At 37.9% G+C, this 63,606-nt stretch overlaps 1 protein-coding gene across 5 annotated transcripts; it reads right to left on the minus strand.

Moving 5' to 3' along the window:
- Positions 1-7,691: 7,691 nt before the first annotated feature.
- On the minus strand, positions 7,692-43,799 carry LOC129280723 (uncharacterized). 5 transcript variants are annotated; one of them, XR_010296192.1, is made up of 7 exons: positions 38,190-38,472; positions 23,352-23,442; positions 15,769-15,899; positions 15,036-15,170; positions 14,216-14,359; positions 11,133-12,244; positions 7,692-10,815 (listed from the first exon to the last, which is right to left on the minus strand). XR_010296192.1 is itself a non-coding variant. In XM_064111840.1 (7 exons), the coding sequence occupies exons 2-7, from the start codon at positions 38,352-38,354 to the stop codon at positions 12,173-12,175; spliced, it is 738 nt and encodes a 245-aa protein (XP_063967910.1). In that variant the 5' UTR covers positions 38,355-38,472; positions 43,665-43,799; the 3' UTR covers positions 7,692-12,172. The 5 variants fall into 5 exon arrangements, 3 of the variants coding, with proteins under 3 accessions (XP_063967910.1, XP_063967911.1, XP_063967912.1); XR_010296193.1 differs by lacking the exon at positions 38,190-38,472 and adding an exon at positions 28,565-28,755; XM_064111840.1 differs by adding an exon at positions 43,665-43,799 and having other exon boundaries at positions 7,692-12,244.
- Positions 43,800-63,606: the final 19,807 nt, after the last annotated feature.

Genomic DNA, 63,606 nt, shown 5'->3' on the forward strand with positions numbered 1-63,606 from the left:
TATGGACCAGCGAAACGTAACAGCTATCCTGAAAAAAGATGTGTATGTAAATGAATAATTACTACGAACGTGAAGCGCTAGCAGAAATGAACTGATGGAAAAGGTACCTGTTACAGACTGCTTGTATAGCCATGAAGACGTTACATAATTTGAAAATCAAATAATGTGAGCGCGAAGCGCGAGCTGAAATTTTTTGACATTTTTACCTAAGGAATGAAAATTCTAACCACTTTTTGAAATTTAAACAAATAGGTATATAACTAAACAATTGATGCGAGCGCGAATCGCGAGCAGAAAAAAAACACGAGATTTAGACCTAAAAACGGCACACTCTATTCATGTTTTGTTAATTATTAAAAGAATGAGTAATAGGGGATCTTCCTACATTGATAATGCAAGCACAAAGCGCGAGCAGAAGATTTTTTTATATTGTGATCTGAAACTGGATAATGATTTAAATATAGAACAAGTTGAGTATCTGAATAAACATGCGCGGGCGTGTTTCATAATCAGACCTAGAATCTAGGCATTCTACACATCTTTTATTATGAAAAATCAGAGCGAGCGCGAAGCGCGAGCTTAAACTATATGATATTCCAATCTGAAAAAAAAGTTAATTTCAGCTATTTATTTCAAGCACTCTGTAGGAAAATTGTAAGGTGGATATGGATCGCACTTAATAAAGAGCTGATATTTTTCATTATTATTTGAGTTTTGACATAGGACCGGGACATCCTTAGGACATGTCATATGGCGCGATAGCTCAGTCGGTAGAGCGGGGATTCGTATTCCGGTGACCCGGGTTCGATTCCCACTTGGTGCGCTAGTGTCCTTTGGTAAGACATTAATCCTCAGTACCAGGTCCTTCGGAGAGGACCTTAAGCCGTCGGTCCTCTGGTTGCTTGCTTACAAGCATTCATGCTTTCTTAGCCATCAGGTAAGAAATAACCACCACCAATATGAAAATAATGACTATCTTCTTATCCCTCTTGCTAAGTGCGAGATGAAACAAAAGGGACAATTTAATCATTAAATTTATATCTTATTTATTAAAGCCTAATGAGGGCGAGAAATCTGATGATTTTATGGCCTGAAAACTGGACATTTCAAGCACTTTTGTAATTATGAATAGAATGCATCAGTTAAAATATTTTTTACCATTAATGCGAGCGCAAAATAATAGGTACTTAATAAATCGAAATTTGCGAGCGCTCAGCATGAGCAGAAAATTTCAATATTCAGTCCATAAAGCTGTCATTTTTACAGAGCACCTTTTAAAAATCAGTTTGTAAATCACACGAAATAATGATTTCCGAGGTGAAATGTGTAAAGTATATTGACTTCCAAACTTGATATTTAAGATCCATATTGAACAATCACCTAACAGGCAATGCGAGCGCGAAGCGCGACCGAAAATTTTATATAGTGACATGAAAGATTCTTTTTATTTTCCAATTCTTCTCTTCATCTTATTTTATTCACTCTGGAAAATTTGACCAGCAAAAAAAAGTTTTCACCCAAAATGTAAGGTCATTTAGTCCAAAATACATGTATTATTTCGAATGTGAATGATGCATTTTTTTCCATCACAAAAGACAAAAAATAGTAGGGGGGACATTTGGTATTGTGTCCCCCCTACTACTATGAGGTGCTGATTTGGCGCTTGCGGTGCAAGCGTAGTGGCTGCGCTGCGGGTGCTGGTTTTCTGCAGTCGCTGTACAGCGCTGTATGTGCTAAATTAGCATTTTATCTTTTACAGTGTATATACATATGGATGAGTGTATGTGTGTGGGGTGGGGTGGAATGCGTGTGCGAATGTGTTTTGCTGTAGGTGGCCGATGAGTATGTATCGAGTGTATGCATGAGTAGGCCTACGTATTATATACACTACTCAAAAAAAGTTAAGGACCACTTTTTAAAACGTACATAAATATTTTATACAAGGTGTTTTATTTCTGGAAATACCTCAGTACAACTGTCCTAAATGTCCTTAAACACGCTGTAATCAATTTCACGCATGGGTGGTTTCAGTTGTTGCACAATGTCTCTCGCATCACTGCACATCCTGAAAAGTGGGCCCCGAGGGGTATCAGCTACCGACATGAAGTGGTAAAAACGAATGTCTGAGTGTCTTTCAGGCAGTTCAGTAACGAGTGTGACCACCTCCTGCAGCAATAACGGCTTCACAGCGCTGTCTCATGGAGCTGATGAGGCGATTGATGTCTCTGACGTCCAGTGCATCCCATGCAGCCTCCAGAGCCACACCCAGCTGCTGCAGTCCAAGTGGATGGGCTTCGAGCTGCTCGAGACTCCTCCCCATCATGTCCCAGACGTGCTCTATCGGGTTTAAGTCCGGGGACCTCGCTGGCCACTCCATACGCTCAATCCCCTGGCCCTCAAGGAACTCGGTCACCACCCTAGCTCGGTGGGCACGGGCATTGTCATCCATGAAAATGATGTTTTGTCCCACATTTTCTGCAAATGGCACCACTATAGGTTCAAGGACCTCATCCCTGTACCTCACTCCTGTCATTGCTCCCCCTGGGACCACGTAGAGACGAGTACGGTTGGCGTAGGTGATGCCTCCCCACACCATGACGCTGCCTCCCCCATAACGGTCATGTTCTGCAATACAGGGGTCTGCAAATCTCTCTCCTGGTCGCCTCCAGACTCTCGAACGTCCATCATTGTGGTCAAGGGAAAATCTGCTCTCATCTGTGAACAGAACTCTACGCCATTGCTGTCTGGTCCATCTGACATGCTCCCGAGCCCAGTTGAGACGAATTCTTCTGTGAGCAGGGGTGAGTGGGACACACTGAGCTGGCCGTCTGGCATGCATATTGGCTCTGTGAAGTCGGTTACGGATTGTTTGAGTGGAAACAATCACTCCAGTTGCTGCAGCGAAGTCATTGTTGAGGCGGCGTGCACTGTGAAAGCGGTTGCGGAGGCTGAGATTCGTCAAGTAGCGATCATCTCTAGGGGTTGTCGAAACTGGTCGGCCACTGCGGGGTCTCTCGGAGTATAGCCCTGTCTCTCGGTGTCTTTGATTTGCTCTGCTAATGACACTGTGTGACACGCCCATCATTCTGGCTACTCTTCGCTGACTGAGGCCAGCTTCCAGCATCCCTAGGGCTCTGGCTACATCTGTTTCACTTAGGTGGTGTCTTGGCATTGCTGTTGTAGGCAAGTTGTTGATTGTACAGACTAAAGACGGAAAATGCTTTGGAAGACACTTGTCTTATGGCCCACTGCAAAGATGCCAGAGACATCATGAAAGAACTACATGTGTGAAATTGATGTCATTGTGTTTGATGGCATTCTGGACAGCTGTATCTTGGCATTGCTATGATGTCTCTGGCATCATTGCAGTGGGCCATAAGACAAGTGTCTTCCAAAGCATTTTCCGTCTTTAGTCTGTACAATCAACAACTTGCCTACAACAGCAATGCCAAGACACCACCTAAGTGAAACAGATGTAGCCAGAGCCCTAGGGATGCTGGAAGCTGGCCTCAGTCAGCGAAGAGTAGCCAGAATGATGGGCGTGTGTGTCACACAGTGTCATTAGCAGAGCAAATCAAAGACACCGAGAGACAGGGCTATACTCCGAGAGACCCCGCAGTGGCCGACCATTTTCGACAACCCTTAGAGATGATCGCTACTTGACGAATCTCAGCCTCCGCAACCGCTTTCACAGTGCACGCCGCCTCAACAATGACTTCGCTGCAGCAACTGGAGTGATTGTTTCCACTCAAACAATCCGTAACCGACTTCACAGAGCCAATATGCATGCCAGACGGCCAGCTCAGTGTGTCCCACTCACCCCTGCTCACAGAAGAATTCGTCTCAACTGGGCTCGGGAGCATGTCAGATGGACCAGACAGCAATGGCGTAGAGTTCTGTTCACAGATGAGAGCAGATTTTCCCTTGACCACAATGATGGACGTTCGAGAGTCTGGAGGCGACCAGGAGAGAGATTTGCAGACCCCTGTATTGCAGAACATGACCGTTATGGGGGAGGCAGCGTCATGGTGTGGGGAGGCATCACCTACGCCAACCGTACTCGTCTCTACGTGGTCCCAGGGGGAGCAATGACAGGAGTGAGGTACAGGGATGAGGTCCTTGAACCTATAGTGGTGCCATTTGCAGAAAATGTGGGACAAAACATCATTTTCATGGATGACAATGCCCGTGCCCACCGAGCTAGGGTGGTGACCGAGTTCCTTGAGGGCCAGGGGATTGAGCGTATGGAGTGGCCAGCGAGGTCCCCGGACTTAAACCCGATAGAGCACGTCTGGGACATGATGGGGAGGAGTCTCGAGCAGCTCGAAGCCCATCCACTTGGACTGCAGCAGCTGGGTGTGGCTCTGGAGGCTGCATGTGATGCACTGGACGTCAGAGACATCAATCGCCTCATCAGCTCCATGAGACAGCGCTGTGAAGCCGTTATTGCTGCAGGAGGTGGTCACACTCGTTACTGAACTGCCTGAAAGACACTCAGACATTCGTTTTTATCACTTCATGTCGGTAGCTGATACCCCTCGGGGCCCACTTTTCAGGATGTGCAGTGATGCGAGAGACATTGTGCAACAACTGAAACCACCCATGCGTGAAATTGATTACAGCGTGTTTAAGGACATTTAGGACAGTTGTACTGAGGTATTTCCAGAAATAAAACACCTTGTATAAAATCTTTATGTACGTTTTAAAAAGTGGTCCTTAACTTTTTTTGAGTAGTGTAGTTCAAATGTGTAGAGATAAGTATTGTAATCTATAGCTACATTATTGCTATTCGCTTTGATCACCATTTTACGTTAACTTTAACTGTTGAATTTGTACCTTATTCTGTAAACGTGTTACATTTTAAATTAGTATATTGTAAACATAAGTTTGTATTTATAAATTTGCTATATCTGTATATATTATGTATATCTACTTTGTAATTAAAGGGCCCCAACGAAAACCAGTGTTTGTACTGATTGGGCTTCCCTTTTTAAATATGTGAAATAAATAAATAAAAGGTTCTCATCAAAGTTGAAATTTTTCAACACTCAGTGTCATAATGAAAATTTTCTCAGACTGCCCCCTTCCCCCTCTCTATCTATCTCTTTCTCTTTGGCACATACACTGTAAAAATATTGGTAAAAGTTTTACCACCACGATGGTATGTGTCCATTCAATTTGGGCAGTATTTTACCCAATGTGGGAAGCATATTGTTCAGTAAGGTTAAAAAATAAGCAGCAATTACTTTAGAATGGGCAAAATTTTCATCGCACTGGATAAATAAAAATGCCCAATGTTGGTTGGACATATAATATCCCTCCTGGACCACTTTTACCCAATATTTTTTAAGTGCATAGGCCTGGAGCGTTGTGGCCCAGTGGATTAGTCTCCGGACTTTGAAACAGAAGGTCGTGGGTTCGAATCCCAACCATGGCGTAATTTCCTTCAGCAAGAAATTGATCCACAATGTGATGCACTCAACCCAGGTGAGGTAAATGGGTACCTGGCAGGAATTTATTTCTTGAAACGCAGCGCGCGTAACAGCTGCACTGCTAAAGCCAGGGTAATTATGCTGCATATATTGTAGAGCGCTTAGAGACTTCTGACAAAGTAAGTGTTAAGCGCTATATAAGGAAGTATAATTATAATTATAATTATTATACGCCCTAGCTATGTCAGTGTTATAGTCAATATATAAGCTCCCAAGACCAAGGCAAAGACCAAGGCAAGACCAAGGGATGAAAATCCAAGGTAAGACCAAGGGACAAAAAACCAAGGCAAGACAAAGGTATGAAAACAAAGCAAGACCAAGGCCAAGGAAAGACCGAGGGATGAAAATCCAAGGTAAGACCAAGACAAGACAAAGATATGAAAACAAAGCAAGGCCAAGGAAAGACCGAGGGATGAAAATCCAAGGTAAGACCAAGACAAGACAAAGATATGAAAACAAAGCAAGACCAAGGCCAAGGAAAGATGAATAAATGAAAGCAACCAGTCAAGACCAAGGGATGAAAACCTCTCAATCAAGGTATATAGGCCTGTAGCCCTCGAGACTAGGTCCAAAGTCCAAAGAAATGAGAATCCAAGCCAAGTCCAAGACATATGTTAACCACAAGACAAGACCAAGGCATGAAAACCTCAAAACTTCTAAATATCAAGATATAGGCCTGTAGGCCTACATTAAAATGATGAGTGCTGAGCAACAGATTCATGAAAATATTAACCAACATCCGATGGGATATATATTCCCAAGTCAAATGAAGGTAACATCTTTTTTATCTATATTTTTTTTGGAGGGGGGGGGCTCGATCTTTTTAGTGCATGGTGAAACTTCGTTGTATGAACCCCCAAAATATAATTTGAAATAGGATATTGGAGTGGAGTGGCGGAACGTGACCCGAAGGAGACAAATGATTGGAGGGGCACTGTGTTCTTTGTGAACAATGATGTGCCCCTCCTATGCTTTGTCTCCTCCGGGTCACGGTCTGCCACTGTTGGAGTGAGAGCTCATCTATGAAACTTAGCGGTTACAAAACTAAATGTATTACTGTACACACGCATGACCATATTATTTCCAAACACCCCCTAAACGAGTTTTTCCCTGTGTGCAAAACTACCCGCTAAACAAGTTTTTCGCAAGCTTCATTAACACATTTTGGCCCAACAAGTTGTCGCCAGAATATGACCCCTAAACACGTTTGTCTTCTTGATAATAATATATTTAATAATAGACAAAACTATATTTATGGGCATTGCATAGCCCCCCCCCCCCCCCCCCGTGCAGTTAGGGTTAAAATACACAATCAGGAAGAACCGGAAAACTTTTCAGAAACGAGGAAAAAGCCCCGGGGAAAAAACTTGGGGAAAAAACATCACCTAATACGTTTGGCTAGTTTTAGAAAAAAAAACATACACTAAATACGTTTGACCCCGCCACTGACCATTGACCAGACTTTCAAAACCACCCTTATATTTGAAAATTGGTGTTTTTGATACCCTTAACGAGTGCACGTGCGGCCCGCGTCCAAAACTGAAAGAAAACATACCCCTTTAAACAAGTTTTTTTTTTTGGGGGGGGGGTCACGCGTGTGTACAGCAATATATTTGACTCCCCCCCCCCCCCCCGCAGATAAATCCATGCATCAATAGTAGTATTCATTATTTGGTGATTAAAAAAAGTATCAGTTTTGTCTAGTGGGGGGATGATTGTACATGCCACCCCCTCTCCAAAAAGTGGAGGGGATGTATCCCCCTCCATCATCCCCCTGGGATTTACGCCCGTGTCAAAAAGTAAAAACATGGCACACTTCATGCGGTAATTGGGGCTCTTATAATATATGTGAGGTGTATAGTGTAGGTGACTATTAAATTGACACAATTTGGCTATCATTTTTAAGGATCGGTCATGCTGGAATGCACTTATTGCTGTTTTGATTATCATGATTATATATATATATTTTTGGGGGGTGGGGCAACTGCCCCTGCTGCATATGGCCATGTGTAGGAACACATCTGCCTTGGAACAAAATAAATTTAGCAAGAATTATCTAACATGGTTTAAAACTAAGTCATTAATGTTTTGGGGAAAAACTCTGAATAAGCATAATTCTGTATTATGAAATGCACAGAACTATTTCAAGATCTCACTTCATAATCATACTTACTAAAATAAATTAACAATACACATTAATTTCTTGTGTCTTTTATCATTTAATACAGACTTTAAATAATTTTAATTGGTATATAACTAATTAAGATGGCACTGAAATCCTTAAGTTGGTATTTAAAAATATCCAACCTTGAAAAAGGCCTTGTACTACAATCAAACATTAACAACAATATCAAGTATTGAAGAATGAACTTCCCCTCTGTATGTACTTCTCTTTAAGACATCAACACGATAGCATGCGTCCGTTCGGCATGATTTGACCAATGCGGTGACATTTAAGCATGACTCTAAGTCACAATTAATCTTTGTGAAACACCCCCCCCCCCCCCCCCATGGAAGGCAATTCTTTGGAAGACATTGATACAGACATTCATAGTAACATAATATCACAATAAGATTCATTTAAACTGAATAGTGCAATTCAAAATTGGTAAAACAACAAATTGGTAACTCGCTGGATTCCACAACAATTAGCTATGCAGTGTATAAAATAATATACAAGTATAAATCATTTCATTGAATGAAAGAATGCATACTCTTTTTACTCAATCAAATAATGGATTAAAAAATGATGTAATTGCAGAATCACAAATTCAGGAAGTGATTTGAATTGGCACGATCACATCATGATATAATTGAAGAATGTCATGTAACCTACATGTATATCGTTATCACAATGATCAGATATAAAATAGATTAATAGAAGTGAACATGGAACAATTCCAGTTTATTAGCTTCATAAAATGACACATTGGATCTGCAGTTAGAGTGCAGACAATGAGAAAAATCGGCTCAAACCTACAGCTGATTAATCACCTGTTCATCCATTGTGACGTCAGCACATGTAAAATATGCGCATCATGCGATCATGATGCGCACAAACAACTGTGGAATTATGTCCTTAAGAATAGGGGCAAAATAGTGGGGTTCAAAGTAACTGAAGACCACCTAAGGGAAAGGCCTTCGATGCCCTGAGAAATTTCCTTGATGCCCTTCCAAATATGTTTACACTCAAAGCCAAAATAAGTACAGTTTTTGCCTATGGCCATGCTACCCAGTGTACAGTAACCCAGTGCATGTGTCCCATTGAGACGAACATTTATTATTGATGCCCTTTTTAATGATAATGGGTGTCCCAAAGCCCTGTTTTCCCATCCTTTTGAATACCTCATTGAAAATGGATTTGGCACTTTGAATGATTAATCCATGTCCTTATTTTGTGTATCTCATATTAGCACAAGAAAGTGACGCCAGTTATGCATGAAGCTGGCTGTAGCTTAGAAACATTTTACAGAACAGCGCCCTCCTATGATGAAATCATGGGTACTGTTTCATTAAGATATGCCACACTGAGTAGATAGGGGAGCCTTCGGCAAAAAGGGTACAAAAATAAAATGGATACAAACTACTACATCTGCATAAAAGCACCATTCTAGCTCCTAAAACAATGTACGGGAAGCTCACCTGGAAGAAAAATACATTGTAAAAATACCCCCCCAAAAAATGATCAAAGATATTGGTGAAGGTTTGAGGAAAATCCAGCAAAGATAAAGTTAATAGAATTTTAAGATTTGGATTTGTGACGTCACATACGAGCAGCTGCCCCATACATGTATGTTGTGTATTTTACAAAATGCATAAATTTCAGTTGAAGACTATAAAATTCTGTTCTTTCTGGAGTGGGTGTGAAAAATTTGGCTGCAGACATATTGAAGGAACAAATAAAACCATTTTAAATTTGTTGAGGAAATGACATGGGAGGTCACAAATACAAAAAATTCTCATTCTAATAACTTTTGATATCATTGATGGATTTTCTTCAAACCTTAACCAATATTTTTCATTATATTTTCTGCTGTTTTTACCCAAAAAAAATTCCATGATGAACTTCCCCTTTAAATTATCTTGAATATTTCAGACTTTCTGTCAAATAACTATCAAGCACACATTCAATTCTACCATAGTAAATTGTTCTATATTCATAAAAAATAAAGATATATCTAGCAACACGTAATAATTTACCAATATATTTTCACAAAGAAGAATATTATGTGAATTGAATATGTTTAAGTAGCATTCATGATTACAATGTACATTTCAATCAATAAAGAACAACTATTTACAAGTTTACTAGAGTACTTCTCGATCATATTTACACTTTTTCAAGTCTCAACACAAATACAAGGTGAAGGGACATCTAAGTAAATGGGAGATTTCAAGTTCAGTGTTAGTATTGGTGTTAGAAGCACAGAACACTCCCTTCCCTAGCATCAACACCTTACATGCCCTAAAAAACACTTGAGCCAAATAAAAATAATAGGCATTTTGTTGGCAAATCTATCAAAAAATAATCTGTTCAAAGAAGTATTTCTATTATCATTATTACCCCGGATTTAGCTAGTCTAGAGCTACCTTCGAGTGCTCAATGCTTTCAAGGTATTAATCCTACCGGGTACCCATTCACCTCACCTGGGTTGACTGCAGCATGATGTGGGTAAATTTCTTGCTGAAGGAAAAAAAGCAAAGGCTGGGAATCGAATCTAAATCCCTCAGATTGAAAGATGAATCATAACCACTACACCACAACGTTCCCATCACATCAAAGTACATTGATGATAAATCAACAAACATTCTTTCCAAGAATAATCGGATCTTGGAAGTCAGTGGATTCTGACATGAAAAATATGACAGCTGAGCAGCCTGGCGTTACACAGTCTACTGCCCTGCCGGTGTAAACTTCTGAAGGTTCAGAAAGGTTTAATTTACACCTTGTGAGATTCATCCAAGAACCAACTACATTTTAGGTCTAGTGTTGTGCTGATCTCCAAATTACCCGTGATCACCAAACTCAAGGGTACATGTACATATTATTCTTACAAATATAAACAAGGATCTTGTAACACAAAGGTCTGTTCTTATCACTATAATGGCCTTAGCCAATGAAAATCAGTGTTGTATGCCAGTATTGATGACAACACCGAGCAGGGACAAATCAAAATTGCTCTTTCATATTTTGCATTGTGTGACAGGATAGAGGTACCCATTATACTGTCAATGTTGCTTCATTTAAATGGGCAAAAATTTGCTTAAGCAGAAGACAAATTGTCCAACTTTCCAATATTCAGCAGAGTCTGCAGAAAATAACCTTATTGGCCCGTATTCTGATGGCAGGTTTAACTTAAACTCAGGTTTAAAGTTGTGGTTTAAGTATGGGAAGCCAAAAAGTATCAAAATTTTTATTAAGTTGTATGTTTCTCATATTTACTGTGCTCTTTCCTGATTCATCGATGGTGAAGACAATCATCTATTTATACTTGCTAGACAATTATGAATGATTTGAGAGCCAAATGAGCTGAAGTATGCTATCTCTACTGTTAGTGATTTATGTAACAATTGGCTACCCATACTTAGACCACAATTTTAAACCTGAGTTTAATTTAAACCCGACTCCAGAATATGGGCCATTGGGTTGATTAATCGTCAAAGTCAAACACTTTTTTTGGACGAGAATACGTAAAATGTGAGATTACATCTTTTCAGGTGAATTTCTGAGGTCTTCCCGCATGAGATTTAACTTCAGCAAGTCAAGCATAATAGTCACACTGCCTAACAATAACCATTATTTGAGATTTCAGTTTACTTTGAATAAGTACAGAATTTAGAAACACAAATTAAAAGCATTATACAATTGAAACTACTATCCTTGGTTTCTCCGTGATCACCCATTTTCAACAGTGTTACAGTAGCTTATAAACATTCTGTCAGTGAAAATGACATCACGAAACACTCCCCTATATTGAGCAAGGTTTGGCTGAGATTTTTAAGTAAAAGGCATGATGAATACACATGGAACAAACCATATACATGCAGCCAGATTCAGGCTGTTTGATAGACGCATCACATATAATTGGGTGATGCTTGAAAATGAATTATTTATGACATTATTAAACTTTTCTCATACATGGAAGATCGAATCGTCAAGTGTTTTCTACTACACTTGCAGAAACTGGAAGCGCAATTGGTTGGAAGCACTAAAGATGAGCTAAGACACGAGGTGATAGAATAAGGAATATAAAATAAAGCTACATGTATCGCAAGTAATACTGTTTTCTATGGTGTTAGTCTTGGTGTCGGCATTGTCAGATGAGTTGGTTCGTGTCAGGATCCTCAATAATACATCAGCAGGCTCAAACACCAGAGCAGAGTGTTAAGGAAGAAGTGAAATGGACTAATGTAACACCAATCTTGAAGAAATGTCCAGGAACACCATAGTAGATAAAGGTGTCTTGTCAAGGTACACAATGAATCTGACACTAACACCGGAGTAGAGTGTAACTGGATTGGTGTCACAGAAGGCTCCGATGATGGTAATACATAAAACATCAACTATTACACTACAAATGAGTGTAGGGCAAGATGACATGGATTGGTGAAGTAGTTGTTATCACATACACCAAGCTTAACTTTACAGCTAGGAACCCTCAGGAAAGAGTCAAGATGTGTCACAGTGGTGTAAACTGGCACACAGCATTGAATAGCAGTTCAAGGCACTTGCAAATCTGTGTTGCTTGGGGCTACATAAGAGAGGAAAAACAGAAAAGATAGAATGTGAATAAATCAATTTGCTACAAGCTGATGATCAAATACAAAGCACATCAGTATTTCATATATTCTTCATATAATGTGTGCATTTGTTCATTTACTCATATTCAGCTATGCAATTTTTGGTATTGTGAAGGTACAACAAAATATATTCAGAAATAATATATAGGCCTACAGTTGAGGCAATATTCATTGCAAAAAAAAAGTAACAGGGGGGGGGGGGAGTATCACAATAATCTCATGTTTACATCTTTACCTCATTCTACTATTAATATCTTATCATCAGAATAATCATCACTGTTGAAATCATTGTACTCTAAAAATATACTTGTGATCAAAATACTCCCAAAAGATGGTTATTCAGAATTTGTTGAAATATCCATTGACAGTCAACCTGTCAAACGGTGACCCATTAAAAACACAAGAGTTTTCTGAGCTTTGGTTTGGCACAGCCACACCAACACTGCAGATCCCCGAGGCATGTGTACACCACTGTTATAAACTACTGAAATCCTTGCATCTGATTGGCTGAGAGCAAATTTGGCAGTGAGAATCTGTGACAAGATGACTCCCCAGGTAGGTACTATGAGTCAGATATGACCTTAACAGAAATACTACCAAACAATAATGGAGATAAAATTGATCCAAACTGCCCTGAAGGTATTTTGTAACCTTTGATCTCGGACTTATTGGCCCGTATTCTGAAGTCAGGTTTAACTTAAACCACGGTCTAACTCTGTGCTAAAATTATGGGAAGCCAAAAGTGTCAAAATTTTTATTAAGTTGTATGTTTCGTATGTTTAGTGTGGTCTTTCCTGATTCATCAATGGTGAAGACAATCATCTATTTATACTTCCAAGACAATTATGAATGTTTTGAGAGCCAAATGAGCTGAAATGTGATCTCTCTACTGTTAGAGATTTATGTAATAATTGGCTATCCATACTTAAACCACAACTTTAATTAGACCTGAGCTTAAGTTAAACATGACTACAGAATACGGGCCATTAGAAAGATATCAATCTGCATATAGAGTACCAGGGGACTGTAACACAAAGTTCAGCAATCACTTTAAAGGAATATCTTTATGACTGATTGAATTGACTATTGTGTACAATCAATTGTTAAAATCAAGCATACAATCAATAACTACCCTAATACAAGCCCAAGGTTGTCTTCTGAAAGAGAGTGATTACTCCAATCACTCTGAACTATGGAAAGCCAGCAGTGTGTTAAGTATTTATCAAGAACTATTTTACGTTGTGTAATGTATCTTTTAATACTGGTACATTAAAAAAATAATTAACTGAATCTCTCACATATATTCATAATGAGCGGTGTAGAACGACATACAGGGGTGTGGTAAGGGTGTATAGGGGTGTGGTGTGGTGTATTTGGGTGTAGTAAGGGTGTATGTTGAGTACATTCAAGTAGGAGACGGTCATAAAGGTCTTCTCCTTCTTGACCTAGCTTGACTGCCATCAACTGTCTCCCTAAACTATCTTCACTATGAACAGTTTAGGAAGACATAGAGGGGTGTGAGGTGTATGGAACAGGTGGATAGAGGTGTAATAGGGGAGTAGGGAGTGTATGTAGGGGGAACATACTTGACCTAGCTTGACTGCCATCAACTGTCTCCCTAAACTATCTTCATAGTGGACAGTTTAGGAAGACATAGAGGGGTGTGAGGTGTATGGAACAGGTGGATAGGGGTGTAATAGGGGAGTAGGGAGTGTATGTAGGGGAAAATACCTGATGAGTACATTAAAATAGGAAACAGTCATAAAGTTCTTCTTCTTGACCTAGCTTGACTGCCATCAACTGTCTCCCTAAACTATCTTCATTATGAACAGTTTAGGAAGACATAGAGGGGTGTGAGGTGTATGGAACAGGTGGATAGGGGTGTAATAGGGGAGTAGGGAGTGTATGTTTGGGGGACATACCTGGTGAGTACATTCAAATAGGAGACAGTCATAAAGTTCTTCTCCTTCCTGACCGAGCTTGACTGCCATCAATTGTCTCCCTAAACTATCTTCATAGTGAACAGCTCGGATGATTTCTACCAGGCCATGTCTCCATCTAACAACCTTAAGACAAAAAAAAAATATATATATATATATATCATCAATAGCAAGTTTGAGCCCATTAAGACTTTGGTTCACATTGACTTGTATAACTTTTAAAATGCTAAATTGTGCCTGTAATGCATTCAAAACATCAAGCCATGAACAAAATTACACCACAAACATCAATGAAGTAGAACAAGTCAAGCGGAATAGTGCCAGGTATGTGATGGGCAACCCATGATCGTCAATCAAGTGTTAGTGACATGTTAAAAGAGCTTCAGTGGCCTACACTCCAGAACAGACGAAAGCACAGTCAGTTAGCAATGCTCTTCAGGATAAGGTTCAACCTGGTTCATATTCACTGGATGAACTATCTGATTCCTTGATTCTGATTCTGGCTGCTTGAAATGCTATGAATCCAGTGACCGGGTAATAATGATTGCTTTAAGCAGTCCTGCACAGTGGTCCCACTTCCTTGCTTAAAAGTTCGAAATATATGACATATGAAACTGGTTGATTTCAAAGTGTTTGAAACTGTAATATGCATTTTTATGTTTCATTGGTCCGCCAGTGGGAATGAAATTGCATCCTTGACCAGCACCACTGGACAGACCCAGGTTGATCGACAAACTCGCCTCAAACTTTATAATAATATTATAACAATGTTTGGATTAAATGTTAGCAATCCTATCCTAACCTGTGGCGGTCTGATACCGGGTGGAATCTGAAATCTATCTTGGGGAATCTTCTCTAAAATCTTGATGCCATACTTGGAGAGATTCAACGTGACAAAGTCCTGATCGGTCTCAGCAAACTTGAACTGACCATCCATCTGAGGGAGAGTGAGGGGAGAGAAGAGAGAGAGAGAAAGAAAGACAAAGTATGATAGTTCTTAATCCATGCGATGACACAGAATCAGTGAAAAATCTATACGTACATGTAGAAGTTGGTTACATGAATGTACAAAGCACAGACATGAAGATGAAATATATGTAGAATTCATCATCTTGGACTTGATATTGATGATGATAACGATGATGACAATGATCTCATTAAATTAAATAACAAAATATGATTGCTATTGACTGTACTTTTATCAATAGACATGTCAACACAAGTTCCAGGACCTGAACAAGTTCCAAATGGACTTTCAAATATCCAAAATCATAACATTTCTATCAGTGAAAAATGAACCCTTATACTACTTAATCCTCTGTTGAATGATAATAAAGGGATTACCTACATGTAGACCCTGAACAGGTCCTGGTCTTACCTGTGCTTAGTCCAGGACCTGAATGAGTTCAATATGCAATACCCAGAACCTAATAATTATCAATGTATATTTACATTTCAGGACTTAATTTCCATAGGCTATAAAATAAAAGGATCACTTTAGACCCTGTCTCCAATAGAACAGGTCCTGCTCTTACCTGTGCTTGGTCAAGGGCTTGGATGAGATCAAGGTGGTCTTCTTGTGAATGTTGTAGACCCTGAGCTGAGGCGATCATACCAACATACCTCACCATGAAGTCCACTGAGAGGGTTAAAGGATCCCGTACAACTGAATAATCAAGTCAGAAATCATTACAAAATCATTACAGAGGAAGACGCTATTAAATCTACAGATCAGTGACATAACATTTGCTCCTGCGACAATGGCTCTAGCTTAATTTCGCCTAAGATGTAGGGTTAAAGTTGCAATAGGGTTTTAGGTTAGGTTAGTATAAAAAGTGTTAAATCCTGGGTTGAAATTGGTAATTCGATTAGTATGTGGAGTAGAGCAGAGCAATTGTCTCCGGAGCAAATGATATGGAACCACATGATCAGGTGGATGTTTCGTTATTCTGTTTGTAATTAAATTATAAGCGACTTCATGAACGACTTACGATCCTTTCTCATGGTAAATGATATACACCAAGATGTATATATACCGAAAATGCACCTTATCATATATATATATATATATACATGTAGCAAAATAAATTTCTGATCCATGCTCGATAAGTTGATAAACATACATCCATGTGTGTCTAATGATATTGCATTATGCTATTACACACTTTCATTATTTTAAATTTCAATATTTTATTTATTTTTGTATATATATATATATATATATATATATATATATATATATATATATATACATGTATATATTTTTCCCCTTCAATTAATTGAAAATATGTGGAAATTGTATTATGCGATTATGTATGTATTATTGATTTCCTGTTTATATGAACTGTTATAACTATTATGATTTTCTAATGATGTCATTGTATTATTGTAAAACAAAATATTCATGTCAATTGAATGAAGTATATTAATAAATTCCATTCAATTCACCAAATTTTCAATGATGGTTATTCAGTGCCGAAGTGATGACGTCAAAAAGCGTTTTTTATACCCTATTTTGGTAGAGCATGATGAACCCCCCACCCCCCACCCAAATTTGGTAGGAATTGGTCCATGGGGGAGGGGGGCTTAGATATGACCTAATGAATACATAATCAGCCCCATTGAAATTAGTGTACCAGGCCAATCATACATTGACTTTAATGGGGCTAATTATGTATTCATGAGGTCCTATCTTGGGACCCAATAGACCGATTCCCACCAAATTTGGGTTGTGGGGGGTTTTCATCATGCTCTATCAAAATATGATATCAAAAAGCTGATGTGCAAAAAGTGAAAATTGATGACGTCACAATTCGGTACTCTAATTAAAGTCGCTTGTAACTTGAGAACAGCTCATTGCATACATGTATGAGTTGCCCATATTATTGTCAAAGGCAGCTCCATTTTAGTCCGAACTCACACACAAGACAAATAGTGCACTAAACTGAATTTCATCAAAAAGTGGAATAAGTGCCTTTTGGAAATAAACCAAAGAGAGGCTCCTTTCCTGCCAAAAGCTTTCAAGTGAACGTTAATCAATCAATAGTGATGTAAAGACTTAGAAGATCAAAACAAAATGAGATTAGGGTGGGCAGGAAGGGGGTTGGAGAAGGCTGTACCCAATTATCAACTTATATTACGAATCAAATGCAACGGTGAAGATGTCCTGGGTCTGACGGCCCTGGTGAGTAGGGAGGATGACGATGGTAAAGCGAGTTGTGGATGAAGAAGGGAGGAAGGTTTTTGCAGGAGGAATAAGCAGCTGAAGAATACAAGATGGTTAATGGCGAGAAGGAAAAGGTGAGGGTGCTATGAACAAATAGAGTTTAGTTGAAGGTTTATGAAGAAGGAATAAGGAGCTGTAAGAGGAAGGACAGGAAAGCGAGGATGATTGAAGATTTAGAAGGATGAGAAAGGAAGATCGGAAATAGGAGATAAAAGTGGAGAGAAAGAAAAATAGTGAGAGGTACACTGTATGAAGTATTGGAGAGACTGAAAGAGAGATCACCAACAAAATAAAGGCAAGGAATGAGAAGCAGACAGAAAGAGAGAGAGAGCAGCAAGAGAATGAAAAGAGAAAGGAGGGATAGACCGAGATGGCAGAGAGAGAGAGACACACACACATATGGAGAGAGAAAGGGTGAGAAAGAGAAAGATGGGGGGAGGGGGACAAGGGGAGTGCAAACGTGGATCAAAGAGAGTGTGACTGCTTAGACGATACTAAAAATATACAATCTAATTAATTACTTTGGTAAGAGAGTAAAATAAATATTTTTAGTTTTCTCTAAAGGAATGAATGGAGGGGGCCTGTTGAACATCGTTAGGAAGTGAATTCCAAAATTTTGGGCCTGTGAAAATAAGAGTATTTTGAGCAAGCCGAGTTCTTACCTGTGATAATAGTTATTTTGAAAAAAAAAACATATCATGAAATGCAAAAGGTACCACTTTATTCTTATACATGTACATGTATACTGTCCTAGCTGGAATTGGTATAAGTCTTGAATTGTGGGAATCGCTACATTCACGATGACAGTCATTAATATTATCAATATCGTTATTATCATTAAAATTGTTTTTATTATTATTACTATAATGATGAAAATAATACAAATAATAATGATTATATTAATGATGATGATCATGATGATGATAATAGTATTGATATTATTATTAAGATCATACTCGTTTTATGATTCATTGTATCAAAATATGATGTTTGACCCTGAAAACACAGACCATCCCCCACCTGACGGACGCCCAATGCATGTAAATATTTTCTTGCTTTGTGAAAATACGCGAAAATCTAATGTGTTATGTATTTTTTTATCCGACTTTGATGAAATGTTAGGATTACGTTTGTTAGATTTCTCTCCTTTTATTCACATCATTATTAGGGTGAACATTCCATTTGAAATTTGATCGCTATTATTATTATCATCTGTAATTTTTCCTCTTCAGGGCTGGTAATAATCCTGCCACTTACACCTTTGACGATGACACAGATATGTCAGTCAAGGACATACTGGAAACATTCATCAAAACCAAGTTGCATCCTTGGAAAGGTAAGCGGGCCGCAAGGCCGAAATATGCTATAGGCGTTTGCCGTATAACCAATCATGACCAAGGTACCTGCTCGGTTATAATGAGAACAAATAAGAGTAATGTCGACCAGGCAGGGGGTTTCCATGCAGAGATGTTGCCGCTCAAAGAAATCAAGAGAATGGCAATTGATCCAGACTTTTCAGAAATTTTCCTTACTTTTTCGCCGTGTATACAGTGCATCGCTGAACTCCTTGGTACTGAGAAGGAACCAGGATTCCTACGCGCACTACAACGGAAATTTCCCAAGGTAAAGGTAGAGCTTACGTTCAGTGGATTGTATTACACCAGATTACCAACTTGCGATGGGATATCGCACTCCTGTCATTGCATCCCGAATGATAACGCATTAAAAAATCTGATGATGCTGGGTGCATCACCTATGGAGAAGAAAGACTGGGATGAGCTGATAGAGCTTCTGACCGAGTACGACAAGCATAAGACAGACGAGACGCATACTCTGACAGACCTGAAAGACATTCGTTATGGAGAGAAGTACGGAGAGTGGCGTGACTGGGAGGATGAACAAATGATGGATGGATACAAGAACATGAAAAAGAAGCTACTACCAGGCACAGCTCCTAATGATGTTGGAGATGTAACTGAAAAATTTGAAAAACTTGCCTGTAACTAGGGGCCGCACAGTGGGCCAGGAGAGAGCAAAAGTGCGCCAAAACTGGTTTTTGGTCATGAAACTAATTTTTTTTTTTCATGTTCTAAGTAAAGGTAAGAACCTGTAAAATGTCTCCATACAATATTTCTCCATGAAATTTATTATTAGTTGTCCATTTTATTCAATATCACTGGAAAATTACCCTTTACGGCTACCGCATACATGTGTAAATGACACGTTTTTAGATATTTCACTGTTTTAACAAGACGGATTGCTTAATTTATTTCTAATTCACAGTACTCTTTGATGAATGATTGTTTTAAGTGATCGGAAATTTTCAAGATAAGATGATAATCCCTTCAGAGGTAATTTTGGACGAAACCATTTGACAATGGGAGGTTTTAGCAATTTTTTTTCATGAGCATTTCTTTTACAAATTGCTGCCGATTGCTGCGCTGTAAATACATGACGGTCTATGTTATAGTTCATGCTTTACACTGATACCAAATTTAGCTGCATATATGTGCATTTTCTGGAGATATAACCAATTTTCCAACCACATGTTCGCCGTATTTATCACAAAAATCGTTCGATCCAAGTTAGTGTCCCATTATGCGCGTGCCGAACGTTGCGGGTGACATTAAACAAACTCCCCGTTGCGTGCTGAGAGAGAGAGAGAAAAAGGGAGACAGAGAGGGATGCAGTTATAAACAGAGATACATTGTATGAAGAAAAGTTTAATAAGGAAATAAGAAAAGACATGACAAAGAGATAATCCATAGGGGAAAAAAACAAACTTCACATACTGTATACTGTCAAAAGGCAAGAAAATAAAAATTATCACTGGAGAGGTCTTAAGGAAAATGAACTCTTCAAGCGAGACAGATTTCAGGCACGAACATCTCATGACGTCTTGTTCAAGCAGCTGTGTTTCCTACATTCTCCAACTTGTTTCGAACCATACCATCTCCCACATCAAAACCACTGGATTGTAGGAGGAAATTGAGAGTGGCACGCTCCCCTCCTCCTACCCCACGCACAGATTACATCTGCGACGCAAGGGGAGGATCTGTGTCTCCTCTCATGATTACCATGCCCCGTGCCACACAGAATGAACAACCCTGGCAGCCGCTAAAGAATCCAAACAATTTCCAGCTTTCGACTTGATCTCTTCTTCATCTCTCAAGGCGTAAGAGAAGGATTTCGGAGAGAAATTTGCGTCGGGGTGCGGGGATAATCTCCTGCCCCTGGCAAGCTTACATGCAGATCTGTCACACGCACCCTGCGTAAACCTTGGAATTTCCTTTCAGAAAGCAGCTGGGGTCAAAGCAACCTTTTACAAGATATCTATTCCCTTAATACCACCCTCCCCTCCTTCTGAACTTCCTGCATCTCCTGCAGGCTATAGCCCTTTCATATTGACTTCTATCCCCATTTTTTTTACAACTTCCTTGCACTTCATGCAGACGTGTTAAATCAACATCCTTCACCCTCCCCTCCTTCTAAACTTCCTGCATCTCCTGCAGGCTATGACCCCTTCCATATCTTCTTCTATCCTATTCACTTCTTTACAACTTCCTTTATAGAATCCATCACAGTTTTCAAATAATTTGCTTTCGCTCCTCAAATTGAAAATGTGGATCTGCTTTGGCAATACACATTGGCACCAATTTGTAAATTGAAGACCTACTGTATGAAAAATGAAGATGGATATTATCTGCTTTTGCTAAATAAATTTGCAACAATCTGTAATTTTCTATTATTTTGAAGACCTTTAAAAAAATATGGATATTATTGAAGTCAAAATGAATGATATAGTGTGCAGTGAAAACAAAATTAAAAGAAATCAAGAATGATAAAGTTTAATAAAGTTTAATTAAAATGAAATGCTCATTGTTCCAAATTTCACTTAACTATTAAAATTCAAAGTGAAGTTCAAAAAGCTTCATTCAATTTGATTAAGGATTATAAAGCACATGTGAAAGGGACACATGCCAAACTATAAGCTTCCTGCACACGAATGCTCAATGTTACCTTCAGATTATATCAAACATTCATCAAACATCAATACAAGTTCAACATTGATCAAAAGATCTGCTGAGACAAGATGTTTCAATTGGCTTGTCCGGAGGAATGTGTTCATTCAATTTTTTTTTTTTTTTTTTTTTTTTTTGAAAATACAGCAAAGGTGTTTTGTGAATTTAGAAACCTCATGGGGAAAGCCTTTGCATATAGGGTGTAGGAGGAGACAAGATCTCTCCCTCATTGCCCTTGAGATTAACAAACTTGTAAAACAAGTTGATGTCTCAAAGGTCCTAGGTCTAATTGAACAGTTTCGGTCTTGTACCTTCCTTAATGCTTTCAAAGGTTTATTTTTCATTTGGTATAATGCCAGTTTGTCCAATTACCAACTCGTCTACTATCATTTGGTCTACCATCAGTTCGTCCACTCACCACATGGTGTACTTTCATTTAGTCTAATGCCATTTCATCAAATAACCAGTAGGTTCAATAGCCATTTCGTACATATTTTGGTCCAATTGCACTAAGTGTTTAATTGGGTGAAATGAATGAAAAGAAAATGGGTATGAGACCAACTGGTTATTGGACGAAATGGTCAAAGACAACCTGGTGATTACACAAAGTGATGATTGGACCAAATGGTTGTTAGACGAAATGTTGATGGACGGTATGGCATTAGACTATAAAATGAAGGTAGACCATGTGACGAGTGGGCAATAGACGAATTGGCAATTTACCCTTTCAACATTTCAACAGTAATGCTGCAATTACACCAACGAAACCGACCAAAGGTTTAACCCTAATTCTCCCGGGGTATTTTTATTCTTGTCATTCCCGGGGGGGGGGGGGCCATTATGGCCCCCCCTTAAGATCTCAGCCGCGGATTGCGCGATCACAACGAAAATTTGCATGATGGTAGACAATGATGTAATCTACGCAGTTGCATTGGTAAATTTCACTGAATTCATATATTTTTATTTTATATGAATTAATTATGCTAATTTATTCATGAAATCATACTTTTTGCTCTGATTCACTAAATAAAGCTCCTAGAATGCTATTTTTTGGTGAAAATATTCTTTATAACATTCCTAACATTTGTGAATGAAAACATTCTGGTACCAAGACCGATTTCTTATGTATTTTATTGTTTTTTAATTTCTTATGTATTTCTTTTTTTTTTTTGCTTTTTTTTTTTTATTGTTTTTTCGATGGAAATCGTTCCAGACTTAATTCTGATCATAAACAAGGCAAAATTAATAAGGTTTAATCAGTAAAAGTAGAAATAATGATACATTTATGAATTTTGGCTAAATACACAATTTGCATTGGATTTGTACATGAAATCACGTTTATGAGCAATTTGGGGTCTGACATGCACTTACATAATGTTGCGTAATGTCGTAACCGAGTACCCGGGCGTCATAAATTTGGTCTCAAAATTTGCGCGAGACTTGAAAGTATAAAGTCAGTGAGCGGCGAGGTCAACAAATTTTGCGCAGCAGATATATCGCGAAAATTGTCGAGGGGGGGGCCATTATGCCCCCCCCCCCCCGGAAGAATTAGGGTTAATACCATTGATAGCTTTGGCCGGTCTGGAGTCGGCTTTGCCTGTGTGACAGTGACATTGTGCTGGTGTATGATCTTTAAAAGTACAAGATGCACAACACATACAAATTCTCTTCAAGCCCAATCTACATATTTGACTGATAGATTCCTCAAACTACCACATTGGGTGGAGGGCAACAATTGGAGGTAAACCCTACAGTGGGATTTGAACCCTAGACCCTAGACCTTATGCTTCACAGTCCAGAGATTTATCCACTGAGCCATGACACCTGTATACATGCATCAGGGCTATGGATTTCCTGAGATGATACTTACAAGGAGGTTTTCTTTCTGCTACCATGTCTTTATATCCTTGGCGTGATGAAACTGGGTCTGGACGGAGAGGCACAGCTGCTGTATGATGGGGCTGTACAGAAGACAAAAAAAAATGTTCTCAGTATACTTTCTAAACTAGTTTTATAGTGGACACGGGTTAAGGAAACCAGTTCGGAAGATCTTAAGACAGAAAGACAGAAAGACAGAAAGAAACAAAGACCATGTTCTCAGTATACTTTCTAAACTAGTTTTATAGTGGACACGGGTTCAGGAAACCAGTTCGGAAGATCTTAAGACAGAAAGAAACAAAGACCATGTTCTCAGTATACTTTCTAAACTAGTTTTATAGTGGACACGGGTTCATGAAACCAGTTCGGAAGATCTGAAGACAGAAAGACAGAAAGAAACATAGACCATGTTCTCAGTATACTTTTTAAAAGAGTTTTATAGTGGAAACCGGTTCATGAAACCAGTTCGGAAGAACTGAAGAGAGAAAGACAGAAAGAAACAAAGACCATGTTCTCAGTATACTTTCTAAAAGAGTTTTATAGTGGAAACCAGTTCACGAAACCAGTTTGGAAGATCTGAAGACAGAAAGACAGAAAGAAACAAAGACCATGTTCTCAGTATACTTTCTAAACTAGTTTTATAGTGGAAACCAGTTCACGAAACCAGTTAGGAAGACCTAAAGACAGAAAGAAACAAAGACCATGTTCTCAGTATACTTTCTGAACTAGTTTTATAGTGGAAACCAGTTCACGAAACCAGTTTGGAAGATCTGAAGACAGAAAGACAGAAAGAAACAAAGACCATGTTCTCAGTATACTTTCTAGACTAGTTTTATAGTGGAAACCGGTTCATTAAACCAGTTCCGAAGATCTGAAGACAGAAAGAAACAAAGACCATGTTCTCAGTATACTTTCTGAACTAGTTTTATAGTGGAAACCGGTTCAGGAAACCAGTTCGGAAGATCTGAAGACAGAAAGAAGAAACAAAGACCATGTTCTCAGTATACTTTCTAATCTAGTTTTGTAGTGGAAACCGGTTCATGAAACCAGTTCGGAAGATCTGAAGACAGAAAGAAACAAAGACCATGTTCTCAGTATACTTTCTAAACTAGTTTTATAGTGGAAACAGGTTCATGAAACCAGTTCGGAAACAAAGTCCATGTTCTCAGTATACTTTCTAATCTAGTTTTGTAGTGGAAACCGGTTCGGAAGATCATTTTGCTAGCATTCCCATCTGATTGCACACTCACAAAATCTAAATTGGGGACAACATTAAAAAAAAAAATCAAGACAAAAAAAAATGCCGGTTTGGATCATTACTTAGTCACTGAGAGCCAAAATGAGATTTTCTGTGTGAAATATAATAGCATTTACTAGCATAATTTTGGCAATATTTTTGAGCAAATACAATTTTTAGACAACTTTTCATCGCAATTGTGTGGTCAACGTTCATTCAAGATGGGGGTGGGTTGAATTTAGGAGTCAAACTAGCCCAGTTTTTTTTTAAAGCGTACATAGGTTTCTGCTAGTATTAAAGTAAATCTGAAATCTTTTTACGTGTAGCTATTCTTTCTACTGCTCTTTTAGTCCTTTTCCCAACTTCAACATACATGTAACTTCAAATTAAAAACAACATGCTCAATTCAATAAAAGCGATAGCCATTGGAACCTAACTTGTATAGAGAATTAATAAGTGACACGTTATCAACACATGATCTTCATCTTTTCACATGATATGTTTTGGGAGCATTTCATTAAACAAATAGTTGAGTGAATTTCACTGCCAGATGTTACAAGCTACTTGAGATCCTTGCATCTGATTTGCTGAACGCAAATTATTTGGTGAAAATCACTCACAAAACATTTCATGAAACGCTTCCCTGACTGATACTTAGTCATCTTAACACTCATCCCACCCACCCGAAGGAAAATAGGAAGAATGGAAGGAAGGAGAGGGGGAAAGTGGGTATCATCTTCCCGTTTTCTTTAAATCTGGCTAATTCAATTCCTATTGCGTTTCATGATTTGCAGTATTAACCCCTAATGACGATGCAAGTAAAACAGTTTTAAGGGCGGGTAATTTTTTTTTATATTCAAGTTCTTATTAATGGCATATGCTGTAATAGCACATAAGAAAAAGGTGTGGAAAGAATTTACATTACACTTTCTGCAGATGACAATATCAGTTGTGTATTTTCCAAAATATGACAGAAATTGCGAGTGCCACATTTAAAATGTAAGAGCTACATGTTCATGTATGCACATCAGGGGAGTGTTTCATCAACATTTTCATCCAACAAGTTGTCAGATCTGACATCTTTCTCTGATGTTGATTGGCTGAGAGGTTCTGTTACTATGGTAACTGTCGAATAAAATGGGACTTGTCGGATAAAACGTCCGACAAGTCCTTTCATCAAACGCCCCCCAGGAAGATACATGGTTCTCTAAATCCAAGCACACATGATGTACTACATACATGTACAGTATGTGGAAGGATCTGGCGATACTACAAACTTTGAAATCAGTAATTCAGATCATTATTCAGGTGTATGGTGCCATGACCTGGCAGAACAATGTATCTTTATAAAAACACCAACAGATTTTATATTTCATTTTTAGTTTCAAAAGTAAAAAAGAGTAAGTTTCCCTCTTCTTTCTAAATAGAAGACAATTTCAAGTTGTATGGAAAAGGGCAAGCTCTCTAAAAAGAAAAGAGAGATACATACATGTACAAATACAATGTAGTTTTGGCATAACACAACCCCGCTTCACTCGAGCAACCTCACGAGCTGACCCTGATTATTTGTTTGCATTTTATGCTTTGTTTCCTTCTAAAAATGAATTAAGGTGTTGTTGTGAAAAGTAGCAAAATTTCATACACAGCTGTAAACGAGAATGGCGAAATATATTTTTCGTCTTTTGATTTTTTTATTTAATTAAAAATTCTAATAACAATTCAAAACATTTAAAGTCTCCTCTAGTGACATTAGGTTTTTTTTCATAAAAAACATTTTAATCACAAGCTTTCCTGTCAATCATATTGCTAGTGCTCATTAGTATAGCTCTAGAGGTGAATCACAGCATGGACCTACTACTCTGATCACAGGAAGATAAACAGGTTTACTCTGAGCCTAGCATAACCCTTGTTTGTCCCACTCTCCCTTCATACTTGAGGCTTTAATAGCGGAATTCCTAGCCCCTTCATTTGGAGGTGATGAGTGGCAAGCTCTCAGTCGCCTTGAGCGCCACTTCCAGTTTTGAATTGAATCATAACAGGACGGTCATAAATTGCTCAGATGAGATCTAAAGCTTTTCATTTTGTTTAATAAACAATCAAGTATGAAGAAAGTTGATTGGTTCAAGGGGGGAGGGGGTGCTGGGGAATAGTCATGCCAATTTTCCTTTGTTTTATTTATTGTATCACCAATTCATTGCTAACTTTGGGCTCTGGAGTGTTTCAAATTTAAATACATGTATACAAGTACAGTTATTTGAAGCTGAAAGGTACAGTACATATTGCAAATGATTCCTGTGAATGAGCTAATTTTTCGAGTCTGGAAGGTCACAGACGTTTTATAATCAACAGTAAATTTTTGCAAAATTCCAAATTTCAGGTGACGTGAAATGATTAGATAGTTAATCTGTTTTTTTTTTCTCTTTTGATGAGCGTGAATTTTATAATACATTCAATGTATTTTTTTTCATACCAGGGCTTAATTCAGAATGTGACATCTGAATGTATCTGAAAATAAATGGCTCTTTCAGAATTTTCAGTAATTTTGACAGATATCACATACAGAATGGCTTAATTATCCTTAGGACTTTCCACAAATTCATTATTTCATCATACCTAGGTAAAATCAGAAGGAATAATATGAGTAAGAACAGAACACATTACCCAACTTACAAACAAAATATATCTCCTTAAAACCCTTAGCGGGCCACAGACACATTTTCTTGCAAATGAAAAAGATGCAACTGTAATAATTCCTTTTCTTTTTATGATGGCAGTACAGGCTTGGAAAAAAACAATGTTTCTTTTATATTGTGTCTGTGAATTCTTCCAGTCATTTAAACACAAGCATGGCTTTTTGCATATTTTCCTAAAAATTTAAAAAGAAAATCCATGATCTTTCAATACAAATTATTAGACTTCCTTCTTTTAGGTTGTTTGATATTTCAAGGAAATAATGCTTGTGGCATCTTTATAGGAAAACTTTTATTCAGAAAGAAAGAAAGAAAATCTTGTAACATCAGCGTTGGCTTTAAAAAAATAAGTTTTATCAAGTACCCAAATTACCATTGAAAGATTTAATCATCGACATGCGGGAACAAATGCCTGCCCCCCCCCCCCCCATCTTCCTCCATGAACATTAACCTGTCTATTGCAGTTTTAATCACACATTGTCAGTTTGACGTTTGACTTCAGTTTCATTGACAGAATACCTCAGAAATTGGATGTAATCAGAGCCTTTTATTACAGAGTTTGGCCACTTCGCTTTCAGTGGACTAACACGCTTCAATTATGCTTGCCTAACAAAGCAATTTGTCCCTTGTTGTATTTTAACTTTAATATTGAAAACAAATTGGCCATGATTGTGATAAAGGGCTGTGATTCCATTCAACTTTGGGTTAAAATCACCATAAACCAATCTAAACCTGTAATTTTTGATAGCCCCTTTAGGCCATCATGCACCTACATGTACATTTAGGAAGAAAGTGAGAAACCACCAAGTTCTCTGATCTTCAAGCATGTAAAAGAGCAAATTATGTGCACTGTACCCATGGATCATTCAGGCCAAGATTAACTGTTCGTTCAGTGTTTTCATTTTCAAAAAATGACCTTTTCTGATTTGAGTAATATTTCAGATCCAAAAAGAACTTCTGTTTTTTTTATAGAATATAGACAGCAAAAACACAAATTCTGTTCTGCTCTATAAATTCAGTGATTTTCACATCAAGAGTAAAGAACCAAAACACTTTTTTCTGTTTTGATTCATCAATGGAAAATAACCATACCAACACTTCACACTACTCTACTGAACACCCTTTCATCGTACGTACAGTATATAAATGCTTTTCCTCCATTTTCCAATACATGAAGGCCTATTATGCAGGCATGTACATGTATATGTAATGCTGCATGAAGGCCTATGCCTACTTACAGAAAAGACCTACAATACGCAATATGAAATCAAAACTTACTTTTTCATTGTATGAGTTCCTTGAATGCATATTTCCACTACAGATGCAAAATATCCTAATAGCAAGTAAACACCTCTACAAAAAGACACTAAAGACTCAATAAGAACTTGCGATTTGAAGAAGTATTTTATATAAAGATCAAGATGGCCACCAAACTCCTCAATTTGTTCACCTCTATACATAGGCAGAATGAAAGCATCTAGATTATGACTGGTCAAAAGTGGTTATTTGTAAAGGAGATAATCTGGAAACCTCACAAAGGACTAGATAAATATACAAACACTTGAATAGCCATAAGGAATGTGGATCAGGCTTTTAAAACTGCTCTCACATTCATCATCATACAGAGTTGGAATTATTTAACCAAGAGCTGTAAAAAACAAGCAAATTTGAAAAAATAAATGAAATTTTACCCAGAGTAGCCACTTCAGCTAAAAATCAGCTGATCTCCCAGCTGGATCTGGGTCCCATTGCACGAAAGTTAATATTATGGTAAGTTTGCCATCCAATGTTAACGTTGATCAAAATCAAGAATGGATTCCATGCAAGTTACCATTGCATGGCAAAGTTACCATAATTATATGCAACGGTGCCCTGCCCTCTACATGTATGTCAAGAGTCTGACAGAAGACAGAAAGTCCCAATGTTTTGAAGTCTTGTTATGACTGGGACAGGCATTGAACCCATGACCTACCATTCACGAGGCGAGTGGTCTACCACCATCATGTACCTGGTCATTGTGAATTATTTACCTTGTACGGCTCGAGCATTTTTGTTTTTATAGGTAATAATTGTAAGTTTAAATATTAAGTAATTCTGTAATTCACAAGTCTATTTTCTTTGTTTGTAGCATGTTTACTTTGTAACCTTTATTGTAAAGCGCGTAGAGAAACTTACAGTTTATTATGCGCTATATAAGAAATTATTATTATTATTATTATTATTATTATTATTATTTGTAACTCAGCCTTTGGCCGTGCAGGACCATAATATGGTGCACCATCGGCAAACAAAACGATGACTCTCATGGTTTTAGGCCCTACATGTATAACAGTATGATTTGAGCCTTTGAGGGCATATCAAAGATCTTGTACAGATACAGCATTTAATATAATTCTACTGGTTTGAAGTATAACCATTCTCCTTTTAAAAAAGCCAACTTGATTGTAAATGTGGACTTCCTACTAGAGAATCTTCTGCACACTATATCAACACACAGTAATGAAACAACAGTACAGGATGTCATTCAACTATTTCTTGACTGTATTCCAAGACCTATAATGTGTCCCAGAAAAAGATATTTTCCACTATATTTTGGCAAATGATAATATGGTACTTCAATTCAATTAATTATAAAATAAAGCTTTCTTCTCAATCCGTTTTATTCCTTTAAAAAAAAAGAACGATTCATGCACTGATGAGCAAGAAGAGTATGAAAATCAATGTCAGAAACCACGCTGTGGGGAAAAGGTTGTTAAGATTTGTGAATACACAATAACCTTGCGCAAGAAAGGAATGGCTCATTATCATTTTCCTTTTTTTAATATTCTTTGTTTACTATAAAGATTCTTTCCTAATCTCAAAATGAGATCACAATTCAGAACCACACCTGAGTTCCTGTGCAAATCATTTCTTTTTGTACCAAAAGTCTGCTATGCATGACTGATCATCTACCGATGTGGTCTTAAAGAGATTTCCCTTTTGTGTATCAAATTTGTAATTCAATCATATTAAATTATCGTTGAATTATCTCTGAAAATGTTTTACTTTTTTCTGAGACATACTATATCTATGTGCATCTCTGTATCACTGACAATAATAGCGTTAGAGCCCTACACTGCAATGGAACCCCTCGTTAATTTGTGTAAATTTCCTGCTCGTGACATAAAAAGGGTTCTGTAGTACAAGAGAATTCTCTGCACCACATCCCCTAAAACCCATAATATCAGTAACATGTTAACATTTATTGTAGTCCAAGTATCTTGGCTCATATAAAAGAGCATTCAAAACTTGAAGTCCTCTAAAAAAGAACATGTGATATCATACAGAATTATGCAAATCTAATTTACACCACAAACTGACAGTGAGACTTTTAATCACAGTACAAACTGCAGATGTAGATTTAGGAAGATTAAAAACCTACAAGTGCATTTGTAATTACCTGGAGTTTACTGTAGATTAAAAGTAATACATGAAAGATATCAAGAAAGTGATAACTTTATCCTAACCATTGGACAGGCATACAAACAGAAAGATGAAACTTGGAGAAAAATTAATTTATATCAGGCCTCATAAAAATATAGGCAAGGACAATTTCTTAAAGGAGCATTACAGCTCAGAATATAGGGGGCTGTGCTACATGTTTCAAAGGGGACACAACAAGTGATGGCATAGAATAGGCACTTTACTTTTGTAAATTTTAGATGACACTTGTGTATAATTCACATTATTGTGTGTTACCAAAGCCTATTAATAATTACAAAATATATGAGAAAATCTTGACTTGTTTTAAAAGAAAGGAGTACACTTTACCCTCGGTCGAACCATGAACACCATACCAGCTGCCTTGTAGTTGAACGTAACCACTTCTACGACAACACATGTTTGTGACATTGTCTTCATTGAATCTCCCTGACTCTATTCAAACCACTTCCTTGACACAGCGGTTGGCAGTTGAGGTATGTTTGGCTGCTAAATAAAATCTTGAGATCATATGAGTGTCAGGTGGTTTGGAAATAACTACTTTGTGCTCAATCTTCAGTTATGATGGGGGGTACTTTCTTTTACTTGCAAGGCCGAGGTGCACAACTAAACTGTGTGATGTCGAGAAGCGTCCATGAGATGCCAGATACGCAACCGCTGCTTTTTTCCACTAAATGTAGTTCAGGATAAAAAGTACTGACCAATACACTACCTAATCTGTATTTAAAAATCTTGCGACTTCAAGGCCTTCGAAAAAGGTCTACTCTCAACAAACAGAGCATGAAGTCAAGGTGGCCATTGAAACTCTGGGTCTGCTTGGAGAAGAGGACAAGATCCTGGATCACTGACCAATCATTAAAGAATACAACCTTATCGGTCCAATATTGTGGCTCTTTCAATTTGAGTGTCTTTGAAAGTACATGTATCTATTCTCTACAAACGGTGAATGATATTGAGGTGAAGCTCTCGGTCTGATTGGAGAAAAGGACGAGAGGTGGATCATTAACTGCCCATCTTTGGTTGGATGCTGCAATCATCCAACTGGCTACCAGCTATCTGCACTCCGAGGGTAGCTGCAGCACAACTCTATCACACCTTAAAATCCCTCTAGACAACTTGAAGAAACCAGGCATTCCATGATATCCTTTGACAGTGGTCATTACTCCAGCACGCCTCCTGGTAAAGTCTACTCTCGGTTTCTACCCTCGATGACATCACAACAAGACCTGCACTTTCCTTTAGCTTTTCCCTCAGTCTATGAATCTTGCTCTTGGCAATACAGATGTCAGGTTGTCTCACAACTCCCCTCTCACACGAGACATGTATCTCTTGTAGTAAATTCTTCAGAACAGGTGATGGGTTCAATCTACATTGCATCAAAAGCAGCACTGATTCCCCCCTAGTCTCCACTTGCAAACCTCATCGTCAAGAGCAATTTTCTCCCAACCACAACTTGATTTTTATTTGACCAAAGTTATTATGCTCCAGAATCAACTCTTTGTGGGGGAAGGCAACCAGATCTCAGCGTCTACACAAGATTCCAGTAATGCTGATGATCTGTGTGTAATCTCAGCAAACGAAGTCCCAGAGATCAGTCACTAAGTGAATTAAACACGTAGCGTGCGTAAATAGACTTGTCACTCTGGCGACTCATCCACCGAGAGAAACAGAGGCACAAAGAAATAGCAAGTTCATCGACTTTAATAGGTTGCCTGCCGGGTGGGTAGGCTTTAATCAGACCTTGGAGTCCCATAGGACCGAAGGGGGCTGGCTACAGGAAATCCAAGCACTCCCTTACAGCGATTCAAATTTCCACCTCAAGCAAACCTGTGAGTAGCAGGTGCCTTGGCTGGGTGTACTATCACTACAAGTAGCAACATAATATTCTGTATTCTTGGGGTGGGGTGTACAATACACAGTGTAGAAGCTTTCTGTCAGATTCAATACAAAAGCAGTTTTGCAGAACAGGTGATTTTTAAACTATCCATGTACATGTAGAGAAAGAATCTAAAATTCATGTTCTTGGACAAAAGTGGGCAATAATAGATGTATTTGGATGAGACCATGTGAATTTCAGCAAATTTTTGAAAATCTACACATGAACTGTACTCAAGGTTTTTTAGGGGTTTTTTGAGGGGCAACTTTTCAAAAAAGTTTTCCCACATCAGGGAATAATTTTCCTGGTATCACATTGCAATTTGCTTCACATTTTTCAAAGTCTGCTCTTTTACACAAGACTATATAAATAATTAAGAGCATTTTTCTTTAATGACCCAAATAATCAAGTTTGGTCAGCGAAATTATTCCCTATACCCTGTACTGGCTTTTAATCAAATGGCAAAAGGTTTTTACTAACTTTCTGTGGTCATTTAAAAAGCAATTTAGTAGAATAAATTTTCACATTTAGCCCCATTATTGACATTGGAATATAAAATGATTCGCGCCTAAAACAGCTCCATGCTGAGTCAGCTACCAAACCAGGGGGAATGGGGGTGGGGGCACATTGAATGCCCCCACCCCGAGATCTTGATCTATGATTGTACAAGCAAAATAGTAGTGTGCGATGTAATCTATGAGGCTGTATTGATAATTATTTGGAATCAATTTTTTCAATATGAGACTAATTGCTCTAATTTCCAAGAATGCTCATTTTATGTGTAAGTATTCTTTGAAGCATTCCTAACAATTGTGTTTGAAAAAATTTGATTTAAAATCAATTTCCTATGTACAGTGTTTCTTTTCTTTATAGATTATGCCAAATTCATTGCAGAACCTAATAGTGTTTATGAAAGTAAAAATAATCATCTTTATGAATAAAGATGAGAAAACTCCAATTTGCATTTGAGTCAGTGAGGGTGCCATAGAAAAATGTTGCACAGCGGAATGGTCACAGAGAATGTCGGGGGGGATGGTTCATCCCCAGCCCCCCCCCCCCCATAGATGTACTGAGGTCTAACTGATGAAAGGTAAATACATGTATTTAGTATAAGCACCTCTTACTCTGTCAGACAATATTGGTTCTACTCTTGATAAATCCCTTAAATTCTTGGTGTACACATACATGTAATTGATGATTTGACCACAGCTAATTAGCCAACCTGCCAATAGGAAATGGTTGGATCGAGACTTGAATTATGGATTGGAAACATCACTGACGTAGATTTCCTTTGACTTCCTATGGTCATTATCCAAGTTAGACACATGCTGAAACTTAAGTCTTCCAGGGAAGCTTTTAGTGCTACACTATTACAGTAGTGCTCAGCAAAACAAAATTTCAATCATGAGAAAGTCTTCGTCACCACATCATCTTTAATGTAGATATGGCACATTAGACTTTGAAAAAACCATGAAATCTCAGCTGAAAACATGATCAAAAATCAAGTACGGATCTGGAAATGGAATATCATGCATATTTTGCTAATTTCTCAGAAATTACACACTTTCTACCAGAATCAAATCGGCACAAATATTAGCACTTGGTCATTCTGTTCGACACCATATATGTGAGATCTAAGATGATGGTGGCAGTATGTGAATTTCAAAAAGCAAACACATATATATCTAAACATTTCATGATCTGCTCTATATTTTGATACGGTAGCTAAATCACAGAAAATGGTAAAGAAATGTTTGAATTTACTTTGTCTCTTTGAATAATGCTTGTATTTCCATAATTTCATCAAAAAAAATTATGTGTCTGAACACAGAATTCCTACAGTACCGTACATGTAGCTGTGCTTGCTTGGTTAGCATTAATGGCATAAGGTATGACTTTATGCATAGCTGATCATCAACAAAACTGTCGAGTCAGTCCAACAAGAAGTCTATTAAAAGCGTCATCATTTCATAAAATCATTGGAATTCAAGCATTATTTCAAATAAAGATAATTTAATTCTTTGTCATTTTCTATGATTGAAATACCAAATTAAAGAGCTGATGTTGAAATACTTTTAGACATATGATTTTCTTTTTGAAATTCAGATGCCATCTGACTTTCATAGAGTATGTGTGCATGCGGAATCTTCTATATCACACCATGGTGAAAAAGGAGATTCTTCGCTTTACAATGTAAGGTCATTTATCTACATCATTTGTTTATTCTAGGACGAACTGTATATTCCCCATGTGGGCATTTCCCTTTTAATGTTTCTCGTCAGACTTAATATCTTTTTTAAACACGACGATGCAATTAAAAGCATTCACCTGGAAAATGTGGAAGAATATATATTTTCAGAAATCACTTTTTTAGAATAAAATTAGCCTGATTGGAGCAACAGGCCTAGAGTCGCCTCAGTGATCACTGCGAGGGGTGTTTTAAATGCCAGTGTAGCAATAGCCGACAGTAAGGAAATGTCTCATTCAACTTCATTGCAGACGAGGTGGTAAAAAACATAAACGGCTCTGTAATTTGGCAGACAGTCATTTACTGTATGTGACTCATTGATGCTGTTCAGCAGAAAATAATTTGCCTTAATGATCAAACAACAGTCAGCTACGTAATCTATGAAGTTCACACAGAGTGTTCTGCAAGTTAATAAAAAGATGACGATTAAAGGACAAGTCCACCCCAACAAAAGGTTTATTTGAATAAAAGGAGAAAAATTCAACAAGCATAACACTGAACATTTCATTAAAATCGGATTGTAAAATAAGAAATAATTTTACAGTTTTGCTTAATTTCACAAAACAGTTATATTCACATCCTGGTCGGTTTGCAAATGAGCAGACTGATGACGTCACCCACTCACTATTTTTGTATTTTATTATATAAAATGTGAAAAATTCTAAGTTTTTTCCTCATTGTCATGTGAAACAAATGGTATTCCTTCCTGAACATGTGGGATTACCATCATTTTAATAGGCTATGATAAATATAAAGTCAAGTTGATTCCTATTGTCAAATCTGTGAAAATTGAAATATTGTACAATTCAAACAATAAAAACCAAGAAATAGTGAGTGAGGGACATCATCGACTCCCCATTTGCATAACACGGAGTTGTGCATATATACATGTAACTGTTTTGTGATAAATATTAAGCAAAACTTTAAAATGTCATAACTTTCTTATTTTCAAGACATCCGATTTTCATGAAATTTTCAGCATTATGCTTGTCTGATTTCGATTCAAATCAATAATTTTCTGGGGTGGACTTGACCTTTTATGAAGAAAATTGTTATATTTTGTATGAAACAGGTTTGACTTTTTGTGTCTGTACCACTCCAGTCTATAGTATTACCATGTTACACTCCTTGATCACAGCTGCCAACCTTAATTGAGAACAAAAATTAAATTTTTAATCTCTTTTTATCATATTTTCAAGCCTAAAATCCTATCTTTCTTCAAATTTTGAAAAATAATTACCAACAATCATTGCTCTTCCAAGTTTTAAAAATCCTTAAAATTTCTTAAGGAAAATCCCATTCAGTGTCACTTTCCTGTTAAAATTCCAACTTGTATGCTTTTCAAACTGCACATATTTTCCTTAACCCCGGGAAATTGGTGGGGCTAAGGGGGGTCTTAGCCCCACCGATTTCCTGGGGTTAAGCTTAGCCCACTTCGGTTTCACACTACGTTTGAGCAAAGTGGGCTGGCACGGTATTACGGTACTACATGTATCTGGTCAGGCTGCAAAAAAGCAGGGTTAGCAGGCTTATTGCGGTGCTAGCACCACAGCTGCAATGCTAAGAGATGCAGTGTGAGACGAAACTGGGCTAAGGAAAAGTGGGGCTAGGCATTAGCCAATCACAGAAGTCGAAATTGCACATTAATCACGTTCTGTGTGGCAAATTCATGATCATCAATATTCTTGAGCTGTGCAATAAATACCGGTAGTCCGGCGTTAAGGCGTTAACCCTGGCTAAGCAAATAGTACGGGGTTAAGGAAGACTGTGTGAAACCAAACACGAGTGTCGCTATTAAGGCGAGCACATAATATGCCTGCCTGTAACATGGAAAATGGATTGGTCAAGCAAGAAAAGTGGAAGGGGGCAACTTCACCTTTAACCTTCTGGCCTCAACATCAATAGAATTCATGGGGTCCATGCTAGTATCATAAACACCAAATCATATGAGCCTAGGTTAAAACTGAAGTTATTGCTTTTTTAATACAAGGACTGCAGAATGGTAGGATGAGAACATGTCACTGTGACCTTGACCTTTGACCTCAAAACTGATAGGCTTCGTCGGATCCATGCTAATATCAAACATACCACATTATATGAGCCTAGGTTAAGTTAAACTAAAGTTCTTGCGTTTACGAGGACTGCAGTTCTAAGGGTAAGATGAAAACATATCACTGTGATCTTGACCTTTGACCTTTTGACCTCAAAATCAATCTAGGCTTTCTGGGATCCATGCTAGTATCATACACATCAAAGTATATGAGCCTAGGTTAAGTTAAACTGAAGTTATCGCGTTTGGAAGGAAATGTTAACGGACGGACACCGAGCATGATACAATATAATACATCCCGTAGGACGGGCGTATAAAAAAGATATTACCGGGTACGGGGTTAAGGATATTCCGGGGTTTAATAAGGATATGCAGTGTGAAAAGCATATCCTACTAAAAATGGCAGCTCTGCTCCAGTGTACTGGGGCTTTGGCCTTCGGGTGAATTTACACATAAATTCAAAAAAAGTCAGTTCCTGATAAGCTAGGTGGGCCGATGAGCATTTTTTTCAAAGCCCTGGAAGAAAATGGATAAACAAATTTCTCCTGTGTTTTTTTTTTCAAGAAGAAACAAGGAAAGGATCATGATCAATAATATTTTTTCTTAAAGTTGGTGATGCACATGTGCTTAGAGCTCAAGATATCTTATTTCTGCTTCAAACAAAATTGTGAATTGTGATAAAATATTTCCGGTATTTGTGGTATATAATATATATCCCTCACAATTTGAGAGAGCTATTTATATAAAGTTCAAATTACTGGTATAATATACATGTGCAACATCTTTGACACTGTGGAGTGAAAATGATTGGTTTTTCAGTTTGTTTTTTATTATAAAAATAAAATGGCATTTTCCTCATGGCTACCCTCAATCTGGAGGTTGAAATTACATTCAGTATGTGACAAGACAGGTCCAAAAACAGTTTGATAAAATTTAGTTTCAATCACAAGTTTATCTACACATAATTTTATTTCAAAGTGATGTCCTTTTGCCACTGGACTGCTCATGCAAGCAAATATTTATGTGAAGCTGGCGGACTACTTTATAATAGTTCACAGGCACAAACACTAATGTTTGAAGAAAGGGGTCTGAATTATTTACAGCCCGAGATTTGTGCAATGTACTGAATGTCCTCAAATCTAGGCTCAGCAAGTGTAAACTTGTGCTATGCTTGTCACAAATACATGTAAATACTCAGTGTATTAATTCTCTGTCTGTGCCTGCAGATTTAAATGCTGCTGTAACTTACTCTAACTTGGGCCGAGTTGTTGCTATGGTGGGCAATGGACTCCTCTTGCTTTGGGGTGGAGCGGCGGAGTGGAGCAGCATTCTGTTCTGCAGACACCACCGGGTGATTGTTGACCCCGGCGTCACGTCGCCTCTTGAACATAGAGCACCCGGCACAGCAGCTCATGAACACATGAGGGCGCTCTTTACCTGTGCTGCCAGCAGCACAGCAGCTGGCAACTTTGCTTGCGTCTGTCTCTGATGGGGTGTGCTGATGATAAACGGCTACCTGGTTGCCTCAGAACCTGCGACACAATGCAAGATCAATAGATTCGTGTTCTGCTTTCCCTTTTCAAACTTTTCATTATCAAAATAACATTCAAAGTTCATTTTAATAGTTTATACAGACATTGCCTGCCTAGTGCCAAGGGAAGTTGAATCTTCATTTCTCTGAGGGAGTATACATGTTATGTTTTACCCAAGGGATATATTTTGCCCAGTGAGAAAATATTGCCCCCAAATCCGTATTCTAAAAACCGTGTTATCTGCGTGTTATCTTCAGCTCCTCCCACTCTACATTTGTTTAATCCAATCAAATGCGCTGTTAAAGAAAGATCATGCAAAAAAGGAAAAGTTCTGTCTCATTCGTTCTCCTTCTTTCAAAATTGAAAACAAAATGGCCGAACGACACCGAGAACGAATGCTACATAGAGGTCTAACTTTTCCTTTTTCCGAGGGTCGAGTTTCTGCCTCAATGTCAGAAAATATAGACCTTCATCCATATAATCGAGGTAAGTGCATAATTTATTTTTTCCCCTTTATTTGGAGGGCCATTGCGACCCAATACTACCCCATTTTGGAGAGTACCCATGTCTGCCTAATATTACACGGACAAGTCCTGGGCTCCGTCCTGCTTCGCGGCCGGAGCTCCCTGGGTTAAGGTGGGATAAGAAAGTCTTCATGTTGAATTTTAACACTTCAATGATATGCAAATTTATGGTAACTTGGGGCAACTAATTAGAATAATTGGTTAACTGAGCATTAAATCATAGAAAATTGAAACAAATCTAGGTGGGACATGGACCCCCAAAATAAAATTTTCGGGGTCCATGTCCCACTGATAATCGCAAAAGATTTGTTTAGATTTTCTATGATTTAAAAGGGGTGAATATGCAAATTACGTACACTGTAGGTGGTGTCAAAGGATGTAATGTCCAATCATACTTATTAACATTTTGAGGACATTTTTAAAGGCATTTCCAAGAAAACAATACAGTATTGTTGCATCTCTAAGTTCTAATTTTATGAATCAAAATGAAATACCACAAAAATTTACAATATGAATTTAAAGTATAAGACAATTACCGCCTTTCGGTAAACTAATATGTGACTTTTTTACACGTCAAAAGGTTCCCATCTTTGACATAATTCAAGGCATACAAAATGACATAAAACTTCATAGAAGTAGTAGAGTAATGAACCTTGAATCTTGAAGAAGTACTCTCCCAAAAGCGTACACGCTGTCCTGGAGAGGGTTGTGCTGTGTCAGGTGCTGCCAGTGCTTCAGGTGATGTGGTGATCCTGTGGTGGTATTCTTGGTGCACTATATACAGTGTGCTAGGTGCAGTGTGCGGGTGGTGCGTGTGTGTCCCTCTTACAGCATCTTAAGGGGAGGGGGAGGCAACATTTGCTGAATGATAGGCAATGTTGCTCCCCGGAAGCCAGCTATAGAGGTCGAAGTTACAGCAGCATTTGGGAGAGTATTCCAAATACGGATGGTTCTTGGGAACATACTGTACATGTAGCAGTTCACTCTACAAAAAGGCTGGGTGTACTTGAGCTGATGTCCAGTGTGTTGTGAACGTTGTGGACGAGAACTGCTGCTTAACTTAATCTGATGTGGCATGTTGATGTAAACATAATTGTGATGAATTTTGTAGAACATCTCACATTGGCTAAGAAGGCGTCTGTGTTGGAGAGTATCCCAGTGAAGAGTTGACAACATCGATGTTACACTGGATTCTCTGCTATAGTCATGAAGGACAAACCGAGCACCCTGACGCTGAATGTTCTCAATAATGTTTACATCTTTCTGTATGTGAGGATTCCATGCACATGAAGCATACTCAAGTTGAGGTCTGACAAGTTGCTTGTACGCAATGTCTCTCACTTTCAGGTCACATTTACCCAATGCTCGACGTATGATTCCAAGAGTACGAGCAGCTTTGGAGGATATCTTCTGTGCATGGGAGTTCCAACTCAGGTTGTCTGTGATGGTCACACCGAGGTATTTACAGGAGGTTGCCGTTGGAACAGGTTGGTCACTGATGGTAAAGTTGCAAGCCAAGGGTTGTCGTTTCAATGAGATACACATGTGGGCACACTTCTTGACATTGAAGGACATATCCCACAGTTTTGCCCAATCTGATAATGTTGAAAGATCTCGCTGGAGAATTGCGTGGTCAGCTCTTGTCTTGACCTTGCGATACAGCACACAGTCATCAGCAAAGAGTCTGATTGGTGATGAGATGCATTCACAGATGTCATTGATGTACAGCAGGAATAACACAGGCCCGAGTACTGAGCCTTGCGGCACGCCTGAGAGTACACTGGCTCGTGGTGAGGATGTTCCATCAACATGAACTGACTGAGATCTGCCTGATAGAAAAGCTTGGATCCATCCATGCATTTGACCAGTAATGCCATAATACTCCAATTTGTAGAGCAGCTTCCTGTGTGATACCTTATCAAAGGCCTTACTAAAGTCGAGAAAGAAGGCGTCTGTCTGACATTGCTGGTCGATGTTGTATGCCCAGTCATTGATGGCCTCAACAAGTTGCGTTTCGCATGACAGTCCCTTCCTAAATCCATGTTGGTTTGGGTTGATGATGTTATTCTTTTCCAAGTATTTTGACATGTGGCTCAATACAATGTGCTCTAGGATCTTGCAGCAGATGCATGTGAGTGACACCGGTCTATAATTGGCTGGGTTACTCTTGTCGCCAGACTTGTAGATGCTGGCCACTTGAGCTCTTAGCCAATCACTTGGAAGAATTCCCTCATCATAGGATTGTTGGAAGAGATGAGTAAGGACTGGGCTAATCTCATCTGCATAGTCTCTTAACATTCTAGCAGGTATTTCATCTGGACCACTGGCTTTGTTGGTGTTAAGTTCTTTCAGTTGTTTATTCACTCCTCGTAAGCTGATGAAGAGATCTTCAATTGGTGTGTACGGTGAGGGACCCTTGTCTGGTAGTACCGATGAAGTATTATCATGTGTAAAAACTGAAGAGAACTGAGCATTTAGAGCATTAGCTTTCTCCTCATTGGATACATAGGAAACATTTCCCACTTTTAAAGTTGGGATTCCTACCGACTCTCTCCGCTGAGCTTTGACGTACCTCCAGAATTTCTTTGCGTCAGTCATAAGACTTCCTCCAACAACATTTTGAAGGTATTCACTGTGAGCTGATTCTTTTGCTCTTTGAACAGAATTTCTCTTTGTTTTGTATGTTTCCCAATCTGAATGTGACCTTGAACGTCTTGCCTTCTTGTATAGCCTGTCCCTCTTATTCATTTCCCGTATGATCTTCGAGGTGATGTACGGGTGGCTTGTCTTGGGCCTCGAGTTCCTGTGGGGAATGTGAGACATGATTGACAAAAGAGAAGTCTTGAAGAATATCCAATTATCTTCTACAGAGATGTCTTCAGGAGATCTTTCAAAGTAGTCATATGACATCTGAGAGCAGTGCTCCTTAATGTCTTGTTTGTCAGCTTTGTCATACTGGTAAATTCTCCGCACTGGTTTTCTTTGGAGTTTGGGTCGCATATTGATGTCAAACAGGGTGATGTCATGGTCACTGATCCCAGGTTTTGTTTGGGTATTATTCACAGCATCAGGTGTAGTTGTGAGTATAAGATCTAAGATATTTCCAGAGGCCGGTCTTGTAGGCTCCCTACCCATCTGGGTTAAACTACATCCATTCACAAAGTTGAGGAAGTGAGAATGAATTGCATGAGTTCTAGGATTCGATGTTACAACTTTACACCAGTCAATATCCGGTAGATTAAAATCTCCCGCTAGGACTAAAGCAGGCAGTTTCCTGTGCTTTCGAAAGATAGTACTGATGCTACCTTGTAATTCGTCAATCACCTCATCCTTAGAACCGGGTGGTCTGTAGAAGCTACCGAGATAGAGCAGCCCTCCTTTGACAAAGTCTATGGAAGCCCAGCATACTTCTGCAGAGCAATCAAACTCAGGACGCCTGATTGAAGCCAAGTCCCTCTTCACTGCAACAAACACACCACCTCCAAATGCATTCCGATCCTTTCTGTATACTTCATAGTTTTCTGGAAAGATAGAATATGTCGGCACGTCAGCATTCAGTTTTGATTCGCATCCAAGTATTATGTCTGGATCATGTTGGGCAAGAGCAGCCTGGAAATCCAATTTGCTCTTCTCAGACTTCAGTCCATTGCAGTTAACTTGCATCCCACGAAGCTTTGTTCGACGAGATTTGGACTTCTTCTTCGCTCTTGGGGCGTTTCTCAATGGCGTTGAGGTCAGCCGAGGAGAAAAGGAAGACCTATCTACGCTTGAATTATCAGGACTTGATGGACTAGAGGACTCGTCAGTCATGAGAGGGGTAAAGGAATTCGATGTGTCAACAGAGATGAAGGTTCTGAATAACCCATGCGAAAAATTTGGAAGTCCACAACTGCAGATCCAGGAAATGTTAGAGTCATTACAAAGTGCTTCATAATGGCTGTCAGTAATTCCCATACATTGGCAATGAAACCAGACATTACAGTGGTCACAGGCTACACCAGCATCATCATCTTTAACTTCATGCCCACATTGGCCACATGGGAATAGAACCGTGTTGGGTCCGGGATTAAGCTCAAGTCTACCACTCAGGAGTAGAGAGAGGATTATCATTTTTCTACTCCTCAAGCATTTGCCATCAGACTCTAGGAGATGACCTACTTCTGGTACATGTAATCTGTTGAAATTCTTTCTTTGGTAGTTTCTCCTCAATTCAAATGGAGTTGATGAAAGGATGCTGTTGATATTCTGCTCTGCTGAGTTCGAGCACAATGAATCATAGATATGAAGAGTTAAGAGTATCAGAAATGATAGCCTCAGTAACAGTGGCTCCATCATGGAGAAAACACGGTGTAAGAGCAGAACGTACAAATTCCACAATGATTCTCTCAGTAATTATTCAAAAGAATTGGAAAAAGAAAATACCAAATGACTCCTTAAGCTCCAATAGCCAATAGGTACATGGAATTGTTGATCCTTCTCACTGGTGCATACTAATACTAATAATGGCAAATTTTTTAAAGTCCATAAAATAAATGAAGAACAGTATAAAAATTCATAAAAAGCTCACAAATCCTGTATCTCTCCACTGGCCACAAAGAGTAAGCATAGCTTAACTGAAGCAAGGGTGTACTTTTCAGTTCTCAATGATGATAAAAAGCAAGTTCTCACCTCTGTTCACCTAGATATTTTGCTGTCATAACATGTCACAAAACACAGTTACTGGGACTACACCAAAATGGCTGACCTAAGGATCTCAGTATGTCCAAAAAATTGCTGGATATAACTCCTCATCAACATCAGAATATCCCTAAAAAAGTACTTCCAGGTCCTTAAATGAGAATTAATACTGGCCACAAGTAAAAACTGTGAAGATAAAAACTCAAAAAAGTGAAATTTTAGGAAAGTTTAGGACACACAACCACTGCCCTGCACACACAGCACACAGCACACAGCACAAAACCTTACCTCACACCAAACTGCAACATTTCTAAAATTACCTTCAGAGTTTTATTAATACTTGATATATACATGTATATAGGAGCTGTGCGGACTTTGAAAACTACTGAATAATAATTCAAAAATAAATTTAAAAAAAAATACTTGTGTCGGCCAATAAATATCATGAATCGTAAAATATCATGAAGTGATTTCATATTCATTAGCCGATGCAAGTATTTTACAATCCATGATATTTATCGTCCGACGCAAGTATTTAAATCTAACTTCTAAGTTGGCACTGGCCACTGCTCATGCCTATACATGTCTGTATCTTTGGCTACGATAACAAAGACGGCAAGATGGCGATAATAACATCTGTGAGTAGATCTATAGCTCATCTTCTTACATGATTTTTCTTTTTTTATATAATTTTTCGTGTAAAAAAGAATTTTATTTTTTCCTAGACCTGTCCTAGTCAGGGACTCAGTCTCAGGGGGAAATGAAGTTGTAGCCCATAAGTTTTCACAGTAGAGGCACACGGCCAATGTGGGAGACTATGGGAGACTGTCTCCCATGAGGGAGATTATCTCCAATATCAGAGACTTTTGTAAAGAATTTGGGTATCCAATTTCAGAGTCTCCAGTTTGGGAGACCAGTTTCCTTTGTTTACATTTGCTGCAAAAGGATTACCTTGGCGGCAAATAAAAATGTGATAAGCAGATTCCTCATGAAAAATTACCCCTTTTCACCGTTTACTTTAAAAATTCACTGTCTACTTTTGTTTTGATAAGGATTTTTGTTGTCATCCACACACAAAACTAATGGGCTTTTGACCTCGGTGAGACAAAATTTTGGGTGGAAAAAATTATGCTTTTGTTGATGTTGTTTCTTTTGTTTTTTGGCAAAGCAAGTCTCCAATATGGGAGATTGTCTACCATATTGGAGAGTCTCCCATATTGGCCGTGCGCCTCTACTGTTTTAGTATTACTATTACTTAGTAAGTTAAAGAGAACAAGTATTTTGGAGCAACATTGTTGTCTCCAAAATACTTGGTGTGTGTGGGTCTATACCATCCCGTCCCAGGCTCCATGGAGAGTAAGCCTAAGTTACGTAAGTAAATGACTTTTACTCTCCTGGGGTGGTATTCTGAAAACGTTCATTATCTTTGTTCTTATCTTTTATCTTATCTCATTGAGATAAGAAGACGCTAAAATCATTGCAAATCGGTATTCTGAAAATCTTCGTAACGCGTTCTTATCTCTGTAGGGACTGCCCCCTTCTTATCTTCAACACGCCCATTTTTAAGATATTACCAATCAAAATGCGCTTTATATTGGCAGTTAAACCAATAGAAGTGTTCCTTATGTCAAGAGAATATCATGGGCACTGCGCGTACACTTTTTCTGGCGCATTGCGCGAAATAGGCATTTTATACGCAATGACTGATTATTATTTCGAAACACGTGCACAAAATAAAGAAAGAAATTAAAGAAAAAAAGTAAATAAAGCAGGTACGAAAAAAGAATAAAACAGGAAGAAAGAAAGTAAGTAGGTAAGAAAGGAGACAGAAAATGGTCAAAATGAAGCAGAAAAAAAAAAAAGATGACAGGGACAAAGCAGAAAACAATGAAAGAAAGAGTAAACGAAAGAAAGCAAGCAAAAAGAATTTAAGAGAAAATCAAAAATTAAAAGTAAGAAAAAAGAATGAATAAAAGAAATAAAAGGAGAAAGAGAACGATTTTCAATGATAAAGTGAGCAATAAAAAATGAAGGTAAAAATTAAGAAAGAAAAGGAAAGAAACTTAAAGGGGAAAAGACGGAGAAGGACAAATAAAAGGCTTAAAGGGGAATCCAGCCTTGGCCATAAAATGTTGTGTTGGGAAGGAGAAAAATAAATTAAACAGAATGGCGAAAGTTTGAAAGAAATCGGACAAGCAATAAGAAAGTTATAGCTGCTTTAAAATTGAGATCACTAACAGTATGTAGATTTCAAATTGGCAACTGGGTAAGTAAATTATGACAAGGGGCAAGGACAACTTTCCCATAGGCCATGTACTTTATAATCAGGGATTTGTGGTTTTCTCCTAAGTACCCCTTCCCCTGGGGCAATAATCTAAATATAATCCAGGTAGGATATTGTTTTATGTCCTCATGAAAGAAAAATATAATTTGAAATAAAACTTTTGGGAAAAACGACATTTTAGCCATAATATGTATTGGTGTACATGGAAGAGTAGTCCTTGCCTTTATACATCATTATGACATCCCATATGCAGCCAATTTGAAGTCTCCATGGGTATGGTGATTACCAATATTTACAACTTTTAAAAATTCATAACTTTCTTGTTGTTTGTCCAATATTGTTCAAACTTTCACCTATCAACTTGTCTGATTTTTCTTTTTCTTATAAAAACAAGTTTTTATTTGGGTTGGATTCCCCTTTAAAAGGATAAAATGAAGGAATAAAGAACCGAAAAAGGAAAACAGAAAAAACGAGCGAAAGAAAGTAAAAATGAAAGAAAGAGAAAAGGAATAAAAAGTGAAGGAAGAGAGAAAAAAGGAAAATGAAACAGAAATATAGAAATAAAGGAAAATACAAGAGAGAAAAGATGAAAGAGAAATTAAAACAAAAACTAGAATTTTAATTCGTCATGAGGACGAATTAGGTGATCTGTCTCTGATTTCATGATCACGAAGACAATCAGCATGTTTATTGAGATCAATATGATCATCATGATGAAAACTGAACTTCTCTTACGAAAAGAACGTGTTGAATACTCTTGAAAAAGAGGGAAATGAAAAAGTTGTGTGAAAAAGTTTAGGTCATACACATATTGTACAGGAACATTGTACATTAAAAGGGATTTTAATCTCTTTTATTGTCCAATGTTTTATTTGATATACATTGTAATGGTCATAAAGGACCATTTGTGAAATGTTGAAAAGAAAAAAAAGGAAAAAAAATTCTCATGTTCACCCCGGCCCCCTGGGCTCGAACCCTGGACCCTAAGGACGCAAGTCTCATGCCTTACCCATTGAGCTACACACTTCCCATAGACTTACACATAAGCAAAACAATAGGATCTCAAATCCAATTTTGCAAGTGAAATACGGGCATGATCCCGGCATCTGATCGGAAAATGGAGACCACACCTGCAATAGCTTACAATCTCAGCTACAACATACTCCAAGCTCAGAGAAAACCGACAAAAACAAATGGAGATATGGCTCGCGAAATAGAGCAATGTAAAATCCAGTTTTGAGAAAAAGTCATTTCCCATACAGATAGCACACAAAATGAGCGAAAATGACATACCCCTATAAATCGACATTTTCAGGGATAATCCGTTCCTTAAAATGTAAAAATGCCAACTCATTAGATAGAGTGAGTCCTCGGCTACAATATATAAGAAACTGAGCGAAAATTGACCAATAGTTATGGAGTAAGAGTCAAATTTGCATAATTATGATGACGTCATAAGTAGCAAAATGGGAATTTTGAGTTCCGACGCCATTTTGATGACGTCATGATAAAATTTCGGGTCAAATGTGACATGAAATCATATCTCCCATCCATACTCTATTCGAATATGAAAAAAAAATTGGGGGTCAACGGACTACCTGAAGAGCTATGAGTTTTGTATCTATAGGCATGTTTTTGCACATATATTGTCTATGGTTAGTGCGCGCGCGCGTGCGTGCTGTAAACTTTGATGGAGGCTAATTCCGTTATTACTTGTCGTAGAATATTGATCAAGGTATCAAATTACTCAGAATTATAATATCAATGCATTTTTTTTACCAAAGTAGGGCTTTGACCAAAGTAGGGTACGAATCAGGTCATTTTAAGCATTTCAAAAATTTGCGCGCGTACCCGTGCTTTGGTCAAAAAGTGATTTTGAGCATTTTAAAATTTTGATGCGCGCGTACGCGCACGTCGTGACCTTTACATGACTTTTGATGACATGGGCAGTTGACCCTTGACCTGAAGTTAATGTGATGTAAATATGGTTAATTTTTTATAATTGATAATGAAGATATGATTATGTGATTTTACAAAATGAGGTCTAGATGACGTCATGATGACCTTGAACCTGTTTCATCCAGATGACATGGCAAGTCCCCATAACTGATGATACTTTGAAGAAAATTGAAGATGTAGATTTTGAGATTTTACGCTAACAAGAAAAGGGTGGAAATATAAAAATTAAGAAATAAATAAATAATAAATAAAAAAGAAAATTCGTACGAAATTAATAGTTGATCTGTCGATTGACGGATCACCTAATAAAGACTCAAGAAAGATAAAATCGAAAGAAAGGTAAATTCAAAGAAAGAAAGAACAAGAACGAAAAAGGAAAATAAAAAGGCAGGAAAAATGATGAATGTAAATAAGAGAAAAACATTCATGGAAAGAATAAAGAAAAAGATTTTTATAAATTAATAGAAGAAAGACAGAGAGAAAAAAGAAAATAAAGAGAGTAAATAAAGAAAGAACGGAAAAAGAATGAGCGAAAGAAAGAACAAAAAGAAAAAAAGAAGGTAAAAAAGAGACAGAAGTGTCAGAAAGCAGAAATAAAAAAAAATGAGAGCGAACGAACGAGCAAAAAAAAGAACAAAAAATAAAAGAAATAAAACCAAGAAAATATAGAAAAATAAAGGGGAAATTTGAAATTTAAGGGAAGGAAGAAAGAAAGAACAAATATAAAGACGAAAGAATGAATGAAAGAAATAAAAATAAGAAATGAAAAGATTGCAAAAATTAAATTAAAGGTAGACAGAACAAGAAAAAATAAAGAAATGGAAAGAAAGAGAGAAAAAAAAGGGGAAGTAAAACAGCAGAAATAAAGACTTAGTAAAGAAAAAAAAAGGAAAATGGAAAATAAAAAAAGGAAGAAACATGAAGAATAAATGAAACAAAGGAAAAGAAAAATAAAGAAGAAATTAAAAGATTAAAAAGAATAAAACAAAAGAAAACAAAACAAACTGGAGAACGAAAGGAAGGAAGACAGAGAGATAGAAAAGAAGAAAAAGAGAACATAAATATATAATATAAATTAATAAATAAAAAAAAGGATAGAAAAAGAGACGGGCAATATAAAGGGTGGGAGAAATACCTGTTACTACCAGTGTCCATCGATTTTTAAGCAAGAAAGAACGCGGACATCATGAGATGTGATAATAACCCTCTCGCTATCTTAAATATTATCATAAATTTCGTAAGATAAGAAAGATAAAGATAAGAACGTTTTCAGAATACCACCTACCGGTATCTTGATTTTGTTCTTATCTTTTTAGCGCGCTTTTGTATATAGTATAATGCGCGAGTTATAAATTTACGCGCTCAGCATAGGATGGAAAGCAAGATAAGAAAAAGATAAGAACAAAAGATAAGAAAGTTTTCAGAATACCAATTTGAGAACGTGACGTAGATAAGAACAAAATTAAGATAAGAACGTTTTCAGAATACCGCCCCAGGAGCTAGAGCCTCCAGCCCAGGCTGGGTCATCGATTCCCCAATTTTTTTTCGCCCGGTCTGTCGGGCTTTCATCATCAACGTGCCGATGGGATGGATGGGTGTGGGCGCAGCTAGTCCGGACGAGCGCTATTTTAAGTAACGTTACAATGTCAGACATCAACCTACAATAACCAACAATCAATTTCTAAGAGACGTAAATAATTCTTGGATTATTCTATACCAAATTAATAAACAAAGTCTTACGTGTCCGTGCGTTAAAAATGAATAGGCTTGGTTTAGATCTACGGGAGAATCTCGATGAAGACAGTTGTTTTCGTCGCGGTTTCACTTTCTGTACAACGTCGTAAGATGGCAGCAAACACATTTTACCAAGGCCCTATATAAACATATATAGGGCCTTGCATTTTACCAAGAGTATCTTTACTTCTCTTTTACCACGGAATTCCGTTGAATTTTACGAAGCCCCAAACCGGACATTTTTGACATCCAAAAAAAAAAAAATTATCACGTACGTACGCAGTATTATTACGTACGTACGTAATATTATTACGTACGTACGCAGTATTATTACGTACGTACGTGATAATTATTACGTACGTACGTGATAATTATTACGTACGTACGCAGTATTATTACGTACGTACGCAGTATTATTACGTACGTACGTGATAATTATTACGTACGTACGCAGTATTATCACGTACGTACGCAGTATTATTACGTACGTACGTGATAATTATTACGTACGTACGCAGTATTATTACGTACGTACGCAGTATTATTACGTACGTACGTGATAATTATTACGTACGTACGCAGTATTATCACGTACGTACGCAGTATTATTACGTACGTACGTGATAATTATTACGTACGTACGCAGTATTATCACGTACGTACGCAGTATTTATTACGTACGTACGTAATGTTATCTCCCAAAAGGTCATACATGAATTCAAATACCGGTAGTTACTGAAATCTGATCACGCTAGCGCGAAGCCCGCAGGCTTTAAATTTTTATGTGGGCCTACAATAGGCCTTCTGCTTTGATTGTTCCCGCATAGAATTTCCCTTTAAATACCAGCCTCTTCAAATAGTTTTTCTTTTTTTAAACACCTATACATCTTCACTTAATTTACATCAATTAATACCATATCATATTCAAATTTAAGCAGAGAACGAAGCAATTTCAAAAGGGTGGTAAAATAATAGGGGCTCATCCCAGTGTCGCGTGTGGGTACATTTTTGAAAAAAACTGTCTCGCCAAAACACTAACATAATAGGCCTTTAATTGTCCTTTCCCCAATGTGTTTCTAGCAGTTTCTGAAAGGAATGGTTTAATTGAAAACACAGCCTGATGACGAGAACAAATGAAATGGTTATCATATGAATATTGTGGGTTATATAGCAGGGACCTGGGAACTCGCGGGGGTGCTGGGGGTGAAGCACCCCAAAATGTGGGGGTGCTGCATGTGTTATTTTCCATAGGCCTCCTGGAAATCTAGTGGTAAGTTGATGAATGACAGAAATGTAATGAAAATGAACGACGTTTTGTAGACCCCCACCCCCTTAAGAATTTTCCGACACAGTACTTAAAATAGTGTTTAAATTCACAATTTTTCAAATCGGAATATCAATTAAATATTTTCTGCTCGTGCTTCGCGCTCGCATTATTGATTTTTATAATAAAAACAAAGTATTTACAACGCCCAGATACTAAAGGGCTAACTCTAAACACGCGCACGCATGTTTATTCAGATACGCAGCTTGTTTTGGGGCTTCTCCGGGCTGAAAATATTTATATCAAATACAATTTTATGAAAATCTGATAACAAATAGTTAAGTTATTTAATTCTAAAGTTTAGCAATAGTTTATGAAAATGGTGATATGCATGTCGTCATGAATATTAAATAGGTGGGTTGACATGTGCGGAAATCTCTTCCCAAAGGTAGAGGGACCAGGGCCTGCATGGAAAAAAAAAGCATAAAAAAAAGAAAAAAAAGTTTTCACCCAAAATGTAAGGTCATTTAGTCCAAAAGCTATTATTTCGATTGTGAAGTGATGTATTTTTCTCCATGAAAGACCAAAAATAGTAGGGGGGCATTTGATATTGTGTCCCCCTACTATTTTTGGTAGGGGGGACACGTCCCCCTGTCCCCTCTGGGATTTCCGCCCTTGCGGGTTGAAGATATCACATCCCCACTATCCTGTTTCTTGTGTTATTACATGGAATCAAAATTGTTTAATTTTTTCATACCAGTGTGAATGATATGTCTCCCTTATAATGAAATAAGTTGCAGCAAAGAATATCTAATAGACTAAATCAGTTGTCAATTCAACTGTTTTTTGGTTCTTGAAGGGAAAATATCAAATAAACCTAATTTTATATAATAAAATACAAAAGAACAATTTGGGATATGACCAGTTTGCTCACTGAATATTAATGAAGACATGCTTAAAACTGTTTCACCGGAATAATGCTAATCTTTAAAATGCAATAACTTTGATATTCCTTGTCGGATTTTGATCAAATCTTTATTCTTATGTTCGCCTGATTTCTCTTTATCTGTTCAAACCATATTGCATTCAGTGTGGAGTTTCAGATCAGAATATCAAAAAATTTCTGCTCGCGCTTTGCGCTCACATTATTAATGTAAGAATATATCCAATTACCCATCATTTTCTTGATTTTCAAAACATGAATAGAATGTCCCAATTATAGGTCTGAAATCTCAATTTTGTTTCCGCTCGCTCTTTGCGCTCGCATCAATTGTATAGTTATATACCTATCCTGTTCATGATTAGAAAAGTGCTTAAGATGTCCTGTTTTTAGGTCTGAAATCTCATTTTTAATTCCGCTCGCGCTTCGCGCTCGCATCAATTGTATATTTATATACCTATCCTGTTCTTGATTAGAAAAGTGCTTAGAATGTCTCGTTTTTTGGTCTGAAATCTCAATTTTGTTTCCGCTCGCGCTTCGCGCTCGCATCTTATCCTGTTCATGATTGCAAAAAGTGCTTAGAATGTCCAGTATTTAGGTCGGAATGTCAATTTTTTCAGCTCGCGCTTCGCGCTCGCATTATTTGATTGGTGATATATGAATCGTCTTAATGAGTAACTGCAAACATTCCTTATAACACTTCCCTTTCGATCAGACCAGAGCGTATATAAAAAATATCTGCTCGCACTGATCACGTTCGCAGTTATTATTTGTTACATACGCATCTTGTTCAGGACCACAAACATTGCTCAAAATATTCAATTTTTCAGGACAAAATACATGAATTTCCCCCCCCCCAAAAAATAGCTCGCGTTTCGATCGCGCTCGACTTATCTCATTATATATCTATGTTCTTTTATAAGAAGAAAGCTAAGAAGTGACTGTCATATATATGTATATATATATATATATATGTGTGTGGGGGGAGGATTGGTTGGTGTGTGTGTGGTGCCCTTAGAGGTGTGTGTGTGTGTGTAATTATGGAAAATTCAATTATTGTGTCCCCCCCACCTTTGAGGAGAGATTTCAGCACCCCCACTGAAAAAATCGTTCCCAGGTCCCTGTTATATAGGCCCTATAATCGATGAAAAGTCATGATCATCACCAGCATGACTATGGTCCAACCATGGTCCCAGCTAGCAAGCTGACGTTGGTTGGGCCAATGCGGGGTGCCGATGTCGGCCACATTCGGCGAATATCGGATTCCATAGACCAATGAAAATTAGAATACTACGTACGTACGTAATAATACTGCGTACGTACGTAATAATACTGCGTACGTACGTCATAATTATCACGTACGTACGTAATAATACTGCGTACGTACGTGATAATACTGCGTACGTACGTAATAATTATCACGTACGTACGTAATAATACTGCGTACGTACGTAATAATACTGCGTACGTACGTAATAATTATCACGTACGTACGTAATAATTATCACGTACGTACGTAATAATTATCACGTACGTACGCAATAATACTGCGTACGTACGTAATAATTATCACGTACGTACGTAATAATACTACGTACGTACGTGATAATTTTTTTTTTTTGGTTGTCAAAAATGTCCGGTTTGGGGCTTCGTAGAATTTGCTCGGTCCATTAAAATTTTGATTATATTCCTTGCTCTACCAGGTCAGTGGTATATCATTTTGGATCATCTGTCTTAGAAAAAAAATGAAGAAAAACATTTTCACCAGTGGCAATACCCCTTTTCCATGACAGGCGGCAGGCCCAAGCTTACAAAAAGGGGTGATGATTGGTTACCCCCCCCCCCCCCCGCCCCGGAAGCCAAGGATGATAATTAGGGGCAGTGGCGGACCGTGACCCGAAGGAGACAAAGCATTGTAGGGGCACAGCATTGTTCACAAAGAATACAGTGCCCCTCCAATCATTAATTTTTTGTCTCCTTCGGGTCACGGTCCGCCACTGATTAGGGGTATATCCATTTGATAAAAATGGGCGTATTATAGTTGAACTCATCCTGAACAAAATAATCCCGAATATAATGCGAAAATCACCCACAGGTTTTCAAGAACATGATCCGCCGTACTCAATTTATTTAATTCAATTCAATTTTATTTTCCACATATTGAGTAAAAAACATGCAATATCATTATAATCGAATACATACATAGATAATAACAATACTAGTATAAATAGTTTCAATATATATATTACATAAAAAAGACATAGAAGATCAAAATGTGGAGGGGATTGACAAAGGCCATATTGATCTATCAAGGTCAATCCCCAGTGAAAGAAAAAAAAATGGAATACATAAATTACAAATGAATAAAAAAGTTGACCTCAAAACCCCAGACAAAGTAAAAGAAAGTAAATTAAGACGAATAAAGGGGAGGGAGAGGCAAATATGAAACTATCTTAAGGAGTAAGAAGGGAAAATTTATATTTTCGTTTGAAAGACAGGAGTGTGGGGGAATGTTTGAGTTCAGTCGATAAAGAATTCAAAAGTTTGGGTCCGACATATTGAATAGTGTTTTGTATTTGGCAAAAAATGGTGCTGTATATGATTACGAGAGTTAGAGTTTGTGATAATTCTTATTGCACGTTTTTTAAGTATTCTTAATCTACTCAGATGGCAATCAGAACAATTTCCCTAAACAATATTACAATAGTTAAAATGAGGTAAAATCATTGTATAATACAGATTAAGAAGGATATTCAAAGGTAATATAAGTTTAAGTCTGTTCATGACACTTAATGTTTTTGCTACTTTACAAGACACGCTGTTAATATGTTCTTTCCAAGTTAATTATTTATCATCTATAGTAACCCCGAAAAATTTAGTAAAATTAACAAAATTAAAAATGGAATATTACAACCATTGATACATACATCTATTTCATTACAATTTATATTTTTATTTTTAGGTTGGAATAAGATACAAAAAGTTTTATCAAGATTTAATTTAAGTCTATTTGCTAAAAACCATGAATTGACCTTAGATAATTCAGTAGAGAGTGTGTTATTTAGCGTCTGTACGTTGTCCCCTGTTAAAAATAAATTAGTGTCATCTGCAAAAACAGTTGGTTTGAGTATTTCACTTACATATTGAATATCATTAACGTTAAAAAAAAAGTAACAGGCCCAATACCGATCCCTGGGGTACGCCTAAAAAAATTGATTTTATTTCAGAGGATACATTATCAATTGATACATACTGGAGTCTATTACTAAAATAACTTACAAACCAATCCAAGCAAGAACCTCTAATTCCATAGAATTTCAGTTTTTCTATTAAAATATTGTGATTGATACAATCAAACGCCTTTGAAATCTAAAAATATTCCGATCAAAAATTGCTTATTTTCAAATGTTTCAGAAATGGTATTCATAAAATCGAGTAATGCCATATACGAAGAATATTTTTTCCTAAAACCATATTGTCTATTATACAAAATATTATTACTACATAGAAATGACATGAGGCGAGTACAATTTTTTTTCTTCAAAAATCTTAGAAAATGTAGAGAGTACTGATATTGGACAGTAGTTAATACACATTAAATTTTATCCCCTTTCTTGTAGACAGGAATAACTTTCGCTATAACTTAAAATGAGCTTACTTGGAAAAATCCCGTTTTGTAAAGAACAATTAAAAATATTGCACAAAATTTTTTAATAATGTCAACGTCTATATCATCATATCCAGGACTTTTACTATATAGATTTTAGATGTCTTACGATTTCTAGTATTTGATGACATTCAATTGGATTCATGAACATAGAATGTGTATCTAAAGAAACATCGAAGAGGAACAAATGCGGATAGTACCAAGAGGGGGCAAGGGCAGAATGCCCCACCCCCGGTGCATGTTTATTTTTTTTTTAATTCTAGATATGAATGTATATCCATAAATTAATTGTTTTCTTGAAAATTCACTGCACTTCTCTTTGCATTAAAGGACATTGTGCAATTTTTTAAAGAAAAAAATTATGACATTGATGGATTTCCATAGAGTTACGATTGATCGGATCAATCGTAACTCTTTGTAAGACGGGGCCCAGGGGTCCGTTGCAGAAAGTCAAAAAATCAAATCACAAGTCCCAAATGCGCGCTGTTGATTGGTTGAAAATCAAGTTGCACATGATTTTTAGAGTTGCGATTGATTGCAACTCTTTCTGCATAGGGCCCCAGTCCTGTGTGTCGGTGCAAAAGATGCGCGGATTCAGAGATGGTGAAAAATGATAATTGTCTGTTACGCAAGCGATGGGCTGTTGGACTGACATCTGTCGTAAAAATGACAACCTGTCGGGCCAACAGTTTGCCATTTTCCCGACAGACGTCAGTCCGACATCCCTGCATGTCGATCGGGTCATGCAGGGCTGTTTCAACTGCTCCATAATTATGTACCTTGAACTTGGTCGGTTTTTTAGTTCCATCATCTTTGTCAAATGTCAAATAAATTTCAGATTGCATCGTCATCAAATTGTCACGGTGGGTTTTTTCGCAATGCGAACGGGGGATCGATCTATAGCTGTACCGACAGTGATTAAAATGTCCCGTTTTACGGTCTATCTAAAAAAAATCCAGGTCTTTTCGCAGGCCAGTATATTATAAATTCCATTGAGCTCGCGCTTCGCGCTCGCATGGATCGTTTAGTTATTTGCCTCTATATAGTTCATGATTAGAAAAGTTGCTCAAAATATTCATTTTCCAGGTCTAAAATATAAAAAATTGAGCTCGCGCGAAAGTTGCATGGTAATTCAGGCCACATGAAATAGGCCTATACTTATCTTGTTTCTATATATTGCAACGTAGTTAGGACCAATTCCAAAAGATTTTGGCGGCCGCGACGGGGAAAATGTGAATGAAAATATTTGTTGCCCCTCCCATCGTTTGATTAAAGTTGGACCTGCCCCTGTGTAAGTAGACGAAAGAAAATTGTGACTGATCATAATGAGGAACTTTACCGTGGCTCATGGTCGTCGGTAATCAGGGCCTCTCCACACCCCTTACTGGAAAAGGCCTCGCGACGCCCCTTATGAAAGGGTAATAGAATTCATCTCCAATTTGATCTCTTTTTCAAAAACTACACATTATTTCCTCTCTCCGAATGTTTTTTATATCTTCCTGATTGGCATTTTGTGATTCAAACAAAGAATATGCACATGTGTTTATTTCGGAGTCATTCAATATTTCAAATGACAAATTCTTAGTGAGATTCGCATCGTGTGCTTATTATTACAAACCGTGCATAAATTAATGTGCCATGCACTTTAGTTCTGAAAATGAAATGTTATCCACTCGCACTTCGCTCTGTATACGTGAGATGTATATCCTCTTCATGACATCATACACAAAGAGTCCTTTAAAATGACCCCTGGCCTCAAAATAAGGGTTACAGCCCGATAGACCGCGGGTCCGATAGACCGCGGGTCCGATAGTCCGCGGGTCCGATAGACCGCGGGTCCGATAGTCCGCGGGTCCGATAGACCGCGGGTCCGATAGACCGCGGGTCCGATAGTCCGCGGTGTGTGTAAAATTATGATCAGGATATAGCGAGATCCAATGTCATCAAGAGGTCAAAAGGCCAATGATACGAGTCCATGGGGTTCTATAACAATGACCCAAAGGGCAATCGCCCCCTGACATATCTACTTCAAGGAAAATATTATCCCCATATTTTTATCGTGCAGGGATTGTTACCCCCCCCCCCCGGAAATTTACCTTCTAGACGCCATACGGAGCCTCTAAAATGCCATCGACTTGACGACATGGCGAAATACTTTATCTTGCCTTGTCGACTAAATAAGCTTATTATGTCCGCATGGCGCGATACGTTATCCTGCCAAGTCAGTCCACTTATAAAAAGTTATATGTCAACATGGCGAGATATTTTATCTTGCCAAGTCGACTTAAATAAGTTACATGTCAACAAGGCGATATATCGGGATTCTCGCCGGGACTTGTACACTTCATATCTCGACATGTGGACATATCGACTTGACAAGATAGAATATATCGCTATGTCGAAATAATAAGCGTATTAATTACTTAGGAGGTGGAAGCGGGGGGGGGGGGGTATTTCCCCTCTAAATTTGAGGTGGGGGACGGTCCCCCTAGATTTTTAGTTGAGAACCTTTTTGTTTGCTTGTCAATTTGTTTTCTACGTCCCCCCCCTAAATTGAGGTGGGCCCCCCTAAAATCTTTTTGTCCCCCCCCCCTAATTTTGGTTGATAACCTTTTTTTTTTCTTGTCAAGAAATTTTGGTGGTCCCTCCTATAAATTTTGGTTGATTTACTTGTCAAAATTTTTACCTGTGTCCATCCCAAATGATTAATTAAGACATGGCAAGATAAAGTACCACGCCATGTCTTCACGTTGATGGCATTTTCAAGGCTCCGTACTAGGGGTAATTATCCGGGGTAATTGTCTGGAGAGTAAATTTCCGGGGGGGGGGGGGGTAACAGTCCCCGGCGGTAAAAATATGGGGATAATGTTTTCCTTGAAGTAGTTGTCAGGGGGTGATTGCCCTAATTGGGTTATTGTTATAGAACCCAGGCGCGGATCCAGGATTTCGTGGGGAGGGAGGGGGGGGGGGGGATTTGACCTGATTTTTGGCGCCCATGTGTACTTTTCGAAAAATGGCGCCCACTCCCTCCTGGCCAGGCTAACTTAAGTGCCTTAAATGGATTTTGAATTATCTTATAATCACATAAAAAAAAAAAAAGACCACTTTTTCATGTATTCTATAAAAAAAAATCCATCAATACATAATGTGATATCAATGGGAGCGCGAAGCACGAGCGATTTATTTTGGGGGGAAGGTTCAATTTGGTTTAACTTCTAACCAGAGTAGGCCCTACTAGAATATTGTGTGAACGGGAGCTGTAGTTTCTGTACTGTTGATTTAGAATACCCTTCAATAATATTAATGATAACCTCTTGGGAATAATGCAATCTCGAAGCAATTCTCCTCATCAGTGGCGTAATTATTCAGCATGGGTGCACGGGGGGGTGGCGACGGCACCAAGTTAAAAAAAATAAATGAAGTGGGAGGGGGGTAGACGTTAAAGAAAATCTGAGATTTCATTGTCAAAAACACATTGAGGAATCTCACATGGCCTAAATAAATAATGAGAACGCGAAGCGCGATCTGATTTTTTAAAATATATTTTTCATGTATTATATCCTGAAAGCCTAAGTCAGGGGCGGACCCAGCTTCCGCCAATAGGGGGAGGGGCCATTTTTTCACCCATATTTTCCCCGATCGGCCGCTCAAAGTTGATTTTTTTTCTTTGAAGGGGTTGTCCCAGTGCCGTAATGAGCCAACAATTTCGAGGGGGCTCGATATGGTGTATCGCATGAAATTAATAAGAAGTTGCCAGTGAGCGAAGCGAGCAAGCAAATATGCCGACATTTTTATTACAAAAATACAAGGTTGTGATAGATTTTGACATAATATTTGGTAAATAATAATATATTTCATCCTAATCCATTTCCTTTTCTCTCTATTTTTTCTTAGTCTTGATTCTCTCTTTTTTTTTTGGGGGGGGGGGGTGGGCAAAACGCCCGTGTCCTAACAGTCATTTCCTAGCTTTACTTTATAAGCCACATAAATGTGTAATAATCTCTTAAGCCCTATGTAATCTAAAAATGAAATTTCATGTATTTTGTCCTGAAAATTGAACATTTTGGGCAATGTTTGTGAACCTGAACAGGACGCGTATGTAACTAGATAATTACCACGAGCGCGAAGCGCGAGCAGAAATGTTAAATATTCGTTCTGGCCTGGTCGAAAAGGGACCTGTTAAGGATGTTTTGTAGTTGGCCATTAAGACGATACATATTTCAACGATTAAATAATGCGAGCGCGAAGCGCGAGCTGAACATTTTTGATATTCCAACCTAAAAAGATGAGATTTCAAATCCCCCTATTGGACATTCGTTTCATGTATGTCAATCATGAAAAAGCATGGGTAATTTTTGGTATCTTTTTACAATAATAATGCGAGCGCAAAGCGCGAGCAGAAAATTTTTGATATTCTGATCCGAAACTGGATAATTTTAGCACATTTTGAATAAGATCAAGCTTTGTATCTCAAAAAACATGCGTGCGCGTGTTTTAGAGTTCGACAGAATCCTGGCAATCTGAATACATTTCATTTTTCATCATAAAAATCAATAATGCGAGCGCAGAGCCCGAGCTGAAAATAATATTTGAAATTCTGATATGAAAAGGGTCAATTTAAGCACTGTTTACAGCACTGTGTATGTAGTGGAATTTGATAGCACTATATAAATAATGCGAGCGCGAAGCGCGAGCTGATATTTTATTATTATTTTGACCTAGGATCGAGACATTTTAGGCCTAAGGACATTTTGTCATCATATAAGAATGATGACTGTCTTCTATTTCTTTTCCTAAAACTTGTCGATATTTATTTCTGAAAAAGGGACAATTTAGTTATTATGAATTCATACAAATTTTATTTAATATTTATTAATCTGTTAAGCCTAGTGTGTGAAATTTGACAGTGCATGAGGCCTGAAAACTGGATATTTTAAGTATTTTTGTAATCATGAATAGGATTCATTGATATATTTTTAGCAAATAATGCGAGCGCAAATCGCGATCCGGAATTTTTTAATGGGGGGATTTAAGTAGTTTGTTATAGAATTAATATATAGGTATACATAACTCATCAATCAAAATGCGAGCGCACAGCGCTAGCTCATAGGCCTTTATTATTATATTTTTACAATCGAGACACCTGAAAAGGTATATTTAGAGAATCTTATATGAAATATAAAAAGACAATAGGTAGGCCTACTTGGCAAATAGTGCGAGCGCACAAAATGTTGCAAATGTTGATTCAAACCATAAAACGGACATTTTCCAGAGCACTTAAAAACATAAATTGGTAAATAAAACAAAATAATGAAAGATCGATGTCCGAGCAGAATTTTTTTTGTATATTGATATCAAAACTTGATATTTTAAACTACATATCAGCCTATTGAGCAAGATATGTATCTCATTGAACAGGCAATGCGAGCGCGATGCGCGAGCGAAACTTTAATATAGTGACATTAAATATTTTTAAAAATTGTTTTCCAAGTCTTCTCCTGACCTTATTTTATTCACTCGTCTTCCTCCTTTTATGTTTTGTCTTCTTTTTTTCTCCTTTCTTTCCCCCTTTTTTTCTTTCCCCGTTTTTCACAATTTATTTGCTCTGTCAATAGGGGGGAGGTTGCCCTCGGGCCGCCTCAATCCGCCTATGTTAGTAGTTGTTATGATGAACATATGATGAAATATCTATTAAGAAATGAATGCGACCGCGAAGCGCTAGCTGAAAACTTTTATAATGATGAAATGAAAAATACATTTTCAGTTGTCAGGTTAGAATATCAAATATTTTCAACTTGTGCTTCTCGTTCGCATAAAAAACTGTAAGGTCGGGATGCGTATATAACTAAACAATTTATTGATGCCAGCGCGAAGCGCGAGCTCAATTTTTTATATACTGACTTAAGAAGGACTAAGGTATAATTCCTATTCTAATTGCTTGTCCTTTTTCTCTTCCTTTTTTCTGTTTCTTACCCCTTTTTTGCGCCACCATGGGGGGGGGGGCAAAATCTTTGCCCCCTGGATCGGCCTATGTATGTTGACTTGAAAAACACTAACACTTACATGTGGGATTGAAGCAGAGGATGAATACCTCATTAATCAAATATTGCGAGCGCGTAGCGCGAGCTAAATTTGATAATAACCCTTTTTGTGACCCTGAACAGTGTATCTATCTCGCTAAACAGACTTAAAACTCGAAAACATTGTTTTTTCTGTTATCGTAAAAACGGGATATTTTAATTCAGCCGCATTAATTTTAGTTTTTTGGGCAGGACATATATTTCACTATAAACAGGCAATACGAGCAATGTTGCACCCCCGGTCGAAAATGAATTTGCATGAAGCCCCCTAAGTTCAAGGTCAATTTGGCGCCCTCGGTTGAACATAAACTTGGCGCCCCCATGTGAAATATAACTTTGTCCTCCCTCCCCCACTCTGAAACATGTATTTGACGCATTATGGTCAAAATTCAAATTAGCGCTCCCCAAGTTTGAACATCAATTCGGCGCCCCATAGTTCGAACGTCATTTTGGCGCCATCAAATCGACGTCCAGGTCAACATCTCCCTCTTCCGTTTCCCATCTCCTTTTCTTTCTTTTTTCTTTCTCTTATCCTCATTCCCCTTTCTTTCTCTCGTTCTTTCCCCCTCTTCTTTTCCCCCTTTTCTTCTCTTTCCCCCATCTTTTCTTTCCCCCTTTTCTTCTCTTTTTCTGTCTTTTCTTTCCCTCTTTTCCTCTCTCTTTTCTCGTTTTTCCTCTGTTCCTCCCTCTCTCTCTCTTTCTTCTCTTCTTTTCCCCTCTTCCTCTCTCTCTCTTTTTTCTTATCTTTCTTCCCATCTTCCTCTCTATTTAAATATTCGTCTCTTCCTTCCTCTTTTTTTTTCTTCTTTTTCCTCCTTTTCCTTTCTCCTTTCATTTCTTCTTTTCCTTTTCCCTCCTCTTTTTTACTCTTCTTTCCCCTTTTCTTCTCCATTTTTTTCTTTGTCTTTCCTTTTCCCTTTTTCTTCTCTTCCTTTCTCCTTCTTACTCTCTTTTCTATTCTCTTCTTTTCCCATCTTCCTCTTTTTTTATTCTCTCCCTTTTCCCCTCTTCCCCCCTCTTTTTTGAGCTGGGGGTGGGGGGGGGGTGAGGCAGTTCCCCCTCGGCCCCCCACTCTCGATGACATTTGATATATCTGATCATAATTTTACACACACTGCGGACTATCGGACCCGCGGTCTATCGGACCCGCGGACTATCGGACCCGCGGTCTATCGGACCCGCGGTCTAACGGACCCGCGGTCTATCGGACCCGCGGTCTATCGGACCCCCGGTCTATCGGACCCGCGGTCTATCGGACCCGCGGTCTAACGGACCCGCGGTCTATCGGACCCGCGGTCTATCGGGATGTCCCCAAAATAAGTATAGGCATACAGTTCACGAACAGAATGCATATCCATTATGAACAATAAATTTCGGCGGATAGAGCGAACTTGACGTGTGTGGGGGAAATGTTTCCTTTGGCAAATATAGTGTCACTGTTAATTCCTAATGGTTAAATAATCTTCTACGGGCGAGAAGCGTGAACAAAATGCGCTTGTTACCATAAATTTTATTATAGGTTTCATCATTTTTTTATTCCCCCTCTTTCTTATTTTTAGGACCTATATTCAATCGTCTTCTTCCGGATAATTTTTCTTTTCCCCTCTTTTATATTTATGTATATATTCCTTCCTTCCTTCCTTCCATCCATCCATCTATTTCGTTCATTCATTTATTCATTCATGTTTTGGGGGGCGGGGAGGGATCGAGCGGACTTGTCAGAAAAGTTTGTATCCTTTGGAAAAAGTCCTGGAAAAGGGCAATATGAATCCCCATCCCCATGATAAAAGCGGCAAGCTTTATCGCCTGGCCTATCGCAAGATGTTCACAACTGTTCACAATGAAACTTATTAATGCTTCTCTGTTATTCAATTTTTATATTATATGTTTTCTTAACATTTCCCTTCTGGCTGATTTGTAGGTCTTCAGGGGACCGTTTCATCAATATTTTCATCCGACAAGTTGTCAGATCTGACATCTTTCCATGATTTTGATTGGCTGAGAG

Source organism: Lytechinus pictus, chromosome 17 (genome assembly GCF_037042905.1).
Source record: "Lytechinus pictus isolate F3 Inbred chromosome 17, Lp3.0, whole genome shotgun sequence".
NCBI classification, from domain to species: domain Eukaryota; kingdom Metazoa; phylum Echinodermata; class Echinoidea; order Temnopleuroida; family Toxopneustidae; genus Lytechinus; species Lytechinus pictus.

Excerpts from the sequence above, each read along its gene's own strand:
- LOC129280723 (XM_064111840.1), bottom strand. The coding sequence starts at position 38,354 with ATGAGCTGCTGTGCCGGGTGCTCTATGTTCAAGAGGCGACGTGACGCC. Across the intron at positions 15,171-15,768 it reads AAGCCCTTGACCAAGCACAG|ATGGATGGTCAGTTCAAGTT; the intron begins GTAAGAGCAGGA and ends ACTCTCCCTCAG. Across the intron at positions 12,245-14,215 it reads TATTTGAATGTACTCACCAG|CCCCAAGCAACACAGATTTG; the intron begins GTATGTCCCCCA and ends TCTCTTATGTAG.